General features: G+C 33.6%; 5 protein-coding genes across 6 annotated transcripts; 2 read left to right on the top strand and 3 right to left on the bottom strand.

Moving 5' to 3' along the window:
* The first annotated feature begins 704 nt into the window (after positions 1-704).
* On the top strand, positions 705-2,524 carry LOC105775105 (F-box protein At2g39490). The gene is made up of 3 exons (XM_012597639.2): positions 705-1,499; positions 1,846-1,998; positions 2,110-2,524. The coding sequence occupies exons 1-3, from the start codon at positions 705-707 to the stop codon at positions 2,458-2,460; spliced, it is 1,299 nt and encodes a 432-aa protein (XP_012453093.1). The 3' UTR covers positions 2,461-2,524.
* A 2,722-nt stretch (positions 2,525-5,246) lies between these two features.
* LOC105778501 (aquaporin TIP1-3) lies at positions 5,247-6,566 on the bottom strand. The gene is made up of 3 exons (XM_012602216.2): positions 6,348-6,566; positions 5,969-6,219; positions 5,247-5,881 (listed from the first exon to the last, which is right to left on the bottom strand). The coding sequence occupies exons 1-3, from the start codon at positions 6,478-6,480 to the stop codon at positions 5,507-5,509; spliced, it is 759 nt and encodes a 252-aa protein (XP_012457670.1). The 5' UTR covers positions 6,481-6,566; the 3' UTR covers positions 5,247-5,506.
* A 4,397-nt stretch (positions 6,567-10,963) lies between these two features.
* Positions 10,964-13,722, bottom strand: LOC105776767 (receptor-like protein kinase THESEUS 1). The gene has a single exon (XM_012599664.2). It carries the CDS (start codon positions 13,639-13,641, stop codon positions 11,119-11,121), a length of 2,523 nt encoding a protein of 840 aa, XP_012455118.1. The 5' UTR covers positions 13,642-13,722; the 3' UTR covers positions 10,964-11,118.
* Positions 13,723-19,979: 6,257 nt separating this feature from the next.
* On the bottom strand, positions 19,980-28,157 carry LOC105776765 (ABC transporter B family member 6). 2 transcript variants are annotated; one of them, XM_012599662.2, is made up of 11 exons: positions 27,456-28,157; positions 26,062-26,116; positions 25,785-25,960; positions 25,472-25,672; positions 24,428-24,687; positions 24,043-24,353; positions 23,705-23,925; positions 23,255-23,595; positions 22,343-23,121; positions 22,012-22,253; positions 19,980-21,834 (listed from the first exon to the last, which is right to left on the bottom strand). In XM_012599662.2, the coding sequence occupies exons 1-11, from the start codon at positions 27,858-27,860 to the stop codon at positions 20,605-20,607; spliced, it is 4,221 nt and encodes a 1,406-aa protein (XP_012455116.1). In that variant the 5' UTR covers positions 27,861-28,157; the 3' UTR covers positions 19,980-20,604. The 2 variants fall into 2 exon arrangements, with proteins under 2 accessions (XP_012455116.1, XP_012455117.1); XM_012599663.2 differs by lacking the exons at positions 26,062-26,116; positions 27,456-28,157 and having other exon boundaries at positions 25,769-25,954.
* A 17,004-nt stretch (positions 28,158-45,161) lies between these two features.
* LOC105775657 (ankyrin repeat-containing protein BDA1) lies at positions 45,162-47,416 on the top strand. The gene is made up of 2 exons (XM_012598152.2): positions 45,162-46,084; positions 46,172-47,416. The coding sequence occupies exons 1-2, from the start codon at positions 45,488-45,490 to the stop codon at positions 47,099-47,101; spliced, it is 1,527 nt and encodes a 508-aa protein (XP_012453606.1). The 5' UTR covers positions 45,162-45,487; the 3' UTR covers positions 47,102-47,416.
* The last annotated feature ends 13,532 nt before the right edge of the window (positions 47,417-60,948 follow it).

Raw genomic sequence — 60,948 nt, 5'->3', positions numbered from 1 at the left:
AATTTTTTATAAATTTTTGAAATTTGTATCTGCCACATGGCGTACTAAAACGCTGTCATGTGCCACTAATGGATTGGTTATAAGTATCACGTCAGCATAAACTAACGGTGTTAGTGCAGAGGTACCAACCTAGGTGACGGATTTCAAGTTCAATTACCAACTAAGTACAAAAAAAAAAATAGATACCAACTAAATACTTTTGGACAAATTTAGGGGCAAATTACATATTAACCTTTTATTTAATTTAAAAATATTCTAATTTTTTATTAATATAAACAATATTAAGAGCGAGTGTTTTCTTAAAATAATTCTATGTAAAATTGAAATTTTTATTAGAAAAAATATAATAAAAATTGATATATATATATTTTATAAACTCAAGTTTTTCCTTATAAAATCCTTTAAAAAGACAAGAGTATGTGTTTGGTTACTATTAACACTTTGATACAGCATTTCCTTCCAATTATTTAGCATAATTAGAAAATTTTATTGAAATCAAAGTTGCTTGTGATTTTTTATTTTGACTAAGATTAAAACTAAGCAAACCCAATAAAGAAACTTGTATATAAAAGCTCAAAGTAATCAGATAAGCAACTGAGATTGATTTGCAATTGTTCTCCATTTTTGCAAATCACCCAAGACAATCAAGCAATATATAAAGGGGCTTCCAACATCTCCAATTTTGAGTACTCTAGAGAGTTGCCATGGAAGATTTCATAAGTAGTTTACCAGATGGACTACTTTTCCACATAATTTCTCTACTTCCCTTTGAATCTGCAATCCAAACAATTTTCCTATCAACTCGATGGAGATTTCTATGGAACCTGCCATTGGTTCAACATGGCACCAAAGAAGATGTTCCCTCTGCAGTTTCTGGGTTCATTGCAAATTTTGATGAACACAATCCAACAAGGAATACCAGAAGATTTCGGTTCCATTTCGGGGAATACGGTCTCTTATCAGCCATACTTGCACCTAACAATAAGCTTCACCTTCATTTCTCAGCTGAAAACATGCAAAATCCAACACATTTTAGTTGGCAAATTGAATTGAATAACCCCCAAAATCTCAGTGATCATCAGCCAACTCCCTGTACTTTCTTCGTTAAGACCCTTAATTTGACATCAGTAAACCACCTAAGCAGTGAAGCAGTTTCGTGTATGGTCTCGAAATTTGTGCTTCTTGAGAACCTGAATATCATTGGGTGCCATGGATTGGAATCAATGAGCATTGATTCTGATACAAAGCTTTTGAGCTTAACCATCTTTGATTGTCCACACTTAAAATCTCTCCATATTAGATCCTATAAACTTAGGACTTTTTTGTATAGAGGGAAATTTCCATGGTTTCTGCCTGAGTTTCATTTCAACCTTGGAAATGCCATGCTTGATTCTAGGCAAGGCCCTGCTTTCAATACCTTCAAAATATGTGATTTTGATCGAGTGCTGCTGACCATCAAGAATTCTGAAATTCTTACCTTGTGCAAATGGACTTTTGAGGTATGTTCTCTATTTCTCCAACTCTAGTTTCTAGTCCTAACCAACAAAAAAAACTGGGGATTTCGCTTAATTGATTCAGACATTCACCTTGATATCAGTTTTAAGATTTGAATCCAAACTTTTATAATTCGTATGTTTTCTATTAAATTATGTCGCTTTCAACATGATTATAATAAAATAAAAATATTTAAGTTAAATTCAGTTTATTCGTGCAATCATCCTTAAAAGGTGACATATTGAGATTTAAGTCTTTAACATTTTTATATCAAAACCGAAAACTTTTAATTAAAAAATATTACTTTATAATTTCTTGTTATTGAATATAATTAAATTTTTTTAAATACAGGCATTAATTTGTCCATCTCTATCATCTTTTTTCCAATTTTATAAACTAAAGGAGCTATGGTGGATCGATAATTATTCAAAGGGATTTTACAATTGTGATGCTTTAATCACATTCGTAAAACTTTGTCCTTCCTTAGAGCTACTCTTTGTGACAGTAAGCTTAATTTTCCTTTCACTTTGACTGTGTGAAATTACTTCATTTAATCATGAATTAGACATAACACTGCAAATTTCCTTTTACTTCGATCCTTACCTGTGCGCGCAGATTGATCACAATAGCTATGTCATGCCAAATGCAACCAAATGTTCCAAGCAAGTACGCAGATGCACAAAATTACAGCATCTCAAAGTGGTTAAATTGGAAGGATTTGACAATCAAGATAATGAGATTTTATTGATCGAACGTTTACGAGATATCATCGCCATCGAGCCATTAATCTTATCGACATCGGACGGAATATGTCTCCGAAACTTTATTAGGGTTCCTTCTCTTGATTCTCACCACCCAAAGGTGTCTCATTCATTAGTGTCACAAGAAATGTATTCTTACAAGTTTGTTCAAGTGAAACACAATAATCAGTTATGTCCCAAACATGGTCACATGATAAGTTCGTAGGGTTACCAAATCATAAATATATAAATTCCAACACTATTTTTATAATGCACTTTTTTGTTGTATAAATTCTACACTTCAAAGATATATACATAGTTTAGTAAGATCACGTGAATTAATAACATCCATCTATTTCCTTGTTTTTCTTCAAACTTTTTAAAGTTGAATACTTAAATAGGAGCAACGAAAGCATACGACTCTTCCCTGTTTGGTTACCGGGAAAGTAAGTAGAGAAAATGTAAAAAAAGGGTGTGCTACATGTTTGAAGATGAAGAGAGAAAATATGTTCATAGGTTTCTTTTTTTAGTGAGCCTTTTTTTAATAGCAAGCGCAAAGTCAAAATCAAAAAAAAAAAACAATAGAGAGGGGAAAATTGGATTAAGGGATAAAATACAATTTTTGTAACACACCGGTTTTAAGGTTAGAAGTTTTGAGGTTTTAAGTAAGGGTCAGTGAGTAAGTTGAACTATTGTGTTTATTTTCGCATTTTAATGTTAGAATGAGCCTGTTGGTTTGGTGGTTAGATATGTATTAGTTTATCTTTGAGTTCTAAGTTTGAATCCTTATGTGTGATTTGAGGAAGTAGTCTTATTTTAGAATTGGTTTTTTCTTAAGTTTTAAAATATTTATTTATTTTTAATTATTGTATCAAAAGTCTTTCCCACGTTCTTTTTCCATTCTTTTCCTCCCTCTTCATGTTTTATTTCTTGTTTCGTTCTTTCTCTACTTCCTTTTTCTTTTGTTTCCCCAATTTCTAGATTTTCTTTTTTTGCTTCGTTTTCGTGGGTTGTTTTCGTCTCGCTGGATATAGCGTGGTATTCTGTTCTCGTTTCAATCGAAATCGAGTAGAAGTGTAAGTGTGTGGTTTTGGTATTGATTGGTTTTCTTTTAGTTGTGTTTAATCCATCCTAACATGTTCCTTTTTGGGTTGTTGTGTATTCGTAATCAAGTTTTCAAAATGATAGTCGAGGCGTCGGTCATTTGTTGTGCGTTGGAAGCGCTTGTGTGTTCTAAACTATTCAAATTTCTTCATCAAATTGTTGAATGGATTCTATGGAATTCGGAAATTTTTGTGTGTTTCTGAAATTAAGTGGTTAGGGGTTGAACTGAAAACGAAATGCATGAACTCAAATTGGCTTCGGCGTGTCTCAGTATTGTCGATGTTAGGGATTGATTTGCTAAGGAAAAACACAAATTTCAGACTGTTTTAGGGTGGTTTCGTGACCACACGGGCATGTGCCGCACACGGGCGATCCACACGGCCGTGTGGCTGAATTTGGGGATTTTTCGATTTCCACATGGGCATGTCCCTTGGACACACACACACGACTATGTCTCTTAGCCACACGAGCGTATGAGATTTCCACACAGCCGTGTACCTTATTTTAATTTTAATCTATTGCTTATATGATATATGTCGAATGTTCTTTTTGGCTATATTTTAATTCTAATCTCTTTAATTTTATGGTTAAATTTTAATTTTGATCTCTATATTTCACTTCTTTTTTTTACATAAGAAATAATGGCTAAATTTTAATTCTAATACCTCCATGTTTTTATGGTTAAATTTCAGTTTTCATCTCTATATTTCTCTCAAATCAATAGTCTAAGGCCTTCCTTGGCTAAATTTCAACTCTAATCTCTCTAATTTTTATGGTTAAATTTCATTTTTATCCCTATATTTCAACCAAATTTGAAATTTAATTTCTATACTTTAATTTTAACATAATTTTCAACTTTATAATGCCATTAGTTAGTTGAAATACTTTATTCTTATTAAAATACTTATGTGAATTTTAAGAATTGGTAATACCGTTAAAATTCTCTATTAAATTGAAGTTAATTATAATGCCGCTTTTTATTACATGGATACCAAATGAGTACTTATTTTCAAATTTCAAAATGTTACACTAACAAATTTGATAGAAGAATTTAAATGGTATTTTAAATGAATCTAAAATTTTAATTCAGATTAAATTTTCAAAAAATATAGATATTAAATTCTAAATATATATATATATATATAAAGAATATTAAATTTTAAATATATAAAAAATATTTTTTTAAGAATATTACCATATTTAAATTTTTATTCTATAATTTAATAAATGAATAACCCAACATGAAACGTGATTGAAACCATACTAGTTAATTATCAATTAAAGACTTTTTTTTATTATAGAGTTTTTGATAGTCTGATATTTGAATTTTAGAAAGAAGAGTGAAATTTTCTGCGGTAGGGAAGAATAATTTTAGTCATCTTTGTTGTGGGGAATTTGGGCACCAAATGATGCACCGAAGGACGTCACATCATGGTTACATGGCTCTTTTAATTCTTAATTTTTTTAGACTTAATTATAAAACTGATCCTTAATTTATATTATTTTTTTCATTCAAATATCTAAAGATTTTTTTTGGTTAAAAGTTGTATCTAAACTATCAATTTTATTTTATTGACTAATATTATGATTTGGAGTAAAATGAGATAAATTAATAAATTAATTATTATTTTTTATTAGAAAATTTTAAATACCTAAAAGGGCAAAGTGATAGAGGGTTAATTTTGCATTTAAGTCACTCTTTAAAGATTGAATGGTTGATGTTTATAAATAGGATGTTCATAGATATTTTGAACAGTGGAAGATAGTATATGGCTCCTCCAGGTAGATAGATGTCTGGAAACAAACAACACAATTTCCTGCAAACTGAAAGCTTGTGTTGTCTTGTTTTTGAAACAGCTGTCTTTAATTAAAGAAGTTCATGGACAATTTGAAGTGGGAAACTTGCAATGATGAAACTATTTAAATAGATTAAAATTCGAGTGAATGTGGGATACATGTACGTGTTTAACATAACCAAAAACTTATGTCGGATTCAGTAAAATCAAGAGGCTTTTAAATGCTCATTCAACACAAATTTGAAAACAAATTACAACTACTACAACTCTAAATTCATTTCCCTTCTTTTTTTTTTTCTGTTCTCTTTGACCTAAAAATGTCAGAGAGAAACTTGGCCCCTGACATGAATTTGTCTTTTATTATTATTATTATTAAAAATCATTGGAAGGGAGAGGCTGATGGGTGCCATCACAAATGAAGATATTGTCATAGATGATGGCAGCAATGGCGGCTCCGATGAAGGGACCAACCCAATAGACCCAATGGTTAGTCCATGTCCAGCTAACAACAGCAGGACCGAATGAGACTGCCGGGTTCATCGAGGCACCATCGAAAGCACCACCAGCCAAGATGTTGGCACCAACTATGAAACCAATTGCAATAGGAGCAATGATCCCCAAATCTCCCTTTTTTGGATCCACGGCCGTGGCGTATACCGTGTAAACTAGGCCGAATGTCATGACGATCTCGAAGATCAGCGCGTTCCAGGTGGATACACCCGAGGATAGCGCAAAAGCTGATGTTTCCTACGGTTCATTGAAACAAGCAATATTAAGCATTAAACTAATTTTTTTTTTTTACATGAAATTAAAGCTATGGATAGGAGGGGTTACCATTCCACCGGAGGCAAACTTGAGAAGCAAGCAAGCGACAACGGAGCCTAGCAACTGCGCAATCCAGTACGAAAAGCTTCGTAACAAAGTAATGTGGCCACCGATGAATGCCCCGAAGGTGACAGCAGGGTTAACATGGCCACCTGAAATGTTTGCACCAACCGAAACCGCCACAAACAAGGCAAAGGCATGTGACAATGATGCAGCTACCAGCCCCGCTGGTGTGCTTGACCCATTGTTCGTTAGCTTGTCTGCAATCAAATAAAACATTAGCCCCTTAATAGTAATTATTTGTTAGATTAATAATTCTTTTCATTTTGAACCTTTAATCACCCATTCTACGTGAAAATAACAAAAGCGAATGAACTTTGAATCTTACTGTAAGCCATGCCGGACCCTTCTCCGGCAAATACAAAAATAATCATGGAAAAGAATTCAGCCAAAGCCGCTTTTATCACAGTCGGATGGCTGGCCTCTCCCGGTGCCCCAACCGCAATTCTATGTATCGGCATTTTTCCTCAACCTAAATTTTCTTTGATCAAAACAGGTTTGCTACTTTGGTTTCTAAGAAAGTAGCTTTTGTGTGTTTAAAGTGTTTAATAAGAGGTTGAATTTTAAATATACCTAAAATAACGGCTAAGTAACCGGTAATGCAGGTACCCGGTAAAAAAGGAGCACAGTGGAAGAGTAGGGGGCCGTGGTTTTTTATGCCACATGTCGGTGACTTTACAGCTAATAAATGGGACCTCTGATAGCCACGCGTGTGGCTGTGATTGAATGTAGTTAATGATGCGGTGGGTCACGATGATAATTGTGTGGTGTGTGGTCCGTTGAGAGTCTCGTAGAGGCGACCGAGATGGGCGGCTAGAAACCGACCATTTGAATATTCAATATCACAACGTGCAATTATTGTGGGCCCATAGGAATGCAACCCCTAGTATTGAGTTCCAGGGATGAAAAAACCCGGATCCGATGGGTTTTGATCCAACTCGATTTGATTAGGTCACAATTTTTTTAAACCGGATTTTAAGGTGTTTGCCACAATATCATTATTAAAATTTAAAATATATAATAATAAAAGTTAGGTTAAAATACTAAAAAGCTTTTCGAAAATCAATTGGGTCTTAGTTCAAAAGTGCAAATAATTGGACCTTTAACTTAAAAATAACAATCAATTGCGCCTTTCGAATAGAGGTGTTCATGGGTCGGGCGGCCCGGCCCGGACCGACGGCCCACCCGAAATATGAGAGGGTTCGGGTAAAAATATAAACCCAAAATATGGGTTTGGGTAAAAAAATGAGGCCCGTTTAAAAAACGGGCCGGGCCTCGGGCACGACTTTTTTGGCCCGGGCCCGGCCCGAATATATAATAAAAAATATTTTTTTATATTTTTTAAATTTTAAAATACTTTTTTAAAATTTTTTTAAAAATTGGTGTTTATTTTTAAAAAACGGATCGGGCCGGGCCGGGCTCGGGCCTAAGAAATTTTTTCCGGGCCGGGCCGGGCTCGGGCCTAAGAAATTTTTTTCGGGCCGGGCCTGGACAAAATTTCAGGCCCATATTTTGGGCCCGGGCCTAGTATGCTGGCCGAAATTTTTTACGGGCCCAGCCCGGCCTGGCCCATGAACACCTCTACTTTCGAATTATCATTTCTATTAAAGGCCTCTCACGAGCTATTAAGTGTTAATGTAGCAGGTGATATGATAGTTGACATGAAAATTTTGATGATGTGGCAGCTAACATGGAGTGTTTAAATGATTTTTTATTCTTTTAGGGGAGTGTTATTGATTTTTGGAGATTATATAAAAATTCTCAAGAAATTATAATTTTTTTAAAATATTAAAATATTTTAGAAATTATAGAAAATTATATAAAATAACTAAATTGAAAATATTAAATTTATTATAAAATTTATAGAAAATTATTAAATATCATAAAATTTTAAAAAATTATAAATATTGCTAAATGTTATAAAATTTTATTGATATGCTATGAAATAATGAAAATATTAAATAAATATTATAAAAATCTAGAAATGATAGAAAGTTATATAAAAATAATTAAAATGATAAAATCTATAAAAATTAATGAAAAAAAGTTAGAAAAGCTTATTGAAAGTATAAAAAGTTGTAAAAATTAAAATATATAGTAGAAAATTATAGTTTTAATTTTTTTTTATTTTTGAAGGTTTGGATTAGATTTTAATGAGGGAGCCTGAAGTGTGATGATAATCTGATTTGGATGGGATGTTGAGTAAAGGGTTCAAAAAATAATAGATTTAGCGTGTGGTAATTTAATGTGAGTAATGAATAATAGTTTTGGTTGAAGAAACATGACCAATACACGTTGATAAGGATGGTTTACAGTATGATGTGGGTCAACATGAGTGGGAAAACAAAAAAAATGAATAGTAATTTTTATTAAAAAACTTATAACTTATTATAAATTATCATAATATTATAATTTTTTAGAAAATTATAAAATATATATATAAGTTATTAAATATTATAAAAAATTAAAATTGTTGCTCTTTTTATAAATTTTTATATAATTTTTGAAAGTTTTATATAGTCCCTAAAAATCAATTAAGTTCTCCTAAAATACTTAAAAAGTCAATTAAGACCTCCTAAAATAATAATAAATCAATTAAGCCTTTCACGTCAACATTTTTTTACGTCAATCGTCATGTCATCAAAATTTTCACGTCAACCGCCACGTGAGCACTTAATAGTTTGCCAGGAGCCTTAATAGAAATTACTTTTCAACAAAAGGACCCAATTAATTGTCAAATTATATTCGAGAGATTTTTTTAATACTTTAACCTAAAATTTATATTAATATTTACTTTATTATAATTATACCTAAAAAGCCATTAATAGTATCATTAAAATAATAAAAAATATAAAATTCGTGGCATATTAAATGGAGTTAACTTTGATTTTTGGAGTTGGGTTCAAAATTTATATTAACCTAAAAGAAAAAGGAAAAGGAGGAAACCAAAATTATTGGTAGGGGGACAAAATGAGATGTTACACCAACCCCAAAATTAATAATGTACAGTCATATCATATTGGACCGACCATCTCCCCAACAAAGAGCTTCTCGTACAATCAATTACGTCTTTTGTTAATAATTGAATTTATTTTCCTTCTATGATTGATTATTGAAGACTTGTCTCCTCAATAAGGACGTAATCATTTATTACGTTGCTTGAATAAAATATTATGATTTGCCCATTTTCCTCCCCATTTTAGGATAATTGTGAGATTAAGCTTTACACCATTATTATATATCTTTCTATAATTCTGGTTTTAACCTTTTTATTAGGTTGAAATTAGAGATTATTTAATATATTAGTTTTATAATGTTAGTAATAAGTTCAAACTAATATCAACAAGTGTTGAGTGTAGTGGTAAGATAAATTGTAAAATTGTTGGGAATAACAACCACAAATCCTAAACATGAATTATAAAACGGACATAGAGAACATAAAAAAATAAGTCCCGATCAATAATACTTTTAGTTGATGTCATTAAAGTAATAATATGTTTTTTTTTAAGAAAAATTAGTTTTAAGTATTTAGTTGATATGTAAAGGCGGATTTGGGGGAGCTGGCAGGGGCCTCGACCCCTCTAAAATGGAAAATTTTCTATTTTGACCCTTTAAATTTTAAAAAATTTAAATTAGTAAAAGTAAAATTACACTTTGACCCCACTAAAAATGATAAAATTTTGTTTTAATTCTTTAAAAATTATAAAGATATAGACAATTTAATTTCAATCCCCCTAAATTTTTTTCCTGACTTCAACCCTACTGATATGTAAATTGATTATTATTTCTTTTCTAGAGGGTTAGGGTGAGGGTTGTCCAAAAATTGACTCGAAATTGATGTTAATTGAAGACTCGAGAGCACAAGTCTCTATTAATGGTTCAACAAACATATACATCAATGCTAGTTACACCGTTAATCGCAATTCACTTTGCAACTAAACAACTGTTCAACTTATCATATATGTTTACATATTTTAATACAAATTATGTGATTAATTATTTTAGATTTTGAGGTGAAGTAAGAATTTTAATTGAAGAGCTTGTGTGATCAAGTTGAAGGAGATCTAATTTCTATAGAAATTGGAATGAAAGAACTTCACTGCCATGTAGAAAACTAATTGAAAAACAATTCCAGATGTATATCTTGTTCACCCTAACTAAAGATTACAATTCCAGATGTATTTTATTCATCAAACGAATTTGTTTTGGTACAAAATACTTTTAAATAAACTGGTTTGATGTTTTGTTTGTAGCTACGTTTTCAAGGAAAACGTATTAGTGGAACTTGATAAATGGGTTTAACTTAAATAAATCACGACTTCTATAATTACTTGATGATAGATTAATTTCTAGACAAGTCTCAACAAATGTATAAAAAGATTTTGACCTGCGTAATCAATTTTTATGTCAATCTCTACTTTTATACAATAAAAAAAAAAAACTCAACAGTAATAATGTAAATTTATTATAGGTTGCACATGATTGACCAAACTTTCATATGGCGTTGACTATGGGATCAAGTAACAAACAGTGGCTTTGTCCCAAAAATGGTGAAATTGCAAGTTTAATTAAAAAGTTGCAATGTTAATGCAATGATAAATTTACATTTTGATCTCTCAAAATTTTTAACTCAGTTTCAACCTCTCTTAAAAATTTTCTAACTTCGCTCCTAACAACTCAAAAAAAAAACTCACGTCATTACTTTTAAGTCTTTAATGGCATCAAGTAATAATGCTGTTAATTTGGATTTATGAATGAGGTTATAAAACTAGAGGATCAAACCAAGGAAAATTAAAATAGAGGGATTAAATCCCAAATTTCAGTATGCCAAAGGGACTAAAACCAGAATTAGACCATTTATATTTGACACTTGTTTTGAACCATGTAATTTTTGTAAATACTTATGAGCACCACAACAGGGCTGTTTCATAACAAAAACAAAAATTTATCGACACTCAATTTTCATTTAGTAGCAATAATCAAAACAATATAAAATTCAAGTTATGATCAACTAAACTAATATTTCTGCATGCAAAAATGTAAAATGTTTGAAACACACACAATAAAATGAAACAAATAAGGCCCTACCCCTTCCAATTCTATCTTCCTCTAGGATCCATAATCTGTGAAAACACGTCGCTCGTTGTTGTTGCATCCGAAGCTACTTGATCGCTGACAATATCGTAACAATCGGTGTCAACCGATTCGACTTGAGGGATCCATCCTGGGATTTCCGGAATATGATTCGCGCTGTTATCGGATGAATCGTTTTGTATCGAAGCCTCTTGTAGTTGAAGAGCATACTCCAAGTTCCATAACACATCACCCATTGTGGGCCTTTCAACTCCGTGTTCGGCCAAGCATTTCTCGGCCGTTTCGCCGAATTTTCTCAAGGAATCGATGTTGATTAATCCGACTAGATTTGAATCTATGATCCTTTGTAATTGACCTCTCTTTTGCCAATACATACCCCATTCAGCAATGTTCACTTGTTCCCTTGGAAGTGCTGGGTTAATTGCAGGCCTAGCGCATAAAATTTCCATGAGAACGACTCCGAATGAGTACACATCGGATTTCTCGGTGAGTTGCTGTCGGCGGAAGTACTCCGGGTCGAGATAACCGAAGCTTCCTTTCACTGCAGTGCTTACATGAGTTTGGTCTAATGTAGGGCCTAGTTTCGACAATCCGAAATCCGCGACCTTTGCTGTGAAATTTTCATCGAGGAGTATGTTCGTTGTTTTCACATCTCGGTGAATGATTGTGTCTGATGCTCCTGTGTGAAGGTAGTGCAGGCCTTTCGCAGCTCCGATGCAGATTTCGAGCCGTTGTTTCCAGCTTAGCGATGGAAGATTGGAACCGTACAAGTGTTTCCGTAATGGACCGCCTGCCATGAACTCATAAACGAGGATCATCTCGTTTTGTTCTTCACAGTAGCCTATAAGAGAAACTAGGTGCCTGTGCCTCAACCTGGAAAGCATCAAAATTTCCGTCCTGAACTCGGTTAGTCCTTGCCGGGATCCGGGATTTCCACGCTTTACCGCAACCATGACCCCATTCTCTAGAACACCTTTATAAACCTTCCCAAATCCACCTACACCAATGACCAAGCTCTCGTCAAAATTCTTGGTTGCTTCACGAATCTCTGCGAATGATAGTACCCGGCCTAAACCGTGAGATTGTGCAGTTGAAGCAAGGCTGCAAATCGAAACTTTCGAATCCGAATTTCCCACATTCGCTGGGAGAGAAAACCAGGTAGAGGGGCAACGTTTAGGCTTCTTTGGCCGGTGCAAACGTAATAACAGAGCTGCTACGACGAACACTAAAACCGCGAAAACCGCTGCCGAGGAAATTGCTAGAGCAACCAATTTTCTTCTCGGGAACTTCGAGTTCTTTCGGATTTTACACACATTTCCATCAAGGCTACCACAATGATTGCTCATTTTCATGATCTCTAAACCATTCAAAATTGCATTGGTTGGAAGATTTCTAAAATCAGGTGGACCGACTTGAACCAAAATCTGATTAGATCCCATCGAAACCTTTGTGACGAAGTCGGCATAGTAGGCAGCCGATAACACCATCGTCTTACTGGAAATATCGAAAGATGGCAAAGCAGATTGTTTGTTGATATAAACATTGAAAATCAAGCTGTTAAGAACGGTACTAACAATGTCACAAAAATGCAGCCTAATGAAATAAGTGAAGCCCTCATCGACATCGAACCTCCACGAAATGTTAAACCTCTGATCGGTCACGTTTGCTTCAGCCATTTCTTGTGCAGTAGCATAAACCGAATTCGGTGCAATTTCAGCCGAGACACCATCAATGTACTTGATCAAATTCGGATTCACTGAAACATTGTTGGCCGATGCAGCATTTATCAAATAAGCTTGATCTGTCTCCCATGTCCTCCACATAGAATCATTCTTGGGCGTCAAAACAGGGCCTCCCATGTTTATCCTGTAAACCGTCTCGAAAGCTACACGTTTTGGGATCTCAACTTCGGGTCCAAACGGAACTGGCACGACACCGGAAGGGAAATTCGTGTCGGGTAAAGCCACAACCTCAATCCCATGAACAAATGCAACCGAACCATTGCCTGGAGAAAACGTCAATTCCAAACCCGAATCTCCGATCTCGATCACATATTCCTTCATTACTGGAGAGTTTTGACTCGATTTCGAAAACGAAAACCGGTGCAACGTGATTCCATTAGCCATAACTGAAAAAACTGCAGATTTCAAATTGTATCTTGTGTTTTGAACAGGAAAAAAGTGCAACCTTAACCAATGGCGACCAATCTGCTTAGTTCCAATAACATAAACTGATGTTTTCTCAAAGATTCTAACAGAACTATAAAGAGCTGAGTTACTAAAACCGTTAATTACATCCCCAGAAACAACAATGCCAGTAGAAGGTGACAATCTCACATTCCGAAAACTATTATCGGGTCGAAAAACCCGAGAACCATCAACTTCGACCGGATTACTTCCGCCGCAATCAATTAAGAAACCATCAACAGGAGTAAAACCAGAACAATTGATGGATTGAACAAAGAAAAGAAATGTGAAAAAGAACAAGACCAACACAATTGAAACTTCCATTTTTCTAATACATACCATGTCTTAATGAGAACACAGTTTGAAGTTGAAACATACCTGAAAAGAAATTTCAATGTCAAAGGTCAGGTTTTTGTTTTTGTGGGGGGGGGGGTGAGAGTTATGAAACTGACATAACTGAAACTTTATGAGATTTGGTTCTTTTTCATTTAATATTTTGCGGCATCTAAGGTGAGGAACATGAGGGCCTGATTTTTTCTAAAGAAAAAGAAAGAAAGAAAGAAAGACATGTTGCAGGGTCATTGAACGGGACCCTGTCTTAAAACACAAACTGACTGTCCTTTTTCTCTAAAGCAACAAAACCATATTTGATTCCTTGTTGACCAACTACCTTACTTTTTTAGCACTTTTCTTTTTACCATTATATTCTCCATATCTTTCAGCTTTTTTAGCTAAGCTAAAACTTTGTAAAATTTTAAAAATAAATTAGTAAAAAGAAAATCGTAACGCAATTAATATGACTCAAATCCAAATCACATCTAAGCAATGAACATTCTATTTATCAAATCAACACACAGAGTTTTAGTTGTTTACTCTCGAAATTAACAATCATTCAATATTTAGATTAAAGGAGACCGAAAAAATCTCTTAATCTAAAACCTAACATATATATTTGTATTAAAAATTATTCATATCCGATATTTATCAGTGTAACTTTTGTGAAGCATAAGCAAAGGTTTGAGCACATGTTCACATGCCTGATCCTAAGACATTGTTTCAACCACTTGCCTTAGATTTTGTAATCATAATAATTTAGTTCCATGGAAGTTATCATTGGAGATTGGACCGCAAAGAGTGCTGTTTATGATTAAAATAAGCGATGTGAGAGAGAGATTTATAGCAGCTGGGTCTTCGCCTAGTAATTTGCAGTGAAGCCTAGGAGAATGAACTGCGAATTCTTTTTTAATTAAAATGAAATAAATAAATAGAAAAAAACAGCATGCGTATGAAGTATACAAGGTTTTTAATGTTGTAAGAATAAGAGTTAAGGTGGAAAGAGATTCAGTTGGCATATATGGTCAAACTGACACAGATTATAATAAGCTGACAAAAATATTGACAGTTAAGGTTTGAGAATGAATATTTATAAATAAACTCCACCATTTATTTTTCTTTTAATATCAAATCTAAATCCCATGAAGCTACAGAAGTGAAGGGTAGGAGGTGGATCTTATTATTATAGAATGGATATATATATATATATATCTGTTACATATGAGAGGATCCTTTTTAAGTTTTTTTTAATTATATTATTTCTCTCGTATTTAATTCATATATTTTAATTAAGTCATTTTAGTTTTTGCTTTAAAAATCTGATGTGGTAAATATATTATCGTATGATAATCTCATATCAGTTTGTTATTTTTATATATTACTCACTAAAATTTAGATAATGAATTAACATTGGTCATTTAAGTTAATATTTAAATTTCAAAGTTTGAAAAGTATAAAGACTTGAAAATTTTAATTAGAGAATATAGGCTAAATTTATAATTGTACGCATGGTACATGAATAAATTTATAGGTTGGCTAAGTTTTATTGTTTATTTTTCATGTTTTATTTTTAAATATGTTGATGAAATTAGGTGGTATTAAATCAAGAGTGTTTTAAGTATTTTATATGAAAGGACATTAAAAAAAATTGTCCTCTAAAGTTCAAATCATATTTACTTAATTAGATATTTATGTGATATGTAATTTGTTAGTCACTCAAGTAATTAAATTAGAAAGTTTTATAGATGTCAATAAAATCATGTATGTATAAATTATCAAATATGCGTATAATTAATAAAATATTTATAATGGAAAAGTTAATAAATTGATTTTCACTACACATTAAAATTTCGAAATTTATCCAATGATAGAATTATTTATTCTATAAATAGTGAAAATTATGGAGACATTAATTTTTATTGAATATATATGTATTTAAATATGTAGAGGCAAAATGTATATTCGATGGTAATTATTTATTTGTTCATTAAAGTCAATCTACCTAAAGATGAAGTAGGATATATTTAATTGTGTGCTTATCTAAATTCATAAAGTAAATTTTGAGCATTGATATATTATTTTGCAGCTATTTGCTTCATTTGTAAGCTTCATCTGTTTCCTTATTTAATGGGTTAATTTTTTTAAAATGGAGTAAACAAGTCAAGTTTTATTTAAGTGTTTTTAATTTTAATTTGGCACTATTAGAAGATAAACTTATTATTATTAGGTTAAGCAGTGAGAAAGAGAGGTTCTACCATAAACAATAAGAAGAATAAAACATATTGAGACTTATGTTTTTGCTAATGACTACTGCCAAGAAATTTATGACTACAATTTCACAAATTGAAAGTGCTCTTACATTTGGAAGAATGTTTTCATTCGGCAGACTAACCTCTTATTGGTACTTCAATGGCACAACTCACAACTAAGAAGTTTGATGGGTTGAGAGGGGAATACAAGAACATATCATCGAGATTACTAGTATTGCAGTAAGACTAAAGATCTTAAGGATGATGGTGGATGATCCCTTCGTGTAGTTCATTTTAAATTTACTGTCTTTGAATTATAGTTCATTCCAAATTAACAATAACACTATTAATGATAAGTGAGATGTTAATGAATTCAGGAGCCATGATTATAGAGTAGAGTCAAGGAAGTCGTTCCATCAAACTTATGGATCAAGGAGCTACAAAGGACTTAAGGTAAAAACTAATAAGTTTAAGAAGAAAATTATGTATGTAAATGTATCTAATGGCGGAAAAAAGAACATACGTTATATAAGTGTCACCTTTATAAAAAAGTCAAACATTATAAAAAAATTGCCAAAAAATGCAAAGCTTGGTTTGAAAAGAAAGATAAATTTTTTATGTTTCTATATATTTCGAATTAAACTTAATTAAAATTCATCATAATACTTGGTAGTTTGGTTCTTATTCAACATGATGCAAGGATTCCTTATAATCCAAACCACTAACCCAAATAAGGATTTTCTATACGAGTTAGTATTTGGTACATTGACAACATACTTATTATTCCATAAGCCGTCTTGAAAAATTAACAAGTGTCTATTTTATTTAAATATTTTACTATACTTCCATTGGACATTTGTCAACCCCTGATCTTGCTTGTGGAGTCTAAAAACATCACTAACAGTGTACCAAATAATTTCCCTTCCTATATAGAGAGCCATATGAAGGCCCCAAATAAAGTGGTCTAATGTAAGGCAATTAAGTTACTTACTTTAATAGAAATTAAATCATGGTCATTTATTTAGTTGCTTGATGGATATATTAGATTAAAAGTTGATCATTATACATTGATTCTCCCTCTACCTATTAGAATTGCACATACAAAAGTCATATAAAGTTGTAACATTATCATCAGGATTTGTGTAAAAAAAAAAAAGTAAGAAAGAGAAATCAATTAACTCCAATTTTATATTATTTTGAAAATCTTAAAATTATTTTCATGATATTTACAAATCCAATGAATGGAGGGGAAAAAAGTCTGAAAAAGTACATTCATGGGTAGCTCTTCTTTATCAGATTCATATATTGGCTGATATTCAATTTATAAGACCCTTTTTTACCACAAATATAATGGGGCTTGAGTTGGTTAGACCGATGGCATTCCATGTTATATATCCCCCCATTATAGTTTTACAGTACAAGCTAGTTTAACCAACGATAATATACATTTTAGTGTCTAAACTTTGCTTCAGGGTTTAAATTAGTACTTGAATTTTTTAGTTTTGAGGTTTAAATTGGTGTTTCGGGATTGTTTCTTTCCTTATAATTTAAATTGACACGTAAATTTAACTTTTTAGTTTAAATTGGTATTTAATTATTTGAATAAATTTGAAGTTCAGGTGCCTACTTGAACTTAAAAAGATTTAGGTAATAAATTAAACATGGATACTAATTAGAGGAAAAGAAGGGTGTAATTACCTGTTAATGAATTACTATCAAGTGAATCACGTGTCATAGCAAAGAGGAACAAAATGAGGTGTGCAAAGAGAGTGGGAAAGGAATAGTCCCCACTTTGACTGTCCCATCCAAATAGGAACCAATGCTTTATGAGAGGCTTCCTGCTGCTTCAGCCTTCAATACTCTGAATTGGCTGTTTCCCTTAAATGGTTACTCTCTCAAGTCTCAATCACCTCTTGGCTGGTTTTTGGATTTTCAGTTTGTTATGTATATAATGCAGGTACCTGTACTATAAATTAATTGTATTTTATTTTATTTAAAAATAAATAAATAAATTTTTGTACATTATATTTAAAAAATAATTTTTTATTTTTTATTAAAATCTAGCGTGACTAACAAAATAATTAAATAGTCACGTGTACCTCATGTTAACTTATAATAAAATGATCAATCTATTCTCTAAGTTAGTGTACAAGGACTAACGTATCTATTTTCTGAATAAAAAGTGCAATATATTTCAATTAACCAGTCATAATCCGTATATACTTAATATAAGTACAAGAGATATTCGTACCCAAGATTATTTCTGTCATGGATGTTGAGTTTGCTCTATTAAGTGTTTATACTTTCCACTTTTCAGTAAAATGTGCCTCACTCCATCACTCCAATTAGCTTATCTCGAGCTACTGCTTTTCTAGTTTTTCTTTGCAGAAGTGTGGCAAATTGCACCAAAGCTACCACTTCCAATGGAGAAAGTTAAAAAGAATAAATCCCAAATTTGATATTTCCAAGACAGACATCATCATGACATGAAATTGAAAATATTATGTATTCATGCAAACAAGTAAAAGATTGTTACTGTTGGGAACTGCAGCTGTAAACAGCAACCTCACTTCATGGTGAAGATCTCTCTGTTGTGTCAGTAAATCATTTTATGGCCTTATTTTTCTTGGTAACAACACTTTTCTAGTTGTATCTAATTTCGAAATTTAACAAATTAGTCACTTTTTTTAAAAAAATGGAGCAACTTTTATTGATATTTCTAAATCAATCTTAATTATTGGGATTAGTAGGAGTTGGCTCTCAAAATGGTAACTACAACAATCTTATGTTTGCCACATATGGTGTAAAGATGAGGGTTTAAACAGAGAAGGGAAGATTTTTTGGAATTTATCTCAATGTTACCCAACCTAAATAAGACTAGCTTTTTACTGTAAAATTAAGGGTGCACCTAGAGGGGACTTAGCTAAATGGGAAATTTAATTTTAAACCCCTAAAAGTAAAACCATTAATTTAAGCCTTTTTTAATCTTTAATCAAATAAAAAACTGCACTTTTGGCCCTTTTAAAAATTAAAAATACATTATTTAAGACTTTTTAACATAAAATTTTAGTTTTGATCCTTTAATATTTTATAATTTTATCTTGACTCCTCTTAAAAAAAAAATTCTAACTTTGCTCCGGTAAAACCAACAACACACCCTGAGAGGGTGGTTTCCTATTTGGTTCTTTGTTGTAATGAGTGTTTTGTTTTATGCTTATGTTGTTCACATTTTTATTTTTAGTAAACTTGTTTGGATTATTCTTGACCTTTAAATAAGAGAATAAAAATATTTTAGTGTATTCAGACTTATGTATTCCCGTATTGACAATACTATCGTTATCAATCGAGTTAAGACTCGTTCAATAATATAAATTAGTAGTTAAAACAGTCAAAATTTCTAATATTTTTATGACTTAATATTCACCATTTTCTGAATATGATATTTAAGCACGACTACCTCCTCCAACTTATAAGAAGCCGTCATGTGTATAATTCTTTTCCACCTCAGATATCTATATGGGATTACTGAATAAATTATACGAAATCTTTAAAATATTAAAATAAAATTTTTCAACACTGTTAATAGACCTCGTAACACAAAGAAACACTTTTAAAAAAAAATATATTCTTTCATTAAAAAAGGCCATCAAGGAATGGGCCCAAACAAAATAAAGTCTTCCCCACCAAAATCTTAATTATCTTAATTATCAAAGGACAGCAAATTTCCCAAAATTTTTAAAAATATTATTGGATTAGGTTGTATTTTCTAAAAATTACAGGACTAAACTGAAATAACGAAAATGCTTCCAGCTTATTTTCTAACTATTTTTTATTATTTCGACTTTTAGAAAATACAGTCTAATCCAGTAATTTTATTTTAGAAAATGACATTCTTTTGAGAAATTTACTCAAAGAAGGATAGGGTTGGGGTTATTATGCCCAAAAAGCCAAACACTAGTGATAAATACTTTAATTATCATCGAATATGGCATCAAATTGAGGAAAAGCTTCGAGGGCTAAATTGAATATTAAACCTATTTTTAGGCAGCACAAAATATACGAGGCTCAACAGAACATCACTCAATTGATGGCACAGTATAAAAGAAATGTAAATTGCATATTTATTTACAAAAAGATTAGAACCTGACTTTTTGCCTCATCTAAACATTTCTTTTGGTAATCAAAGTGCAAAAATTTACAGAAAAACACATACATCATTCAAGTTTTGGTAAAAGAAGAGTTGCAGAAATTTATAGAAACAAGTGGAAAATCCAAAACCCCACACCTCAAATAACACTAAAATTATCAACCCTTTTCTGATCAGTAAACAAAATTAATATACCCTGGAGACAAATGAACAGCCCCAATCTAAATGCTGTTTTGCCCCCTTGAAAGAATGTGGATTTATCCCTCTCAACAGCCACCCCAAATTCACAAACCCTATTCCTAAAACCCTACTTTTAAACAAATGTAACTACAGTCGCTGTGGTGCCTACTCACCGGTGTTGATGTTACCACCCTCGATCATTCTCATGTGTTCTTTGGTTCGCCTTTCACATAGAACACAGCTACAAGTTGCATCATCCCCCATTTGTCTGAAATGATTCAGGATTGTTCGACCAAGAGATTCGTAGCTGACAGCTTGGTGGTAGTTCCAGCAATTCAAATGAGTGAAATGAGCAATATACAGCAGAACCAAGGTATGTTACACTTGCAAGCCAAACTAAACCAGCCGATGCTGACGCAAGCCCTTCCCAAAATGAGGTTGCATTAAACGAACATACAAGCCATTTTTGGCTACCAAAGAATCATGTGTTCCTTCCTCTACAATTCGACCACCATTAAGTACTACAATGTTGTCAACATGCCTCATCATTGCAGCTCTATGGGCTATCAAAATGGTAGTTTTGTTCCCCATTATCAGCGTATCAAGTGCCTCCTGGACCACTCGGCTAGACTCAGATTCAATGGAAGAGCTAGCTTCATCCAATAATAAGATGGGAGCATTCTTCAGCACAACTCGAGCGATGGCAATTCTTTGTTTCTGTCCTGGGGTCAAATCCACACCCCTCATACCAACATGTGTGTCATAACCATGAGGCAAGCTGCTGATAAAATGGTGAGCATTAGCTATCCTTGCAGCCTCTTTCATCTCAGCTTCACTAGCATTGTGCCTTGCATATATGATGTTTTCCCTGATAGTAGTTGAGAAGATTATGGGTTCCTGTTGAACAAGACCCAAGTGATTCCTCAACCACCTCAAATTGTAGGTTTTTAAATCCCGCCCGTCAAGTAGAACCTGACCTGCTACTGGATCATAGAATCTTTCGATCAAAGATATTATGGTACTCTTCCCAGAGCCTGAAACTCCAACAACAGCTAAAGTTTGTCCCCCATTAACTTTAAGACTAAAATTGCTCAAGACCAACATTTCTGGACGAGTAGGATAGCAGAAATCAACGTTTTTCAACTCAATGCTTCCGTAGACATTAGGTGGCTTCAATGCCGTGTTATCATCTGGCTCGATTTTAGGGACTCGCTCAATAATTTCAAACACTGAAGTGAGAGATTTCCGCCTCTTAAGAATGTATGGTGCCAATCCAAATGGCTCCACGAGTGCAAAAGTAGCAAAAGAGAAAACCATGTACTCCTTGACAGCTGTAGGCAGATCCATGTACCGTCTTTTAACACAGAGTGCAGTGTACCAAAGGAGAAGAGCATTGCAGGCAAAAAGAAGAAACTGTGAAAAGCCAAAAGCAAACCCTATCGCCATTCCATGAAATAAACTCTTTTTCAATATTCTCTTCAGCTGCAATCTGTAGAGCTCCATTACCTTATTACCGGCGCAAAATGCTACAACAGTGTAAATGTTTCTCACTGCATCCTCAAGGACCAATGATGCCTTCCTATGCATCTCCTGGATTCCCTTAGAAAATCCAGCGAGCCATAATTTCTGCAACATTTAAGTATGCAACAATTCAGAAATTCGGACATGGACAATTTAAGTTCAATAAGAAAAAGGCAACAGCATGGAGGAGATAAAGAAGCAAACACAATACATGGATAAAATTGAAACTCCACTTCTTTTTCAATAATGAAGTGAAAACCAAATAACAAAAGATATGCAAACCTGTGCAATAGCGGAGACAGTTAGAACTGGCAGGGTTGCAAATGCCACAAGCGCCAACCGCCAATGTAGCAACATCCCAATTAGCAAAGCAACAAGAACAGCAGTACTATCCTGTACAAATATTGAAAGTCGGTTGCTAAAAGCAGCCCGTACAAATGTAGCATCGTTTGCCAAGCGCATGGACAAGGTGTCAGCGTTATTCTCTTCTTCATCAAACCATCCAACTTCATTGCGCAGCATTGCTGTCGATGATAGGCAAAACAAGGTAAACAATAGGCACTGAATTCAGCATTCCAGTAAATTTGCAAAATTGATTTGAAGATTCAGATACCTGAAAACATCATCCTGCGAACCCGTTCAGTCATCTTTTCCCCCATAATGCCAAAGTAGAAATGTTGCAAAAAGTTAGCAACAACAGTCACTATACCCATACAGGCAATTATCAAACACCACCTGTCTACTTCATCCTGTAAGTGATGAGGTTCCTGACGCCTATAATATGCAGTTACTATCAGAGCAATAACATAAGCAAGAAGTGGATTAAAAGAGCCAAAGATTGCTGCGCCAATGCTTCCCAACACAGCATAGAGCCACTCTGCAAAACTAAGTTGTGCCAACCTCCAAAACGATGGAGCTTCCCTACGATGTGCTTCCTTATCTTTCATTGGGATGTCACCAGAGTGACTGAGAGGACGACTAAAAGTCTGAGAATGGGAACGTTCACTTTTAGGGTCAGAAGTCAGAAGGGGTGATACGGGAGATTCTGGGTCTGAACCACTTGATTTCGGCCTCTGGGTAGCCTGAACGTCAAGTTTTGGCAACTCTGGTAGTCTCATTTCAAAACTATCCTGCCTCCTGATTGATGGTTCCTTATCACCACCATCCACAGGCAAACCGTTTTCCTGCATTTTCTCTGGTGGTGGACTATGAGCCTTAGGTGATTCTTGTGAGTTAAAAGCACCATCATGGGCCCGGAATCCACCAGGAACCCTTTGAAGAGATGGTGATTTGATGAATTTTGGAGATGATGATTCTTGGAAGCTGTAAATTGATGAAGACTCCTTTTCAATCTGGAAAGTAGACGTCTCCTTGTAGTTCCTGACTGGTGTCCTGAAAAATTATAAACAATCATAAAAACACAGGAGCACTTTTTGTTTAATCTAAATGAAGAAAATCACTAACAAGAAACAGACTTTCATAATCTTCCAGCCTTTTTAATAAAAGCATCTATGGTTCTTATTACCTCCTTGGAAGTTTTGCAGCCTCTTCACATTTAAGGAGCTCTGCATACAAGCCATCAAGGGCTAGTAACTCGTCGTGTGTACCCATTTCAACCAGCTGACCCTCTTCCATCACAGCTATATAATCAGCATTTCTTATGAGACTAAGACGTCGAGCAATTATTATGGTTGAACGCCCTAACATGAGAAGATCTAGAGCTTCCTGTACAGTTCTTTCAGCCTCAAAATCAAGTCCACCAGTCACCTCATCAAGCAGAAGGATGGTTGGGTTCAAAAGCACAGCTCTAGCAATAGAAAGTTTGATTTTCTGTTCTTCTGTCAATGCTAAGCCAGCCCTCCCCACCTGAAAGTCACGGTAAATGATTTTAACAAAATATGACACAAATAAGAAATATATATATATGATCAGCAAGATAGGCAAAACTAGTATATCTTGTGCTCCCATATTTCACCTGTGTCTCATATCCTCTCTCAAGCGAACTAATAAATGTATGGGCATGTGCTATTTTTGCAGCTTCTTCGATTTGATCAAGCGTAGCATCTCGTCCATAAGCAATATTATCTTTTATGCTCAAACTAAGTAATGCAGGTTCCTGGGTAACAAGTCCTATTTGGCTTCTCAGCCACTCCAGCTTAAGATTTTTAATATTCTCTCCATCTAGAAGAACTTCCCCTGCATCACACAAAATAAAATCATTTACATCATGTTGGCTAAACACCATGCAATGGTTTCAACACCTAAATGGCATGCCACTGCAGTGCGATAGATAACATCATATGATCATAATACCTAATGTAGGATCATAAAACCGTTCCATGAGCGGAATAATACTGCTTTTCCCAGAGCCATTTCTGCCAACAAGGGCCACAGCCTTTTTAGCAGGTACAGTGAGGTAAAATCCACTCAATATAGGGATTTCAGGTCGAGAGAGATAACTAAAATATACATTGCGAAACTCAATATTTCCTTGAAGGGAGGGTGACATGTTCCCTTCCTCATTAGAGCCAGAGGATGACCGACTAATCATCTCAAAAAGTCTATAAGCAGCAATTCGTCCTTGGTCAAATGAGTAGAAATTTGTTGCTGCTTGGTTCAACCCACTGCACAATATGGAAAGGATTGGTAAGGAAGTGCAGATTAGACAGAGCAGGAAAAAAGAGAAGCTGATGCTTACAGGCCACTTAAAATTATAGCAAAAAGAGCTGTTATTATTTCACCACCATGAGCTCTGTGATGTGTGACCAGGAACCTTCCGACCCAAAGTTGTAAGGCACAAGAACATATAGCAAGCCCATATGTAAATCCAAGCCCAAGCCCTTGTACAAGACTAATCAATATACCATATCTCAAAGTTGCTTGCAATGAGGTTGCATAAGAATATTTGGCCAAAGTTTCATTTGTAAATGCATACAAGGTCCTAATGTAAGAGACTGCCTGCAAAAAAACGAAAACTATATGTATATTAGCATCATTCTCTACTGTGCTTACCCTTATATAAGGCTGATTCTATGTAGAAAGTGAAGTTCAACAAAGAATTCATGTCATCATTTCAACAAATTCAACAGTAATGAACCCAAAAAAGGTATAATGAGCACGATGCATTGATGATAAAGAAAATCTCTAGTGCAAGTTCTCCCTAGCTTTGGGCAGCTTCTTTACTCCAGAAAGCAGAAGCAGTGTCCAAAGTTCAAAAAGAGTTTTAATAAAATTGTTTTAGCTTATAAAGAAACTGCAAATCAGCTTTCTGCAGGCTGAAAGGGATCTTCTGACAAGAACCTCTACATACAAGTTTAATAGAAACTTCAAATAAACAGAAGGTATTGTTATGTAAATCAAGTTATTTCAAATCGACAACACCTTTGAAAAGCTAGCAGCAATTTTTTCCCATAACTCCAGCCTGGCTGAAGAGGCTTCTAAACTAAGCTTCTAAACATCCCTATAAATATCAAGCAAGCATTGGAGGTAAACCTTGCCATCATTTCTGTTTCAAATACAAATAACTAGCAAAGTTTAGTCCATAGGTCCTTATATTAATGGCCAGTTCAAATAAACTCATGCTCAAATGTCAACAGTAACTGCACTCATAAGTCACTGTATACCATTTGGACAACTCACTTTAAATGAACATTAAGCAACGTAGCCAATTTAAATTCACTTAACAACATTAAGAAAAATAAGTCTGGTTGAAAGTAATGGAGCCAGGAGAGAAGAGAAAAACCTGTTCAGCAACGCTAGCTGCCTCAGCATAAGCATCTTGGATGTTCTCAGCAAGCCTATGAAGAAATATATTGGATATGCCTCCAGCAGCAACAATGAATGGACCAGTAGCTAGTGTTATGAGAACAATCTCCCAACAGTTGATAAAACCAATAATTAGACCACTGAAAAATGTAGCCATGTTATGAATGTAATTCCCAACCTGTATCATCATAGGAATATTAGGATTGGAGCAGACATCTGTGAGGAAATCCCACCAAAGACTAAGTCACTAATTAAAAAAAGTAGGGAAACCCACATGTGACTGAACATACTTTTTCACTAAGAGCAGACTGGATGAGCAGTACATCACTCAATACTTGACTCACTATGTCTCCATTATTCCCATAAGTATCAAAAAAGCTCATATCTTGGTTCAATAAAACTTGAACATATTTTGACCTGATGACAGCAGTCTGCCTCTCTCCCGTCAAAATCCAGCACGAAACCTCTATTACACAGAACAAGTCAGTGACAAGTGGCAGGAATGATGCATCAATCAGAAGGAAACAGAGATGAAGCAATAACCGGATTTGATATCGATCAACTTACCAATCCAGCCAGCAGCGAAAACACCAGCAGCAATATAAACAATGGTTAAAGCAAGCTGCAAAACAAGAATGAAACAGTTGGTGGCATGCAGAAGTACAAACAACACAGAGTCTGAAGAAGACTACAAATTTTAGCTGCTTATATCAAGCAAAAGAAGAAAAGAATTAGACAAAAACTAAAGCTACAAAAGATGGTTTTGCTTTGTCCCATGTTATTTGCACATTAACACCTATAAGAATAAAAGCAATCCTGATTTAACCCTGAAGATAGAGAGTTTTTACATCTTCATAGTAACAATTAAAAATGATATATTAGTTGCAAACAAGTAGAGATATTCACATGGTATCGGTTTACATGCACCCATGATAGCAACTACATGAGAGAGTTGCAATACACATAGCATCAAACTGGAACTACAACCAAAATGTCACAGTTTGATTTGCAATTAACTAAACCATCAAATTAAAAATTCCATTCTTTCTGCAGTTCACACCTATTCATCCACCTTCTTTCCGCTAACAAATATAAAAGCCTCAAAAAATCTAAAGATGAAACACATCCTTCACTTCTGAATAATATGCTAATCATTTCTTCTAATGAAGGCTTGAGCTTGAATGTGTAAGAATGATGCCGTCCCCAACCTAGAGGGAAGGAAGTAATCAAGCCTATGTTTAGCGGATTCAGGGTTAGGGTCAGATATGGGAATGTGTCCAATACAGACATGCTCAAATTTGTCCCAAGTTTTCCATATATTTGGAGGATTATATCCATATCCATGTCCAAATATTTGGAGGATAAGGTGTCAAGACAAAGGTATCTTCTATTTTAAGAAAAATGAAGATCCCATATAACATAGGTTAAAGACCATCCATCCACCCAAAATACTAGAACAGCAATATCCTGCTATGACAATACAGAAGCCTACAAAAGCAATAACCATTAATCTTAATCTCATATAAACATTTCATGTTTTTTGACACCACAAAATTTCCTTACGATCCATTTCAAAGCTAAAATCTCAGCCCCCTCCCCCCCCCCCCAGAAAAAAAATAAACCAAAAATAAATTGCTTTTGCCAATTGCAAGCCAACAAAACTTAAAACCCAAAACTTTTATACACCTTGTCATTTCCAGAACACATTTTCAATAAACAAACCATTATCCAATATACCAAAAATTAAAGAGTAAGGAAATTGCTTAAATTCAGAATCAAACGGTCCATCTCCCCTAATTATACCAACTTTCCAAATATAAAACATAGTTAACTCCACTGTCAAAATTGCAAACTCCTGAAAAACTATAAATTGATCAACTAAGACACTAACCTAAACCTTTAAAATCCCAAAATTTAGGTTTTTTCTTTACTTCCTTAATAAATAAATAAATATAGCTAACCTCTCTAAACCTGTCAATCTGCTCATCCAATCTCTCCGGCTCCGGTAGTGACGACCCAATTCCAAGAACATGAACAATCTTCGCAAAGTAATGCAAGTAAACAACAAGAGCCGTCCCATGAGCAGCAGCAGCAACCGATCCAACGATCATGAGAACCCAATCAAGCCTATCAGCACAGGCAAAGAGTCTCGAGAAAGGAACAGCAGCAGGTGGCGGCTCCAGCTCTTCAGCCTCCTCCATTTCCTCCTCCGCCTCCACCTGCGCCGCAGCAGCAGCTGCTGCTGCTTCTGCAGATGTATCTAAGTACGGAGAAGGCGATTCCGGTGGCTCCGAAACCTCTGATACTGGTGTCAAGGGCTGTATATGGGGTGGTGACCACCCAAACAAACCCCTTGATATCATCATCTTGAAACCAAACCCAAACCCTAACCCTAAGTACCCTTCCTCTAAATTTAGCAGAAACTTTAAGCCGATCTGCTAAATTCAGAGACCAAAAAAATTGCAAAAAAAAAAAAATCAGATTTTTCCTCCACTTAGTTAATTAAAGGTTTGGGTTTTCTTTTATATAAATTGGGTTTTTTTGTTTAGTAAAAATTTGGAGAGCAGGTCAACTATGGCGGAAGAAACATAAGAAAGAAGAAAGAAAGAAAGAAAAAAAATTGAAGTAACCCACGGTTACATTCAAGCAAAAGAAAAAAAAATTAAAATTTAGGAGATTTCGATTTTTGGAGGCTTTTTAATGATTCCATTTTTTGTTTTTTTGTTAACGGCAAAAAGTATATATATATATATATATATTTGCTTATAGGATTTTTCCTTTTTGACAAAATTTTGCTTATAGTATATATATTTTCTGGTAAAATGCTGATAGGATATTTCAATTTTCTTTTTTTAACTATTTTTCTTAATTAAATTGTCTGAAAATATTTTCAAAGTAGATTTTATGATATTGAGCTGTGTTTATTAATAATTTTGTAATTATAGGATATTATGTAAGTATTTTACTGATTTATGTGAAAAAATAAAATATTGTTAAAATAATATAATTTATTTAGTAAAATAATGGTTTTTAATATTAATTAATTAAATATATTGTATAGATATTAAATTATAATAAAATAAATTATAGAAACCTAAAAGGTGAAAATCATTTTAAAGTAAATTTGAAAGCCTGCTTATTATATTTATAAATTCCATAATTGGTGTTGTTTATTAATACCAACTTCAATGTGTTTTAAATTCAAAACTGTTTTCTCAAAAATTAATTATAGGTTAAATACAGGTATTAATCCTCCCACTATTTATATTTTCAAATTTTAAAATTCTAATTTCAACCCCAACGATAACAGATAATTTCTACTATTAATTTCATATTATTTAAATTTTATTTATTTAGTCTCAATTCTCCAATTTAATTATATTTTCGAAATTTTAAATTTCAGTGTTGACTTAAAATAATAATCACTAAATTCGCTAACTAAATGTATTTATATTTTTTAATATTATAATTATTTATTCATGACTTAAAAATTCAAAAAAAATTTAAAAGTATATTTTTGGGAAATAGGGTGAACAGCTGGATCTTCGCTTGACATTGGATATTTAAATAATGACACGTGTGGATGTGTGTAAGTGTCAGGGTAAGTTTAGCATTGCTCAGAGGACTAAACCTTTTGATTTCCCCTCTGCCATTGCCAGTCCATTTGCTCTGTTCTTGTTCCCCTTGCTTTTTTTATCTTTTCACTTTCTCCCTTCCTTTATTTTTATATATAATTTGGTTATGCCAATGATCGTTAATTATTAGTTTTTTCAATTTTTTTAATTTATTCTTTTATATAGATTATATTATAGAAAAAGTGAAAATTTAATATTTGTATGTTAGATTAAATAACAAATCGATGAATTCTGTTAAAACTTTCGTTCATTTGCATTGTTAAAAATTAGTATGACTGATGGAAAAATTAGATAGTGACATGTGGTATACCTGTGCACCTCATATTGATGTACAAATATCAATTTTTAACAATAGAAGTTGATGGAACTTTTAACAAAATGATCACTTTATTCTTTGATCTAATATATAATGACAAATGGAGCCAAATGCAATCCGACTTTTAATATAGTGACCTCTATGGTAATTCTACCATTAAGTTCTTCTATTAATTTAACCATTGAATTAAGTAATCTGGATATTAAACGCTAGTTTGAATTTTACCTAAAGCATATTTAAAACATTTTGATTAAATTATGAACGCATGTTAATTTATTGTATAGATAGTTTAGACTTAACATATTAAAAGAAAGACAATGCTCTAAAATTTATGATGATTGTCCTTTTAATACGTTAAATATAAGTCATCAATGCAATAAATATGTGTTTTAAATGTGTTTCAGATCATATAAAAATAGGTATTTAACGCCTAAATTGATACCTTAATTGATTGAAAGACTCGGTTGATTTATATTATTTTTATTAAGTTGATAAAAATACTTTGAAATTTAAAATTAATTTAAACTAAATTAGTATCTTATTTAAAGATATAAAACTCAAACAGTTACAAACTCTCATTCGTATCAAAAATCATCTTGGTGATGTAGTCCACTTCTAAATTATCTTATCGAGGGTATGGATTAAAACCAACATCATTTATGTAATGCATTTTAAGCTTTGATTATTAATAGCATAATTTGTTTTGGAGCATTCCCACTTGACAAGTTATAATAATCACTATAAAAGATTGATTACATAAAAGTATGAACTAATTCCTTTAAAGTTTCTTGGTTGAATTTAAACCTATTTCCAAAGTAGGAGAATCATCAATGGATTCATTTAGATGAAACCAAGAAAATAAATTTTATTTTTAGAAAAAAGGGGAAAATTGTGATTCCAAAATTTGTGTTGTTTTAGATGATAATAATACTAACATGGGGGATTTGATCATGGACAGATTGGAGCATATGTCCTATTGCCACAAACATCAATAAAATAATTAAAAACTTTGGATACCATTAAATTTGAAGTAAGCTGCTTTTAAGAGTGAGAGGCTGCGAAAATACCACAACCAAAAATATTAATGTAATATTAAATTTTTATTAAACTATGATCAATCGAGTCAAGTGAAATTAAAAATTAATCATTTTAAAACTTTATGTGTTAGTCTAATAGTTAGGGTGTTCACCGTTCTAGATATGGTTTGGATTCGAGTCGCGTTAATTGTGTTACTGTTAAGGCTTTTCCCTCTCCTTTTGTAAATTCACCAAAAAAAATTAATCATTTTAATTTTTATTGGTGAAATTTTAAGGTCACGTATTTAATTTTTATATATTTTTTTAAAATTTGAAATTATTTAAACGATAGCAAACAATTTTTTAGGTTAAATTATGCTATTAATTCCTATTATGTATAAGTTATGGATTTGGTCTCTATTCTCCAATTTATTACTTTTAGTCTCAATATTTTATGAATTATGAAATTTTAATGCTAACTGAAATGGTAGATGCTAAATCCATTAACTAAAATAACGTAGTTTTTTTTTTTTGTAAATATCATATGAAAATAGCAAGTTGATATGGCATTGTTGATATGACATTATATATATATATATATATATGTTACTAGGATTATTGTATAAAATTGTAAAAATAACATAATTTAATTTAATGAAATTATGGATTCAGACTATGTCAAAGACCAAAATTTTAAAATTAGAAAGTTATAACAACTAAAAATGAAATTAAGGTATAAGAATTAAATTCATAATTTACAAAAATAAATATATTTACAGTACTCTTTTGTAATTATAAAATTTTAATTCCCTAAACATGTTTGATTGATAAAGTGTAATTATATGATAGTTTATATGATAGTTCTTAATATCATGTTTAGTAGTATTAATTATAATTACACAGCTATATAATTTTAAAATCTAAAATATATTAATTAATATAAAATTTATCAATAATATTTGAAAAAATTCTCTAAACAAATAACAAAACCTAAATCAAATCATTTTATATAATATGTTAGTCCAAGTTGACAGTACGATTACTGTTGAAAAATATGAAATTGGTCATTGAGTGTTAGGGAAGTGGGCGTTTCCCCAAGCGCCGGATCTGTGAGAAGACAACTTCCATATTTGAAGTGTTGTCAATTTATTAAACAGTTTGGATGGATACGTTGAGTATATGGATGACATCTAGGTCATTAATTAAGGTCATATCACTTAGGGAAACATATTTTGAAGTTTGGATTGGATCGTATTACCTTTAATTAATCCCTAGAATTGAGAAAGTTGGATTGGATTGAATCACTAAAAATTTAGCTGTCAATAATCCTTATTTACCTTGATTATTATTCTATTATATTCCGCTTATAAGATGGATGTTTTATAGGAATTGGGATTGTGATAGATCTTCTCTATCTTAGCAAGTATTGAAATATTTTTTATAAATTGAGAGACTTATATAGGTTTTTGTAACTAGAATTGAGACCACTAACTCTATTCAAGTGAGCAACTTTTCTATGAGTGCATATTGATAATAAAACTTTTTGTATTGTAATTTTACTTGCTGAATTCATAGGGGTGAATTTAGTGGTGAGAGTATCAATGTTCAAGGTTCAAAAGTGAGGAGAATTATCACGGGATGTGTTATAGATTAAGTTCACTTGTTGTAATTATTGAAGAGAGGATATTTCTCACTGAGCTAGGCTTTGTAGACGTAGGAAAACCGAATTGCAAAAATAATTATTGTTTTGTTTACTGTTTCTAGATTTGGTGTTAAAGGAGTGTCCACTTCCTTATCACTCATTCCAAGCACTTAGCTTAGATTACAGTAATGGTTTTATAGCTTCAATTAGTAATAAAATTAGGGTGAGTATTTGGTATAGTTGAAGTGCATTTTTTATTTGACAAACAACTTTAAAATTTGACATTTGTCTTTTGTTTAGATATATATTTTTTGATAGCTTACTATACCCTTACAGGACATTTGTCAACTCATTATCTTTGCTTGTGGAGTTTAAAAATTCCACTAGCAGTGTACCAAATATTTTCTCATAAATTTAAAAAGAAAATAAACCTTCTATGAAGTTTTACTAATTATTTTAGCATTCTATATTTATTGGGTTATTCTCTCTAACATTAAACATATTAGAAACTCTATCGTACACGTATGTGTGTGAAAATCACATATTTAGAACACATATTTGTGTTTTAAAATAACATGCCATAGATAATGAAACGTATGGTTTGAAAACACATCAAATATGTAAAGCTAAAGTACCCTTAAATAATATAACTTATTTAAATTATGGGAGAACATTTTCATAATTTTCCTAATTAGGTTGGTGACTGATTGACTCATGATACCAACTTAGTAAAGGTTTTATAAATAGTATAGATAGAAATTCTATCACACTCATATGCTGGTGGAAACCACGGGTGTATCGTTGGAAGCACAAAAAATAACCTATCCCTATAAAATAACAAAAAGAATAGTATAAGGGAAGTAGGGTCAAATCCTTAGGAACTGGATTTGCACAACTTCTGGTTTGTAACACCCTAAACCCAGCCTAGACATGACAGCCGAATTCAGGAGTGTTACAAGGAAGGATTTTGAAAACAGAGTTACTTCGATAAAGCTTTGTAATGTTGTTCAATAAATCATCCAAGATTTATATTCCACATTCATTTATATCTTTTTATCGGAAATGTTATATAAATGTCCGCGTCTTTAAATGTCCGTCATAAACCAAAATTAACCGAAGAGCTCTGAGAGTCCAATTGTTACAAAACTCCCAGAAATAATCCATAATTAAACAAAACCATTACTTAAAAACGGTTTACAAACTCGTGGTCACTGTGAGACTCTGCCTAAGTCTGGGGATCACCTGAATAGAATAGACAAACATATGTGAGTTTTTTGTAAGCTCAGTGTGTAACCCAACAGAAATAGACATGTTATACAAACAGACGTCACATATACAGTTAGATACAGATTCAGACTTAAGTCCATTACAGATACAAATAACAGAATCAGATATGCAGAACAGATATATAGGTTCCTCCTCCATCTCTGACCATCCCATCACACCATGTGGGGTTAAAAACACCTACCCATCCCTACACAGCATATTGTGCCATTACGACACATATCAGATAATATGCAGCCATGCTGCCAGAATATAGCTGAAGTTCGCTACACATAATACTTCCTCCACATATAAAATTTCCACCCCAAACATAATTACAGAATACAGATACAGAATATCATGCTTACATCCACGCATACGGATAACATATATATAACAGAACAATCAGACATGCGTAACAATGCCTTACTCAAAGCAGTCTATCAGAACATCAGATCACCTAATTTAGGGTTTGGTTATCCCTTACAAACTCTACAGTAAGTCCACAGTCGATCGACACAACCCATGTGGCCATAGGGAAAATTTTAGAACCCACACGCCCAACTTAGCCTAGCCCGTGTGGTCCATAAGGCCACACTCATAGCACCACATAGTCGTGTCTTACGCACGGTCATACCTTTGTCAGACACACGGTCGTTTCTTGCACACGACCAACTACACGACTAGGCATACGCTCGTGTGGCATCAACAGAGAGCTTTTTTGGCTTTCATTGAAACTCAATTTTTTTCGCGTTTTGGAAACACACCTGATTCGATTTTGATGTGAAAACATTCCCAAGTTGACCACCACCTAAAATCGACAACCCAAACACTTAAAATCAGTCATAATTCACAATTAACCCAAAACCATGAAATCGACAAAAGTTCAATTCAAGCGTTCATCACTTACCCCAATACCCCAAACAGTTTCGACTAAGATTTCGTAAGAGGAGAGCCCCGTTCTTCGCGATTCAATATTGTCAAAACAGAAAATGAAGTTCCAACTGGCAAATTGGAAACTGAAAACTACAGAGATACTAAAATCAAACTTACCAAACATCCACAATAAAATAGAAAGGCACGATACGGATATTTGACAACAGTTTGAAACAAAACCAAAGGAAATATCAAGAAGGAAAGAATAACGAAAGAACAGAGAAAGGCCAAAGAAAATTGACATTAGTTTTTCCTAGAGAGAGAGAAAATCTTTTTGAAAAAGAATTTAAAATAAAAATAAAAACCACTTTGATTACAACCCTACTACATCCACTAACTCACAACCACCTCAGAATTTTAACCCTACCAAAACTCTATCTCACAACCGAGACAAAAAATTACATACACGTTCACGCAAAGACTCAAACATTGAACCTCCAATGCATTTACTCCTTACCATTCAAACCGGCAGGATCATTCTGATATGGATTAACAGACAACTTAATATAAACCCTCTCAACAAAGACAATGCTAGGATTAGAGAAAATAACATAATTTATCAATAAGGAGACTTGAACCCAAGACCTCATACACACACCCAGAACAGTTAACCACTGAAGCAAATACACAGTTGTGTTAGATATTTACAGAAACAAAGATAAATTATTCAGGGCATTACATTGTTCATCGAGATCCTGAGCACAGTTGTGCCTGAGAAAAAATAACGTACCTGAAAAAAACAAAAAAACAGAATTAAAAATATGGAGGGCTTGGAATTGTATAAATTGAAATCGAAATTATAAAAAGAAAGAGAATTGAGAAAAGAGATTCTTTGATCGAGAAATTCTAACAGTCGGTTACCTCAATCCTCATTGGGTTCAATCCTAAGCTTTTTGGTGATCTTTTTTATGACAGAATAAGCTAATTATAGTGGAAGAGGATGCCTACGACCACCAGCTCTACTTAGATTTTAGCCTTACGATTTAGAGGAACCTGACTCTAGCCAACCGTCAATTTTGTGGGACCGTCTTACATTAAATCATCACTTATCAATGGTGAATACCACACCATTTTGTCTTTTGGGCTCGACAACCACTGACGTAGTAAGCTAACGAACCGACTGTGCAACCTTCCCAAAATATACAAAGCGACCGCTTTTATGCAAGATGAAAAGATCACTTTTGGAAGGACATGGATGGAAACGTCAGTCCTGTAATGCAGAGAAATGATGAGTACTTGTTGAGAAGGCTAAGTGCGAATTCTAAGCCCCATGAACCCTTTTTTTGAGGAATCTCGACAATCTTTGGCTAGATGAGTTTAATGGTTTATGCTTTTCAGGAAAAAAAACAAGTTTAATGAAATGAAATTTTATTAAAAAATAAAAGGAACAAAAAGCTAAGAGCCTTAGGCAGAGGAAGTTTTTATAGAAAAGATCGGTCTCTAATTTTGTCACTCCATCCCCTATTCATAGTACATGGAAAACTTAGTTTGTTCCTGTTTAAACTCTAAAAGATAAATAAAGATAAAAATTGAAATTAAATCTAAATAATAATCTTAACAATAATCCTAATAAAATTCAAATTTAAATAAAGTCTTATGTTTATAAATATTTTCTTTGAATTTTTGCCCCCAAATCTTCCACACTTTGTATTTTTGACACCATTTCTTTCCTATTTCGCATGCTGGCCCATTTGTCTTGAAATTTATGCTTTATGCCCCAAAGGTTTCTTTTGCCTTCAATTTAATCCCTACTAGATAAAAAAACCATAAATAGCTCAAATTAGTAGAATCATACTCAAAATAAATATGTAATTAATACATAAAAATATGTCATTTCAGAGTATTATCAAATTCCCCCTAATTAGCCCATACTTGTCCTCAAGTATGGTTCCTATCCACTGTGTAATTTAGATTTTACCACGAAAGAAATATATATCACTCCAAAGTTTTATAAAAATTAGACATAATGCATATGAAAATAAAGAGAACCTTTAGCTTGCTTTAAGTAAAACTAAATAAGTATTCCAATTTAAATACACAAAAATCAAAATTGACTTGGATTACTTCATGAAAATTAGGTCTTTTACTAAACTTACCAAGACACCCTATTTGTTTCCACCCTTAGACCCGAAATGCAATTCTTTATTATTATTTTTTACTTGTTTTTCCTTCTTCTTCTTTTTTCTTTTTTTTTCTTTTCTTAAGAATATATTGAACCTTTTCGCGCGAAGAGAGATGACAACCAAGCACCCACCCTGGTTACTCAGCCCAACATACTTCTAATTTATATATGTTTTCTTTTCTTAATAATATATTGAACCTTTTGACGCAAAGAAAGATGATAACCAAACACCCCATCCTGGTTACTTAGCCCAACACATTCTTAAAAATTTTTGTTTAATTTCAATTAGTAGAGTTTTACCTAACACGTCACACAACCTTTTGACGCAAAGTAGGATAACAACCCAAGCACCCTACCCTGGTTACTCAGTCAGTTACGTTTTAAGCTGCTCTCATAACCACAGAGGCATCAAAATTTATAATTATCATGGAACAAAATTTTAATGTTGGAGGACTAAGAAAAACAATCAAGTGTCAAAAATAAGTTTTGGCAACTACCTAACAGTCATGAACATAAATTTAGGATTGTTTGAGCCATAGATTGATGTGTTAAATTCGGGTTTTCGTTAACCCTAGCGTTAAGCACTTCCTCTGGGGGATCGACTCCTACTCTTTCGTTTTCTAATGTTTAAGTAGGGTTTTCGTTAACCCTAGACTCAACTTCGTTGCCTACTTCTATTTCCGGCGGTGGGTTACTCTGAGTCCCTACCACCTCTGACTGCTTTTTTCGTAACTTCGTTTCCTTGAAATTAGCTTTCGCAGTCTTCTCTATTTCTGAATCAAATGCAATAATACCTGGAGCAGATCTTGTCATAAGAAAAAAACAAGATTAGTACATTACTAGTCCCCGGCAACGGTGCCAAAATTTGGTGTATCATTGGAAGCACAAAAAATTTCATCACACTCATATGCTTGTGGAAACCACGTATTTAGAACTCATGTTTGTGTTTCAAAATAACATACAAGAGGGGCGAAGCCAGAAATTTTTTAGAGGGCAGAATTAAAGTATACATTTTTATGATAGTAAAAATGTAATTCTACCATTTTAATAGCCTATATCTTTATAATTTTAAAGGATTAAATCAATTTTTATTATTTGGGGGAAGTGCAATTTTACCATTACTAATGAAAAATTTTATAAATTATAAAGGGACCTAAATGGAAAATTATTCATTTTAGGGGGGCCAAGGCCCCTGTCAGCCCCTAGCTCCGCCTTTGGCATACAATAAATAATGAAATGTAAAGTTTGAAACTAATTAATAATAACATATGAAATATGTACGATGTCAAAAAAAAGAAGATTAAATTGTAAGTAAAACGAAAGTACCCTCAAATAGTATAACTTATTTTAATTATAAAAGAACATTTCCGTAATTTCACTAACTGAGCTAATGCATGGTTGACTCATGATACCAACTCAGTAAGGAACTTGTAAATAGTATAAATGTTCATTGTTATTATCAGTTAGTCTATAACCAAGTAGAAATAATTAATAACAAATACTATGCAATTTAATTATAATTAGTATAAATAATTTATAATAACTACTATGTAACTTGGTTAATTATTTAGTAGGTCAAAATGTATAGAAAATTATCTCTCGCCAATAACATTTTCGGATTGTTTAAACAAGACTGGTGAATAAAATATAACTATATTTTAAAAAATATGTATACAACATATGTCCTAAAATTTAGAAATTGGATTTGAGTGTAATTATTTGTAATTACTCTAATTCTCACCTGTTCTTCTGAATTGAAAAACGTAATTGCAGTATTCAAATTAGTGAGACCACTAATTATAGTAACTAATCAAACTTATAACAAAGGTGTGATTACAAGCAATTATACACTCAACTCTTGATTGAATTTTACATAATTTTCAAACGTGACCCTTAAAAATTTAAAATAGTATTTTACATAATTTTAGAAAGCACATGGCTATTTAATATTTTGATGGGACTAGTCTTTTAGCCTCTAAAGGGATAGTTATATCATACATCCTCAAATTATGGTATAGATTTTGAATTGGTTTTCTAAACTTTAAAATCTTATAATTGAATCCTAAAAGCACCGATATCATACCAGTTAGGTTTTTCCATTAGCTTAGGCATAAAATGCTAGCTCAAATTTGACATGAAGTACATTTAAAACATGGGGATCAAACTTTATACACATATGTATCTACTATATGGACACTTTAGATTTACCATGGTTAAGAAGATAGTTGTCCTAAATTTTATTGGCGCTATTTGTTTTTTAACACGTCGGATTCAAATTGTCTTTACAATAGACTCATATGTTTGCAATTTGATTCGCATGTTTTAAATATGCTTAATGTCTTATTTGAATTGACATTTAATGTCTAAATTGAAAGTCTTAATTGATATTTTCTTTGTTTTTAATCTATATTTTGGGTAAAGATTTGAAGTTTGTTTGATTGATACTTTTTGAAAAATAAAAACACAGTAACAAAATCAAGTCATACACAAGGTTAAAATATACTCCAAGTACTTATACTTTTCATATATTTAGAATTTAGCCCTCTATTTATATTTTTAAGAAATTAGTTCCTCTACTTTTCAAATTTAAGAATACAAGTTCAATTATTAACACTTTTAAAATTGTTATGCTAAATTCAAATTTATTACAATATTATTCTTTTGTTACGTGAATAAAAAATAGATAGATTAAATTCTAAAATGCATGAAGAATATACTTGTATATAAAAATTAAACAAACATATTATTTTTAATAAAAAAACAAACTATACATAAATTTGGTCCAACATCGAAAGTCAACAAAGCAATCTACCATACCAAACCCTTTAGATATGATACATTTTATATTTACATCAATCTTGAATATTGATTTTTTTAATAATTTATTTGATTCTTTAATTTTATAAAAAATTATTTTAACTTTTATTTAATTTTATTTGTTTCTTTTAATCTTTAAATTTACGTTATTTGTCAAATCACATTAAAATGGATGAAAAAATTAATATTTGTTAATTTTCTTGACGTGGCATACATGTGGATTGTCACATGGATGCCACACCAGTTATTAATTAATTTTTAAATTTTTTAAAAAATCAAAATATATTATAAAAATTATTTTTAAAATTTTAAAATTATTAAAAAGTATAAAAGTATACACATGGATTGCCACGTGGACGCCATGTCAACTAAGTTAACAGATGTTAACTTTTCGATCTATTTTTAGGTTGATTTGACAAACAATACATGTTTAAGGACTAAAAGAACAAAAAAATAAAATGAAAAATTAAAATAAATTTTTTATAAAGTTAGAAGACCAAATAAGTTATTATACTTTTTTTTTAAATATTCAATTTATGAAATTACAAAAATTAAAATGTTAGAACCCTATGTATTAACCTGATAGTTAGGGTGTTTACCGCCCTAAATGTGACCTGAATTTAAATCGTGTTATTCATGTTGTTATTAGAGTTTTACCATCCACTTTTAATTCAACAAAATAAAACGTTAGATATAATGCTTCATGTTTACTATAAAGTTTTTTTTTTCTTCTTAAAGTTGTAGATAGATGTGGGAGACTCCAAATAATTGCTGTTGGTGGTATCATTGCTCCATTGGTTTTTGTCCATATCTTCTTGTCCCTTTCCTCTTTTCACAAAACATTGAAATCCATCATTTCCACCTATCATTTTTTCATTAGGATTTTTTTTTAATATCGAAAAGTCACACCAATTTTGAGTTAATTTGAAATTAAATCAGGTGGAATCTCTAAATAAAAGTTTCATCACTCAATTTTTTAGGGTAGAAATAAAATTGTATATTTTATGATAATAAAAGTGAAATTTTATTATTTTAATAGTTTATATTTTTATAAATTTAAAAAATTAAATCAAAATTTTTTATTCTTAAGGAGATTAAAATATAATTTTACTATATACTAATTTAAATTTTTTAAAATTATAAAAAAAACTAAAAATAAAATTTTCGGAGGCCGGGGCCTGCGAACTCCCTAACTCCGCCACTGTTATGTTAAACACGTATGGTTGTGTTTTAATCTTCTAGAGCTATGTGATTGTGTAAACGTTGTGCATGCAATTATGTCATAGTATTTGATCTTTTAGAAACCATAAGAATTGAAAGTGACTGACTAGTCTCCCTTGCACTACGCGTTAGCAGGTAGAAGAAGTTATTTCGAGCATTGTTTTTGTTATTGGAGTCAATTAGAAAATGGGGTTGGTGATACCAATCACCAGACATAACATTCTGCACACATTGTTATCCCTTTCGTATTCACCTTTTTAACATATTCAATGTCCATTTCGTGAAAAAAGGAATTAAATATACTTTAATTTTATTAAATAAAAAAAATAGTCTTGACAAAAACACAATCACAACTTTCATTAATAATCAAAGTCCGGTTTCTCAATTCCATCACCATCACCACGGAACTCTTCAATGCCTTCAATCTTCACGGCCTTCTTCACCTTCATTTGTTCCTTCTTCTTGCTGTTTTCATCACCATTTGGACTCAAAAACACAATAGTTATCTCAATTCAAAAATCGTGAGTTTTTATAGGTTATTCCTTCCATGAATTGTGTATAGTTCTCCGTTGAAACTAAAGATAAAACTCAATATAAAAATGATATTTTCGATTACTAAAGAATAAATGGACTATCAATTTTAACATATTTAAACACACACACACAAAAAAAAAGACAATAATGATCTCAATTCGAAATTTAGTGGTGCAGATGCGAAAAAAAGTATAGGATAGTCAGATTCAGCCATTTAATTCCTATAACTTTTGTATGTCATTAATAAACTATCTGACATTGGTAGCCCAAAATCTCCCAAATGCGCTTCCTAATTAGAATATTTAGCAACACATTGCTTGATTTTATGTCCCTAATGAAGGGGGCTTGGCCCACTTGTCCAAATGGATCATCTTAAATTTGAATCTTTCTAATAATTAGTTAATTTAATCGTTTTTAGTCCTTTAATTATTAGTGTTCCCAAAATATTAATTCCTCTAAAACTTTATGATTTTATTTCGGGACTTTCCAAACAAAACTTTTAGCCCTTGTATATCCTGATAGGTGTAATTGAAAATGTGACCAAATCTTTGAAAAACCAAGTGGAAACAAATTCTTTACCCTAATTAGAGAGCTATAAACAAATCTTAGTCTTTCTTTCTAATGGTAATTTGGTAACTAAAAATATTCATCATCATTCCGAAGAATTTGAGGTTTATTTAGGGGTGACCGATTCCTTTTGAAGAAATCTTTCAAGTATCGTTTGTTTGGAGTTGACGAACTGCTCAGTGAGTTGGTATTGTTTCTAAGTAGTGCCTTGTCGGATTGGAGGGCAACACTCAAGAGCTCTATGAATCTCTCCTCTAGCACTCGAGCTCTCAACATAGTCGGGAGACAAAACCCTAGCTCGACCCGAGGACAATATAGGCCCATTGTGGGTTTGTCGACTCTAAACATACCATACTTTAAAGACTTCTCTAAAAGGAGTTTGCACAAACCAAACTTAATCAATAATAGATAAAAATGATCGAATTTTAATATGAATAGGAGGAAAAATTATGTAACCTAAAATTCAACATTTCTCCTTACATAATACAATTAACCCTTTCTTAACCGTGACCCACTATAATAACATTTTACTATGCCAACCAAGTTTTTGGTAGAACCGATTTTTTATGTTTTATTTTAACCTTCTAATACAACTTTTCACTCATAACAACAATAGTCATAGTTACTGAAATACATTCTTTATTAAATTAATTCTCTATAACAATATAGTGCTTAAAATTTTCAGTAGAATTATAGCTATTTCATATCGTATGCTAATTATAATTTATTAAATAAAATTATTTTAAGTGAAAAACTATTTACATGAAAAACTATTTATTATATTTTATTGAATGAAAATAATATTCACTTAGTGGAATTAAGTATATCAATTTAATAAACTATTAAGTTCCCAATTAAATATTCTCATAAATTTATAAATTGATTACTTAAATTTAATAACTCATGATACATTAATAAATTTAATTTGATAACTCATAATGATTAATTGAACTTGTTAGATATCTGAACTTCATAATTAATTATAAAGAATGTAAAATAAAAGGTACATAAAAGTAATAATGCACTTGCTATAGGTTTTTAAGTTTATTGATTTGATTCTTATTATTTTTAAACATAATTCAGACTTTCTTTATTAGTTTATGGAAATTCACAATATGAATATTACTATAAATTTACAATAATTATCTTTTATAACAACATACTATTATAGATATATAACAACCACCTTTTATTAATAGACAAATGAGATTGTTATAAAGATAAATATAATCTTTTATATTGGTTGGAGTCACAAATCCATGTAAAATTCAACATTTCACCATTACCTGGCATTGACAAATGTAAAAGAGTTGGTTTTCGTGGTTTTAATTAAAAATTTTAATTGAATTTAGTTCATTCGATTCAATAATATTAAATTTAATCATGGAATTTGTTATATACAAATTATCTTGTTTAAGGTTAGGGACAAAGTAAGAAAATTTTTTGGGGTCAAAATTAAATTATATATTTTACTATAGTAAAAATATAATATTATTATTTTAATAGTTTATATCTTTTTAATTTTAAAAGATTAAATCATTTTTTATCATTTTAAGGGGTCAAATTGTAATTTTACCATTACTAATTTAAAATTTTATGAATTATAAGAGGTTTAAATGGAAAATTTTTCATTCTAGGGGGATCGGGCCCCTACCGGCTCCCTTGGCTCTGCTATTGTTCAAGGCATTTCGTCAAGATAGTTGCTTAAACTTTAATAGAGGGCTCACCCTAAGGTGAGAAAACTCGATTCGACTTCAAAAAAATAATTTTTTTTCGAATTTCTAGTTAATCAGATCGAACTAATCGAGTTATTCAATTTTTTCTTCGAGTAAACTCAAATAAGTAATTTGATTTTTGAAGTTTGAGTCAAGTTGAAATTTACAATTAGAGTAATATATTATATACTCCTTTGGTCTCTATCAATTTAAAAAATGATCAAATTGGTCTTTCTCAACAAAAAATACAAATGAGTTCAAAATAAATTTCAAAAATTAAAATATATTTCAAAATCTCAAAATTTTCATAATTTTTAAAATTACGAAAATCTAAAGAATATATAGAAAATGTTTAAAATTTTCAAAATAATAATTTTAAGGACTTAAACAAGTAAATTACCAATTCAAGTTTATCGTATTAAACTGTACTATATTTTTCTCTTATTTTTCTTCAAAAGAGTTTTCAAATATGTAAGATTTCAAATTTATGTGCTCTAACATGAAATTAGTTATATTATAACAATATTTTATTCAGGGCGTAGCTAGGAGACTGGCAGGGACCCCGACCCCCCTAAAATGGAAAGGTTTTCCATTTAGGCCCTTTAAAAAAATTAAAATATTAAATTAGTAAAATTAAAATTGCACTTTGGCCTCATAAAAATGATAAAAATTTAATTTAATCATTTAAAAATTATAAAGATACTGACCATTAAAATGGTGAAATTGCAATTTTACTATCGTAAAAACTACAATTTGATTTCGGCTCCCCCCTAAAAAAATTTTTTGGCTTTGCCCCTAACTTTATTTTGATATGTTTAATTTTTTAAAAAATTTAATCGAATAATTTCACTTGATTCGGTTCAAGTCAACTTGAATTCTATTTCACTTGAGTAAATGCAAAAAAAAAAAAAAAAAAAACTCAAATCAAGAAAGGATGATAAAATAAGACTTGTCAACTTGACTAACTCAAAATTTTTTTTCACTCCATTCAATCAAACGGTCTCCGTTTCTTCACCTAACCGGGGCTTGCCTATGGAATCACCGTCAAATCCAATCGGAGCCCTCCCAATTACATTCGTTGCTTCCCGGTAGACATCATAGAAATCTTGCCACCAACTACCTACAGCATAGTTGCTCTCATCTTAGTAAGGTCTAGTCATATCCTGTTACACATGACTCGACCACCAATCCTATATAAGTAAGGCAACCATTCATCGAGGTCCACGTCCGGCTCATTATCAAATTCTCCACCAATGTAAGATCCCTTCCTTTTCTTCACCAAGAGAGATCAAGTTCCTTCAACTTTAATATAAAAAATATCATTGGAAGCTCTTATTGTATTTCTCAAATTTCTTATTGACTCTCAACATTATGATGTGAATCACCTATTTCATCTATAATATGAATGTATGCCAAATGTCCAGCTTTGACATATTCCTTGATTCAAAATTGTTAATTTAACAAGCAAATGATAGAAAAAAAAAACAGTAAACAAAAAATTTCATCTTAGCAAGGTGGCCGGCTCATTTATAATTGAGAACTTTTTTATTATGGTGGTGTCAATGTGAAAAAAGTATGTGTGGAGTACGCGGGGGATCCACTGCCTCCAATTATTGGATATTTCCGAGTGCTTGCAATTCCACCATATGCATATTAACCTATTCGTAAGTGCCTTAATTAAATTAAAAGGCCTTTATTTATTTATTATACACATGAGAGAGGTGAACTGAGTCATACGTATAAAATAATGGAATTGCGGAAAATATTATAAAGCACAATGAGATTGGGATGTGTGGGCTTGTCTTGCTTTCTGTTTGATCTTGGGATGATAGCTGTTTGTTCTTGTCCTGCTGTAAGTTAGGTGTGATGGATGTTGGGTTTCATTTCGATTTTATGTACCTCTAAACTTAAAAAGTAACATTGCCATTAAACCAAAATAGGTCCTATATTTTCTATTCTTTTAAACAAATCGTAATTGGAATGTGGAAGCTGCCTTCGACCTTTTAAGAAGTTTCTCTTTCCAGACTAGCGTGTTCAAAGTCATGTATAAAATTTTGGTTACCTTTCTGTGTGTTTTGCTAAATATAGCTTCCATTCCCTTTATATTGTCTTATGTGTCTCTATTCTCTTTGTTTTCCTGCAAATTTCATCATTTCTCAGTAGCCTGAAAATTTGCTGCATAATTTATTATCTCCACTTCCCCCTAGCTATGGATTGGAGTATGATAGGGGCTGCACAAACTGGAAACATTAATGTCTTGTATGAGCTAATTCAGAAAGATCCATATGTTTTGGAGCGTATTGATCATGTTCCATTTCTTGACACTCCATTGCACGTAGCAGCCAGTGCTGGGCATGTTGATTTTATGATGGAGATCATCAACTTAAAGCCATCGTTTGCAAGAAAGTTAAATCAAGCTGGGTTTAGCCCCATGCACTTGGCTCTGCAAAATAACAGAACTCAAGCTGTGCTTCGACTCCTCAAGTTTGATGAAGGCCTTGCTCGTGTTAAAGGAAGGGGAGGCTTGACCCCTCTGCATCATGTGGCTCAAACTGGAGATGTTGATCTTTTGATCAAGTTCCTTGAGGTTTGCCCCGAGGCTGTTGAAGATGTGACTGTTCGAGACGAGACGGTTTTCCATATTGCAGTAAAGAACGACATGTATGAAGCATTTCAAGTCTTGGTGGGGTGGCTTATAAGAAGCCGCCATGAAGCTGCCCAACGTTGGGAGAAAGAACTACTTAGTTGGGCAGACATTGATGGCAACACTGTTCTGCACATTGCAGCTATCAAAAACTCACCTCAGGTATGCTAATTTTGCTAGTTGGCTCAATTATTGATGTATATACGTATATGATAAAAGGATTATTTACATGAATTTTCTAATTAACAGGTGGTGAAAGTATTGCTGGGACACTTGCGCCGAGACCATATCAATGCCAAAAATTTGAAGGGATCCACAGCTCTAGATATCCAACCAGACTATCCATTGGATGAAAGGCAAATGGATAATTATAAGGACTCCGTTAAAGATATGATAAGAAAAGCAGGAGGATTGAGCGGTTCCAAGCTTCCCAATAAGTCCATCTCGTCAATCCACATCAAATCATTAAGGCCAAAGATGTCATGTTCTCAAAAATTTGCAACAATGGCAGGTCGAGGAAGAAAGGGTATCCCACTTGAGATGCGTAATACATTTCTAGTAGTGACGGTGTTAATTATAACAGCCACTTACGCTGCCTCTTTAAGCCCTCCAAAGAAAGCTGATAACAGTTCATCCATGAAATACCATATCGAGTATAGCGCAGCTGTAGCATCGGTCGACAGCACTGCACCACTACCAGTTCCTCCTCCACCACCGGCCGATGATCAGATTAATTTTTCAGATTTAATAGATGTATCATCCATGTTTTGGTTATACAACACATTAACATTTTGGGCAGCAATCGGGTTAACAGCATATCTCCTACCAAGTCGTTCAATCAGCTTGTTTCTTCTCATAACCCTTTCCTTGTTTGGGACTTGTTACATGCTTTTAGTTGCTGTGTCCACATGGTCATGGAAACTTCAGTATGTGGTTTCTCTTCAAACTACTATACCCTTGTCCTATCGTGCTCTCTGCATTATAAATTACTGCTTGTCAACATCCCTAGCTCTGCTGGTATCGTACCGGATAGCCCGTTATGTTTTCCGCAGGTTTGTGCCTAAAGCAAAGATCTTCGTCCTCGTACAAATCGTTTCCTTTATCCTCTTTGCTTTTGTTCTTGTTCCAGCTATCCTTAATACCGAAGCCATTTTAACGTACTCCAATTTCTTTCAGTGATCTTCGTTGAATTCTTATTCGTTTCAGCCGGTTAATTGGTCCCCTTTCATCTCTTGTGAAGGGCCTTGTTTGTTTTTGTTAACAAGGCCTTATAGTCTCTTGAATGTGAAACTATTTGTCATATTGTTTGATCTTTTAGAAACCATAAGAATTGAAAGTGACGAGTCTCCCTTGCACTGCGCGTTAGCAGGTAGAAGAAATTATTTAAAGCATGCATTATTATTCAAATATGTTATTTGATTCAATTAGAGAATGGGGTCAGTGTGAACTTTTGATGATATATAAAATTCCACACACATTCTTATCCCTTTCCTATTCACTTTTTCAACATATTCAATGTCCATTTCGTGAAAAAAGGAATTAAATATACTTTAATTTTATTAAATAAAAAATTAATATTGACAAGAACACAATAACAACTTTCATTAAGGGTAATTTCAACTAAAAGTATTCATCATCAATAATATCAAAATATATATGACCAAATAGAATTTGAGATTTATTTAGGGGAGACCGATTCTTTTTGAAGAAATCTTCCAAGTATAGTTTGTTTGGAGTTGACAGGCCTCTTATTGGGCTGGTATTGTTTTTAAGAAGTGTACAAGCCCATTTTTCCCGGGCCCATACCAGCAAAACAGATACACTAGGCCCAACTAACCCAAACAAACCCAAAATTATCAACCTAGCCCAAAATAAAAAAAGAGACCAATGGCCCAAACAACCCAAAACATAAACAAATTTCAGCAAAAAAGAAAACCGTAGGGTTTCCCTGCCTCTCCAGCGCCGCGCCACCTGCTACCATGTGTGTCTGACGCCTCCTACTATCGCCGTACGGTCACCTGCAAACACGCAAGAAGAAAAGCAGAAGCAGACAAGAGTAGACAGAAAATTTAGCTTTCTCTCGGCTATAAGGCCGAATATTGTAAAATGAAAAGGGGGCTTGATCACTGTAATGGGGAGTCCCGATTTTTGAAAAGAAAAAACATTAAAAGAAAGAAATAAAAGCAGAAAACAGATCAAAGGTTTTTCTTTTTTCTTTTTCTCTATCATTCTGTTTATAAGATCTTTTTTCTTTTATTTTATCTACTTTTTTTAGAATATTAGTAATAAAATAAATAAAAGGGAACTCACTGAAAGTGGCAATGGTTGCGCCGTCAGAGGGTTCCTCCTTCGTCGCCTGAATCGGGTCCAAAGGGGCCGAAAACCCCCTTGTTTTGACTCTCACAAATTGAGAGAGCTTCGGGCTCTCAAGGATGTCGTGAAGCGGGGGAAAAAGAGCTCCTTTCCCATTGCCAGACGCCGGCCATGGTGGTGACGTGACGGGATCAGTAGACCGCCGGCCATTTGAGGGGTGGAGAGCCCTCTTTCTTTTTCTTTTTTATTTTTATTTTTTGCGGCTGAAGATGAAATTAGGGTTGGTTTTGAAGCTTTTAAAGCCTCTTTAAACGGTGTCGTTTAGGCTTGGGGTTCAGAGACCAAAAACGGCGTCGTTTTGGTCTCTGACCCGCGACCCGACCTGTCCAATGCCTAGATCCGCGCGTTTTTCCTTTGGGGATATTATTCGCGTTGGTCCTTCCATTCTTCAGCGCGTTTCAATGCAGTGCTACCTTTTATCTTTTTTTAATTTCTTAATTTGGTCATGAAATTTTACTTTTGATTCATTTTGGTCCTGATCAAAGCAGACGAGTCGAGGAGACTGGATAATTTCTCCGTTGGTCCCCTTGTTCTCACGCGTTCATTTGGGCCTTTATTCTGATTTTATTATTTATTTTGTTAAGGTTGGCACCTTAAATTCAGTCTAAGTCTCAGTTTAGTCCCTTTTATGCCCTTTTGTTTTTTTCCTTTATTATAATTTTGATTTCGAATTATATTCTAGTCTCAATTTAACCCCTTTTATTTATTATATTATTACTAGTACTATTATTATTATTAGTATTATATTTATTACTATTACTTACTTTACTATTAATTATTTACTCATGGCGCCTCTTTTAGGTTTCAAGTTTGATTATATATGCATACATACATTTTCATAATATATATATCAATATACATGTATATATTTTTACAACTTATTTATATGTATATATCTTTAATCTTATATATTTTAAAATTTTTATATACATATATATATATGTGCCTATATACATTTTTTATATGTTTTATAATTTATATATGCCTATTTATATATATCTCTGAACATTTTTATACACACGTATAGATATATCCATACTTTACATTTTTATAATTTTGTTCATTTCCTTTAGTTATTTTCTTTTATTTTACATTTTCATTATTATTTTGAAAGTATGTTCTAATTGTATTTGCTTACATACTCATTATTATGTATGTTATTAATTTGTCCTTTTATTTATTTTATTGCGATTCTTGGTATTATTTTTACATCATCGTATTATCGTTTTATTGTGCATATTGACACTGTGCTTTATTTCTATTATTTCGCGTTAGATTAATTTTATTCAATGCATAAATTATGATTTTTTTAACAAGCAAAACCTCGTGTTTAGATTCGATAAGGTCGTACCCTAACTTACTGGGTTTCGATTTTCACAATAAATCTAAATACGTGAATCTTTTCAAACTCAAGTTTTAAATGATCTCGGGAATAAAAAAGGATCATGTCCTAACTTACTGGGCACGATCCCTTTTCTAAACCCGAGATAATTAAATATCTTTTTAAATAAGTAAGAGTCTGAATTTAGATATGCCAATTTTAAAGTTTGGAAATCTGAGAAGGAAGAGTCTGAATTTAGACTTTCTCTTTGAATTTAGTTGTCGAATGCATTGGTTGAACAAAATGATAGGATGACTAGTTAATGACAAAGCTTAAATGAACAAGCAAGCGATGATCATCAGGCAATAGGAAGAGGTTACCTCGGAGAAGAGAGCCTTCATTTGCGCATAAGTCTCTGGTACGACACATTGGGAATGGTGTAAGGAACTAGAATGACTCGAATCATGTATCCTTGAATTGTGATAAGAGAAGATTGAGGAAAAGCCATATATTTCTACCCTTAGATTACAGTAGAAAATGATGGTACAAATTTGGCGCCCCAATGGATTAAACTCTGAGGTTTACGATGGGGGCAACCTGATTAAATACTTCTTCGGAAAGGTCAGTCAAGCAAGAAGGTGTTGTAGCACATCAGTGATAAAGCCTTAATAAACTTCGAGTAATGACAGCTTAAGCGGGATCATTATCGAAAAAAATAAAATTTTGAATTCATGCAAACACATTTCACACATGTCTAGTTAGGAGCATTTGATTCATTTTGATCATGCCATCCTAATCTTTAGGCATAATTAAGTTCATTATACAGGTCATGTTCCCCAAAGAATAGATCAAAGATGTTAGATCCTATCTCCCTAAGCAGTAGTGGAGCAAATCGAAGATGGCGAATATCAACTTCCTAAGCAGTAGTCAAGCAGATTTAAGCCACCAGTCTTATCTCCCTAAGCAGTAGTGGAGCAGGTCAAAGATGTTAGATCCTATCTCCCTAAGCAGTAGTGGAGCAGATCGAAGATGGCGAATCTCATCTTCCTAAGCAGTAGTGAAGCAGATTTAAGCCACCAGTCCTATCTCCCTAAGCAGTAGTGGAGCAGGTCAAAGATGTTAGATCCTATCTCCCTAAGCAGTAGTGGAGTAGATCGAAGACGGCGAATCTTATCTTCCTAAGCAGTAGCGAAGCAGATTTAAGCCACCAGTCCTATCTCCCTAAGCAGTAGCGGAGCAGGTCAAAGATGTTAGATCCTATCTCCCTAAGCAGTAGTGGAGCAGGTCAAAGATGTTAGATCCTATCTCCCTAAGCAGTAGTGGAGCAGATCGAAGACGGTGAATCTTATCTTCCTAAGCAGTAGTGAAGCAGATTTAAGCCACGAGTCCTATCTCCCTAAGCAGTAGAGGAACAAGTCAAAGATGGTAGATCCTATCTCCCTAAGCAGTAGTGGAGCAGATCGAAGACGGCAAATCTTATCTTCCTAAACAGTAGTGAAGCAGATTTAAGCCACCAGTCCTATCTCCCTAAGCAGTAGTGGAGCAGGTCGAAGATTGTAAGTCTTATCTCCCTAAGCAGTAGCGGAGCAGACAAAAGAAACCAATCCTATCTCCCTGAGCAGCAGTGGAGTAGGTTGAAGATTGTATATCTTATCTCTCTAAGCAATAGTAGAGCAGATCGCATCCAGTCTTATCTTCCTGAATTTACAGTGGAGCAGACTAAGACTACAAACATCGTCCCTCTGAAGTTGTGGCAAAGAAGGTCGAAGCTACAAGTTAGAACTCTCTGCAGTGCAGTGGAGGGGATTGAAGCAACAAGACGCACTGATTGGAATGAAGCTACATGAAGAAGAGAAGCACTTAAAGAAGTCAAGACCCGGCGAGACCGGACAAAATTGGTCTTTCTTAGTCTTTTCTCTGTTCTCATTACACGACAACGAGCAAAGAGGGGCAGCTGTACAAGCCCATTTTTCCCGGGCCCATACCAGCAAAACAGATACACTAGGCCCAACTAACCCAAACAAACCCAAAATTATCAACCTAGCCCAAAATAAAAAAAGAGACCAATGGCCCAAACAACCCAAAACATAAACAAATTTCAGCAAAAAAGAAAACCCTAGGGTTTCCCTGCCTCTCTAGCGCCGCGCCACCTGCTACCATGTGCGTCTGACGCCTCCTACTACCGCCGTACGGTCACCTGCAAACACGCAAGAAGAAAAGCAGAAGCAGACAAGAGTAGACAGAAAATTTAGCTTTCTCTTGGCTATAAGGCCGAATATTGTAAAATGAAAAGGGGGCTTGATCACTGTAATGGGGAGTCCCGATTTTTGAAAAGAAAAAACATTAAAAGAAAGAAATAAAAGCAGAAAACAGATCAAAGGTTTTTCTTTTTTCTTTTTCTCTATCATTCTGTTTGTAAGATCTTTTTTCTTTTATTTTATCTACTTTTTTTAGAATATTAGTAATAAAATAAATAAAAGGGAACTCACCGGAAGTGGCCATGGTTGCGCCGTCGGAGGGTTCCTCCTTCGTCGCCTGAATCGGGTCCAAAGGGGCCGAAAACCCCCTTGTTTTGACTCTCACGAATTGAGAGAGCTTCGGGCACTCAAGGATGTCGTAAAGCGGGGGAAAAAGAGCTCCTTTCCCATTGCCAGACGCCGGCCATGGTGGTGACGTGACGGGATCAGTAGACCGCCGGCCATTTTAGGGGTGGAGAGCCCTCTTTCATTTTCTTTTTTATTTTTATTTTTTGCGGCTGAAGATGAAATTAGGGTTGGTTTTGAAGCTTTTAAAGCCTCTTTAAACGGTGTCGTTTAGGCTTGGGGTTCAGAGACCAAAAACGACGTCGTTTTGGTCTCTGACCCGCGACCTGACCCGTCCAATGCCCAGATCCGCGCGTTTTCTTTTGGGGATATTATTCGCGTTGGTCCTTCCATTCTTCAAATACGTTTCAATGCAAGGCTACCTTTTATCTTTTTAATTTCTTAATTTGGTCATGAAATTTTACTTTTGATTCATTTTGGTCTGATCAAAGCACGAGTCTAGGGAGACTGGATAATTTCTCCGTTGGTCCCCTTGTTCTCACGCTGCTTCATTTGGGCCTTTATTCGATTTTATTATTTATTTTGTTAAGATTGGCACCTTAAATTCATCTAAGTCTCAGTTTAGTCCCTTTATGCCCTTTGTTTTTTCCTTTATTATAATTTTGATTTGAATTTTATTCTAGTCTCAATTTAACCCCTTTTATTTATTATATTATTACTACTACTACTATTATTATTTGTATTATATTTATTACTATTACTTACTTTACTATTAATTATTTACTCATGGCGCCTCTTTTAGGTTTCAAGTTTGATTATATATGCATACATACATTTTCATAATATATATATCAATATACATGTATATATTTTTACAACTTATTTATATGTATATATCTTTAATCTTATATATTTTAAATTTTTATATACATATATATATGTGTCTATATACATTTTTTATATGTTTTATAATTTATATATGCCTATTTATATATATCTCTGAACATTTTTATACACACGTATAGATATATCCATACTTTACATTTTTATAATTTTGTTCATTTCCTTTAGTTATTTTCTTTTATTTTACATTTTCATTATTATTTTGAAAGTATGTTCTAATTGTATTTGCTTACATACTCGTTATTATGTATGTTATTAATTTGTCCTTTTATTTATTTTATTACGATTCTTTGGTATTATTTTTACATCATCGTATTAATTATCGTTTTATTGTGCATATTGACACCGTGCTTTATTTCTATTATTTCGCGTTAGATTAATTTTATTTAAATGCATAAATTATGATTTTTTTTTGAATAAGCAAAACCTCGTGTTTAGATTCGATAAGGTCGTACCCTAACTTACTGGGTTTCGATTTTCACAATAAATCTAAATACGTGAATCTTTTCAAACTCAAGTTTTAAATGATCTCAGGAATAAAAAAGGATCATGTCCTAACTTACTGGGCACGATCCATTTTCTAAACCCGAGATAATTAAATATCTTTTTAAATAAGTAAATTTTTTGGCATTTATTCTCGTATCGGGAATTTGATACGTTGTGTCCTAACGCATTGGATATGACATGTCGTTTTCTCAAGATGAGGGTTTTTCTAATAAATTTTTGGCATTTATTCTCGTATCGGGAATTCGAGACATTGTGTCCTAACTTACTGGATATGATTCTTTTTCTCGATAATGTGAAATATGCCCATTTTCCCAAAAATTTTGAACATTTCAATAAAAGATTGTATTTTTAAATCTCTTTAAAGTTTTCAATTTTCGACATTAAGACATTAACTAATCAACTAGGTACCAATTTTGGGCGTTACGAGGGTGCTAATCCTTCCTCGTACGTAACCGACTCCCGAATCCATTTTTTTTGAATTTCGTAGACCAAACTCGTTGTTTTAATAAAATTAAATTGTTTATTAAAAACAACCACTTTTACGAGGTGACCCGATCACACCTCATCCAAAAAAGATTGGTGGTGACTCCCGTTTTCATTTTTATTTTTCAAAACCCAAGTCGACCCCGTTTTTAATCCAAAAAATGGTGTCAACAGCTTGGCGACTCCATTGGGGAAAAAAAATAAGAGAGTCGAGCCATGTGTTGATTACTTTGTCTTTTTGTCAAAGATTGAAAACTTGACACGATCCTTGTGTTGCATTTCATTCGTCTTTATTTCAGTCCGTATCATTTTGTTTATAATTATTACGTTTAGATGTATATTTCTGCACATTGCATTGCATGACCGTTGGTCACACCCTTTTAAGTGGGAGTGTGAAACTACGCCTTCTTGAGGTTTTCACCTCCTCATGGGATAGTGAATCGCTTCCGGGATACATCCGTACCTATGTCTTCATGAGATTTTCATCTCCGCATTGCCATAGGGAAATGTATTCCCCTGAACCGAACTCAGTCCGTATGAGCCTATAATGGGTGAGGATCGAGGAATTTGCTGGTTCAGGTACCCTTACTTTAGAATCGAACCGCATATAATGAGCCTTAAGAGCCAACCCTAGGTAGAACCACACCGAATGCCTAGAGGTCACTTGAAAGCTTGGTTCAAATCTGCGGTCATTTTGTTGTATGTTTGTCTTTTTTTGTTACGATTATCATTACTTCGGTTTGTAATTGCTCTATTGGTTTGAATTTTGATATACTTCTGCATATTGCATTACTTAATCGCTCGATTTTTCCTTTTTAGGTGGGAGTGAGAAACTAGTCCGTCGTGAGGTTTTCACCTCCGTGCAGGATAGTGAATCACTTCCGGGATACATCCGTACCTATGTATTCGTGAGATTTTCATCTCCGCATGGCCATAGAGAAATGTATTCCCCTGAACCGAACTCAGTCCGTATGAGCCTATAATGGTTGAGGATCGAGGAATCTGCTGGTTCGGGTACCTTGACTTTAGACTCAACCCTCATATAGTAGACTTAGGAACTTAACCTAGGTAGAGCCACTCCAAACCCCTAGTATCTACCTGATTAGGTACTTTTTGTTTTCTGTGTTTGCTTATGTTTTGTACTAACCCCTCTTGTCGTGTCTTAATTATCATTGCATTACATTGCATTTGCATCTTAGGAAGGAGATATGGATTCAAGTTCGATTACCAAATTAGAAAGCTTGTTATGGAATACGAATTCCTTGATAAAGTGGAAAATAATACGACTTCTCGAATATATTCTGAGGAACGCAAGAAGGGCGATAGAAGAGTTCGTGACCCTGCTTCGTGGCCTGAGGATTCAAGGTGATTGTCTAAGAGCCTTCGACGTTCCAAGAAGCTGACGAGCCTTATGAAGATGGGCAGATGATGGACCGCGACCAAGATCAAAAGAATGAGCTAGCAATGGCATCTATTGGCGAGATTACCTCAAACATGCGGATGAAGAAAAAGACCGATGTTGTTTCTTGGAATATGAGGGTGAGGTCGTACATGTATCCGTTTTATGTAAGGGAATTTGCTTTCTAGAAAAGTTTCCTAAATGTAATTGAATCAGAATCAACGTCTCTTTAGGCATTCATTTCATGCATTTGCATCACATTGCATTACATGCATTAAAATCCATTGAAAGAGTCTAAACGAGTAAATTTATTTCAGCTAACCTGGAAAACCAACCAACCAAACACCCTTACGATATCCAAGCAAAGGCTAAAGAAATGGAACGAAGGTTGGAAAAAATAGAGCGAATGCAAATTCAGATGCATGAGCAATTGACTGAATTTCAACAGGAGATGAGAGATCAGATGCTAGAATTACGGAGAACTATGATAAACTAGTTCAACCGATTGCTAGCTGGAAAGTCAAAAGAAGTGCAAGACCCGGTGGTTTACTTTGGGGTTAATAATGAGGATCTTGTCTATTCTTTAAATTGTACTCCGACAAGTGCCCAGGTCCAGCCAGATGGGCGCCCACAAGGGGCATTCTTTACTATCGGATCCCAATATTATCAGACTGATACATCGACACCAGTGAATTGCCTGACAGGCTTAGGATCCAATTTGAGGAACGATTTAGCTAATCCTATTGCTAATCTAGCCAAAATAAAGCAGATGAGGGTAGAGTACCCAGATACTATAAAGGCCCCAAGGAAGAAGAGGAAAAAAAGGATAACGCAGGCAGATATAACAAGAGCCACTCAAAACCAATCACTGTGGGCAGGCCAAAGACGGAGACCACCAGCCATCAGAGCCCTTTAAAGCAAGGACCTTGTGTGAAACAAGGTACGGAGAACCTCCAATTTACGCCAATCTCGATGACGTATAAGGAGCTGTATCAAAAGTTATTCGATGCGCACATTGTTTCCCCCTTCTACTCAGAACCCCCACAGCCTCCGTACCCCAAATGGCACGATGCGAATGCACAATGCGAATACCATGCGGGAAATACGGGGCATTCCATAGAGAATTGTATTACTTTCAAGAAACTGGTTGAAAAATTCATCAACATGGGTGTTGTCAACTTTGATGACTCTAGTGCGAAAAATCTATTACCCAATCATAATTGATAATGGAGCCAATGTAATGCACGGAGAAGAGTGGGAGATGTTCACATCGACGAAAAGCAAATGAAAAGGGACCTTGTTCGATATCTGCCCTTATAAATCTAGAGTGTTTTAAGCAATTAGCTTGCGGAAGAGACCCCTGTAGTATTTAGAGCTTACTCAGAGTAATATTCAGAACACACTTGTTGCTTTTTAGCCTAGAGGTAATAAGAACTCTTTTGTGAAATAGGCTCATATTTGAACGTCATTATTTTAATGGAATGCATCTTTGCGATCTTTTTGAACCAATATTCTTTCATTTCTTATCAATGATTATTTTTATTCTTTTATTCTTTCTTCCAAATCCTATTGCATTCATAAACATATTATACAACTTCATATATTCTTTGTATATTCTTTGGTACTTGCTATGGGTTCTCAGATATCAATGACATGAATGACACTGTTGCAAACTTAGAATCTCTTTTGAGCGAGATATGTGTTTAGATGGATCTCATGACTTTGGAAATGACATAGATCGTAGCTTATCTCCAGACGTGGTGAGGAGGGTAGAACAAGAAGATAGACAGATCCTACCTCACAAGGAATCATTAGGAATTGTGGGCTTGGAGAATATTAAAATTAACCTGACTGTAAAGACGAAGTAATACCTTATTGAGTGACCTCTAGGGTTCAAAGATGTCTTCGTATGATCATACCAAGATATGCCCCGGGTTAAACACTGATAATGAAATCTGCACAACAACACGATGTCAGAAACTTGCAGTATAAACGATGTAATTCTTTGCCAAGGCAATGCTTTTCTCGTGAAGTCAGCATAGCTTTGCCCATTTGAAGTCGAATTTCTACCTCTTCAAGTTGTTGTTGGGTCCATCCTGACTAAATAGGAAGATCCAAAGTTTTCTGTCGAAGTTGCGGCCCAAAAGGCTCATATCAAAAAAGGGAAGAAAAAGAAAAATCAAAGTCAAAGTCAAAATGAAAATGAAAAAAATCAAAAAATAAAAATAAAAAAACAAAAAGAAAAAAGAAAAAAGAAAAATCAAAATCAAGATCAAAATGAAAATGAAAATGAGAAAAAAAGAAAGAAGAATGAAAAAAGAGAAATCTAGATGGAAAATCAGGATGAAAAAGAAAAAGAAAAAGAAAAAGAAAAAGAAAAGGAGAGGCCAAAGCGAAAACCTGCAAATGGCGCTTTGTGACCAAATGAGGTTTTGAGTTGAAAACCCGAGAAGGGTGACTCAAATTTCGAGCACAATGGGGCATGGATATCACCATTATCGAAGAATTCTAATGGGCATTGCTTCATTTTGAGAGGCTACTTCATGAGCCAAAGTCATCGTATGCCGATACACAATTTCAGAGAAGAGGGTATTGGAGAATGCATTGAGCTTAAACAATAGCACGATAGCTGAGGTCTCAAATTAACTCAGAAGTGGACACCACGATTCGTCACTGAATTGCCTAGAGTTGAACATCGAAAATTGAAGGAAAATAACAGAGACTGGCATGAGAAATTACTATTTTCCTTCCTTGCTTGTCGAACATCTGTACTGGGGCAATACCTTTCTCTTTGGTTTGCGGGGTTTAGGTAGTTTTACCTATTGAAATCCTTTCTCTCCAGGTATTAGTTGAGCTAGAATTGGATGAAGCAGAATGGATCCAATCGCGATGCGATCAGTTGAACCTAGGAAAAAGGTTAAAAGCTATTCTTCAGGGTCGGATGTACCAGAAACAAATGATACGAGCCAATAATGAACAGTGTCATCTCAGAGAATTTCACGAGAGGGTTGGATGTCGAAAAAGATCATTCCTCTCCAAAAGGATTCTAGAGGGAAATGAATGCCAAACTGAGAATGTCCCTACATTGTAAAGAAGACATTCTTCAGAAGAGCACTGACCCTGAGTGAGATTGCTATTCCTACAAACTCGGATCCAGTTAAGAAACACGTCGTTTAAAGAAGAATAAAGGACCAATGTGAAAACCCGCAAATGGCACTTTGAAAAAAAAAATGATGATGAAAAATGAAAAATGAAAAATAGAGAGGCTAAAGGGGAAAATCCGCAAAAGGTATCTTAGGCCAAATGGGATTTGAGTTGAAAACCCAAAAAGGGCGGCTTAAATATTGATCAAAAAGGGGAAAAGTGATCAGAGCAACTCAAATTTTGATCAGATTGGGGCATGTGGTAATCTTGTTATACCTGAATCAACAGGAAAGGCTAGGGGACATCTTAGGGCATCGACAAAGCATGGTAGATCTCCTAAACTTATGACAAACTCAGAATGGTCTTTAGAAAGTTTATACAGAGAAGTTCAAGCTGCGATATCTCGGGCACCCAATTCTCATATTATTTATATTGAATTTGTTATTCTTTTCCAAGATATACATTCCCAATTAATTTCTTTGTCAGCCTTCTTTACTATTTTCAATAATTTGTTCTTTCGAGCTATGCTCAGAACTAACTTTATTCTTATCCATTGTTATGACCTTTTTGCAAACATGTTGCATTGGAATAATGATTAATGGACTAATAAAACTTTCGCAAAAGAAGTTTTACATATTACTCTGAAAGGTTTCTAAATAATATAGGAGCTTGAAACAGGACTATTGTTTAGAACACACCAATTTTAAAGTTTGGAAATCTGAGAAGGAAGAGTCTGAATTTAGACTTTCTCTTTGAATTTAGTTGTCGAATGCATTGGTTGAACAAAATGATAGGATGACTAGTTAATGACAAAGCTTAAATGCACAAGCAAGCGATGATCATCAGGCAATAGGAAGAGGTTACCTCGGAGAAGAGAGCCTTCATTTGCGCATAAGTCTCTGGTACGACACATTGGGAATGGTGTAAGGAACTAGAACGACTCGAATCATGTATCCTTGAATTGTGATAAGAGAAGATTGAGGAAAAGCCATATAATTCTACCCTTAGATTATAGTAGAAAATGATGGTACAAATTTGGCGCCCCAATGGATTAAACTCTGAGGTTACGATGGGGGCAACCTGATTAAATACTTCTTCGGAAAGGTCAGTCAAGCAAGAAGGTGTTGTAGCACATCAGTGATAAAGCCTTAATAAACTTCGAGTAATGACAGCTTAAGCGGGATCATTATCGAAAAAAATAAAATTTTGAATTTATGCAAACACATTTCACACATGTCTAGTTAGGAGCATTTGATTCATTTTGATCACGCCATCCTAATCTTTAGGCATAATTAAGTTCATTATACAGGTCATGTTCCCCAGAGAATAGATCAAAGATGTTAGATCCTATCTCCCTAAGCAGTAGTGGAGCAGATCGAAGATGGCGAATCTCATCTTCCTAAGCAGTAGTCAAGCAGATTTAAGCCACCAGTCCTATCTCCCTAAGCAGTAGTGGAGCAGGTCAAAGATGTTAGATCCTATCTCCCTAAGCAGTAGTGGAGCAGATCGAAGATGGCGAATCTCATCTTCCTAAGCAGTAGTGAAGCAGATTTAAGCCACCAATCCTATCTCCCTAAGCAGTAGTGGAGTAGGTCAAAGATGTTAGATCCTATCTCCCTAAGCAATAGTGGAGCAGATCGAAGACGGCGAATCTCATCTTCCTAAGCAGTAGTGAAGCAGATTTAAGCCACCAGTCCTATCTCCCTAAGCAGTAGTAGAGCAAGTCAAAGATGTTAGATCCTATCTCCCTAAGCAGTAGTGGAGCAGATCGAAGACGGCGAATCTTATCTTCCTAAGCAGTAGCGGAGCAGATTTAAGCCACTAGTCCTATCTCCCTAAGCAGTAGCGGAGCAGGTCAAAGATGTTAGATCCTATCTCCCTAAGCAGTAGTGGAGCAGGTCAAAGATGTTAGATCCTATCTCCCTAAGCAGTAGTGGAGCAGATTGAAGACGGTGAATCTTATCTTCCTAAGCAGTAGTGAAGTATATTTAAGCCACGAGTCCTATCTCCCTAAGCAGTAGAGGAACAAGTCAAAGATGGTAGATCCTATCTCCCTAAGCAGTAATGGAGCAGATCGAAGATGGCAAATCTTATCTTCTTAAACAGTAGCGAAGCAGATTTAAGCCACCAGTCCTATCTCCCTAAGCAGTAGCGGAGCAGGTCAATGATATTAGATCCTATCTCCTTAAGCAGTAGTGGAGCAGATCGAAAACGGCGAATCTCATCTTCCTAAGCAGTAGTGAAGTAGATTTAAGACACCAGTCCTATCTCCCTAAGCAGTAGTGGAGCAGGTCAAAGATGTTAGATCCTATCTCCCTAAGCAGTAGTGGAGTAGATCAAGACGACTAATCTC

This window comes from Gossypium raimondii, chromosome 10, assembly GCF_025698545.1.
Source record: "Gossypium raimondii isolate GPD5lz chromosome 10, ASM2569854v1, whole genome shotgun sequence".
Taxonomy (NCBI): Eukaryota; Viridiplantae; Streptophyta; class Magnoliopsida; order Malvales; family Malvaceae; genus Gossypium; species Gossypium raimondii.
This window is presented reverse-complemented; position numbering and strand designations above follow the sequence as displayed.

Excerpts from the sequence above, each read along its gene's own strand:
- LOC105776765 (XM_012599662.2), bottom strand. The coding sequence starts at position 27,860 with ATGATGATATCAAGGGGTTTGTTTGGGTGGTCACCACCCCATATACAG. Across the intron at positions 24,688-25,471 it reads CAGCTAGCGTTGCTGAACAG|GCAGTCTCTTACATTAGGAC; the intron begins GTTTTTCTCTTC and ends GTTTTTTTGCAG. Across the intron at positions 22,254-22,342 it reads TCGCAGGATGATGTTTTCAG|CAATGCTGCGCAATGAAGTT; the intron begins GTATCTGAATCT and ends TATCATCGACAG.
- LOC105778501 (XM_012602216.2), bottom strand. The coding sequence starts at position 6,480 with ATGCCGATACATAGAATTGCGGTTGGGGCACCGGGAGAGGCCAGCCAT. Across the intron at positions 6,220-6,347 it reads AGGGTCCGGCATGGCTTACA|ACAAGCTAACGAACAATGGG; the intron begins GTAAGATTCAAA and ends ATTTGATTGCAG. Across the intron at positions 5,882-5,968 it reads AGTTTGCCTCCGGTGGAATG|GAAACATCAGCTTTTGCGCT; the intron begins GTAACCCCTCCT and ends AATGAACCGTAG.
- LOC105775657 (XM_012598152.2), top strand. The coding sequence starts at position 45,488 with ATGGATTGGAGTATGATAGGGGCTGCACAAACTGGAAACATTAATGTC. Across the intron at positions 46,085-46,171 it reads CTATCAAAAACTCACCTCAG|GTGGTGAAAGTATTGCTGGG; the intron begins GTATGCTAATTT and ends TCTAATTAACAG.
- LOC105776767 (XM_012599664.2), bottom strand. The coding sequence starts at position 13,641 with ATGGTATGTATTAGAAAAATGGAAGTTTCAATTGTGTTGGTCTTGTTC.
- LOC105775105 (XM_012597639.2), top strand. The coding sequence starts at position 705 with ATGGAAGATTTCATAAGTAGTTTACCAGATGGACTACTTTTCCACATA. Across the intron at positions 1,500-1,845 it reads TGTGCAAATGGACTTTTGAG|GCATTAATTTGTCCATCTCT; the intron begins GTATGTTCTCTA and ends TTTTAAATACAG. Across the intron at positions 1,999-2,109 it reads TAGAGCTACTCTTTGTGACA|ATTGATCACAATAGCTATGT; the intron begins GTAAGCTTAATT and ends CTGTGCGCGCAG.